This window comes from Coffea arabica, chromosome 8c (assembly GCF_036785885.1).
Source record: "Coffea arabica cultivar ET-39 chromosome 8c, Coffea Arabica ET-39 HiFi, whole genome shotgun sequence".
Taxonomy (NCBI): Eukaryota; Viridiplantae; Streptophyta; class Magnoliopsida; order Gentianales; family Rubiaceae; genus Coffea; species Coffea arabica.
The window spans coordinates 13309377-13381465 of record NC_092325.1 but is presented as its reverse complement, the minus strand read 5'-3'; the positions used below and the strand labels follow the sequence as shown (position 1 = coordinate 13381465).

General features: G+C 36.1%; 4 protein-coding genes, 1 long non-coding RNA gene and 1 pseudogene across 6 annotated transcripts; 3 read left to right on the top strand and 3 right to left on the bottom strand.

The window, feature by feature from the left end:
• Nucleotides 1–7560: 7560 nt before the first annotated feature.
• On the bottom strand, nucleotides 7561–10207 carry LOC113707311 (cytochrome P450 76A1-like). 2 transcript variants are annotated; one of them, XM_027229583.2, is made up of 3 exons: nucleotides 9996–10207; nucleotides 8505–9745; nucleotides 7561–8303 (listed from the first exon to the last, which is right to left on the bottom strand). In XM_027229583.2, exons 2-3 carry the CDS (start codon nucleotides 9441–9443, stop codon nucleotides 7689–7691), a joined length of 1554 nt encoding a protein of 517 aa, XP_027085384.1. In that variant the 5' UTR covers nucleotides 9444–9745; nucleotides 9996–10207; the 3' UTR covers nucleotides 7561–7688. The 2 variants fall into 2 exon arrangements, with proteins under 2 accessions (XP_027085384.1, XP_027085385.1); XM_027229584.2 differs by having other exon boundaries at nucleotides 10059–10204.
• A 15950-nt stretch (nucleotides 10208–26157) lies between these two features.
• LOC140013387 (uncharacterized) lies at nucleotides 26158–27093 on the bottom strand. Its single transcript, XM_072062655.1, has 2 exons — nucleotides 26726–27093; nucleotides 26158–26563 (listed from the first exon to the last, which is right to left on the bottom strand). The coding sequence occupies exons 1-2, from the start codon at nucleotides 27091–27093 to the stop codon at nucleotides 26158–26160; spliced, it is 774 nt and encodes a 257-aa protein (XP_071918756.1).
• A 6116-nt stretch (nucleotides 27094–33209) lies between these two features.
• On the bottom strand, nucleotides 33210–37952 carry LOC140013386 (uncharacterized). The gene is made up of 4 exons (XM_072062654.1): nucleotides 36558–37952; nucleotides 35769–36053; nucleotides 34405–34766; nucleotides 33210–34041 (listed from the first exon to the last, which is right to left on the bottom strand). The coding sequence occupies exons 1-4, from the start codon at nucleotides 37950–37952 to the stop codon at nucleotides 33210–33212; spliced, it is 2874 nt and encodes a 957-aa protein (XP_071918755.1).
• Nucleotides 37953–46121: 8169 nt separating this feature from the next.
• Nucleotides 46122–46819, top strand: LOC113707434 (small ribosomal subunit protein eS10z-like; annotated as a pseudogene).
• Nucleotides 46820–47697: 878 nt separating this feature from the next.
• Nucleotides 47698–48207, top strand: LOC140013385 (putative F-box/LRR-repeat protein At3g58880). The gene has a single exon (XM_072062653.1). The coding sequence runs from the start codon at nucleotides 47698–47700 to the stop codon at nucleotides 48205–48207; it is 510 nt and encodes a 169-aa protein (XP_071918754.1).
• A 12493-nt stretch (nucleotides 48208–60700) lies between these two features.
• LOC113707385 (uncharacterized) lies at nucleotides 60701–71103 on the top strand. The gene is made up of 2 exons (XR_011820760.1): nucleotides 60701–68083; nucleotides 70890–71103. It is a non-coding gene; the product is annotated as an uncharacterized lncRNA (long non-coding RNA).
• Nucleotides 71104–72089: the final 986 nt, after the last annotated feature.

The window sequence follows — 72089 nt, the reverse complement described above, 5'->3', positions numbered from 1 at the left end:
AAAAAAGAGCAAAACACAAAAACAAAAAAAAATATAAGGAAAATAAGTGGAAATGTGCATGCTATACAAGTGGGGATCATGCATAAGGCAAGGGTCCCTTTTTGTATTTGACAACACCTCACCTAGATGGTGAGATGTCTAGACACTTGTAGGATAGGATTTTTTTGGAAAATAAGGAATGGGCGGCTAAGTGAAAAGGGGGTTGGACGGACAAAAAGAAAAAACAAGGAACAAGAAAACAGAGCAACGGCAAAAGACAAAGAAAAAAAAAATAGAGGCAGGAGGTCGTCTAAAAGGAAAACAGAGGGAAGCTATGACGGCGGACAAAGGGTTAGCAAGGAGGAAGAAGAAGCTTGGGCAGGAGGAAATTTTCTAGGAAAGAGAAAAACGAGAAGAAGATGCTGCCCCTGTTTTCTCCCTTTCCTTCTTTCACACACCGCCGCCCACCCCGGATCTCCTCTCCTCCTCACGCTATCTGCTCAAGCCACCTCCAGTCCGCATCCGCCGTTGCTGCTGTCAGCCATCGCACCACCGCACGCAACCTCCATCGCGGCCACCAGGCAGCCACAACCTTTCTTCTCCAGCGTGGCCAACAAGTGGCCAACTGCCTGCCCAAGAACCGGAGCCGCCATCACCACCGAAATCTTCCATCATCGGCGAACCTTCACCTAGAGAGGGAGTACGGTAAGCTGTCCTATTCCTTTAAGTTTCAGTTCTCTTCAAATTTTCGAAACCTGTCTCTCCGTGATTTGGTTTATGGCAGTTTTTTTCTTGTTGGGGTTATTCACGATTGTGAAATATGTGTTTTTAGCAATTTTGGGGGCCGATTATAGTTTCAATTGAGTAAAGGAATCAGTGAAATTGTAATGCCCATTCAGTGTTCGGTGAAATGCCTTATTGAAATTTCTAATTAAAAAGATGATTGTCTGCATTTCCGTGTGAGGAAACCGGCTAAGTCGGCCAATTCCTTTTCTCACGTTTGAGAATTTTCCATGCATTGCTGCCTTACAATTTTGCTATTCCTTTCATTTCCATCGTATGATTTGAATTAAGGTTGGGATGGGAAATTCTTGTGGGTTCATTGTCTGTTGGGAATTGTTGGAGTTGAAACCAAATTCCTGGTATTGTTGACCGAAAGAAAGCTGAGATAATAACTGATGTTAGCTCAGTGGAGAAGATGACTATTTGCCCAAATTGCCAAACATTTTTGCTGCTTTCGTTCTTGTTTTTGCATCCTTTCGATGGGTCTCTATAGCTTGCATCTTGGTTAAATTTCAATGATTAAAGTTGTAAGGTCTTGTTGTTTTGGTTTGAATGTTTGATGTGTGATTGAATGTTGTTTGCGTCTGGCATAAATTTCATAAGAAGTATTGTTGCAGAAAATGTCCTGATTGCATGATCTTCCATTCTGTTTTTTGATTGACCTTCAAGGGTTTGTCTCCTGCCTGTTGTGTTGTGTTTTGGAGCTTAATGGAATGGGTTAATGAATTTGATGATTTGGTTTGAGATGGCCTAGGTTGCCTCGGTTGTATATGCTACAAAATTATAGAAATTGGTGATGAAGAAGAGTTTCTGTGAAGAAAATGCTTTCTGCGAAGAGCATGCATGAATAAATCAGAAAAATTGCAATTTAACCCCTCAATTTCTGTCTAATTTCATTATGGCCCTACAAATTTTCAATTTCATTCAATTGGACCCTTAATTTAATTGCAAATGAGTCCCTAAACTTTATTTTCCATTAATTTTTGACCTTAAATGTTTGTGATACTGGTAATTGGACCCCCAAAACTTTGTTAGTTCTTGCAATTAAGTCCTCACTTGTTTTAATTTCTTGAATGTAGATTGTTTACATAACCTAATTGATTTAATTTCATGTTTATTTTCATCTTTTATGATTATTTGTTAATTAAAGTGATGCCTTGACCCCTTTCTTTGTTTTTGGAGGGTAAATAAGTAATTTCACTCCATTAGGGCCCTACTTCAAGGGAGGTACACCCTATCCCTTATTTCTTACTTTATGTGACCCTACGTGCTCTATGTGACTTTACGTGTTTAATTGCATGCCTCTTGAATGTTTTATTTATTTATTTCATTTATTTGTTTATTCGATTTATTGGCTTTAGTTTTGTATACTTATTTTAGTTCAATTTTGATCATTTGAAAGGCACTTGAATGCCACAATTGTAATAGTTAGGTTATTATATCATTTTATTTAATTCATTCCCCTTAGATTGTAGTAGGATTCCCTGAATGTAATAGTTAGGGCTCTATTTGCTTATTTGCCTTCATTATGGCCCTACAAATTTTCAATTTCATTCAATTGGACCCTTAATTTAATTGCAAATGAGTCCCTAAACTTTATTTTCCATTAATTTTTGACCTTAAATGTTTGTGATACTGGTAATTGGACCCCCAAAACTTTGTTAGTTCTTGCAATTAAGTCCTCACTTGTTTTAATTTCTTGAATGTAGATTGTTTACATAACCTAATTGATTTAATTTCATGTTTATTTTCATCTTTTATGATTATTTGTTAATTAAAGTGATGCCTTGACCCCTTTCTTTGTTTTTGGAGGGTAAATAAGTAATTTCACTCCATTAGGGCCCTACTTCAAGGGAGGTACACCCTATCCCTTATTTCTTACTTTATGTGACCCTACGTGCTCTATGTGACTTTACGTGTTTAATTGCATGCCTCTTGAATGTTTTATTTATTTATTTCATTTATTTGTTTATTCGATTTATTGGCTTTAGTTTTGTATACTTATTTTAGTTCAATTTTGATCATTTGAAAGGCACTTGAATGCCACAATTGTAATAGTTAGGTTATTATATCATTTTATTTAATTCATTCCCCTTAGATTGTAGTAGGATTCCCTGAATGTAATAGTTAGGGCTCTATTTGCTTATTTGCCTTATGTGTGATTTGCATGTCTATGTGGTATGTGTTACCGCTTTCTTAGGGTCTTGCATCTAGATATCATGATTATGTGTTATGTGTATATGTGATATTATGTGTTTACATGCTTTTATTATGTTTTATATGATTGGTTACTTATAATTCATGTATGACGTCACCACACTAGTCCAACGCTGGTTGTGACCCCTTTCTCGACTCCACACAAGTCCAGTGCTTGTGAGAGAGCATTAGTAAGGGCTAGTCCAATGCTAGACCCTTAGGGACCATCCGCACGTTAAATCATGATTGTGTGATAAAATCACTTCATCTCATGCATTTTTTTTAGGGTTTTACCATGTTGCATGACACTTTCCTTATATGTATAGCCCTTATACCGTATTTCTCCTTATATGTATATTCCTTACCCCTTTGTATGAAAACATGACATTAGACTTGTATTTCCATTTAAGTATTAGAACTAGGCTAGTACATTTGCATGTTTAGACTAGGGAAATTACCCCTTGGATATGGGATATGGACGAGTTTGGCTTCTCTAGCCTTAGCACGCTCGCATTCCCTCTATTAAAGGGAACATTGAGTCATGAACATTAACCCCCCACACCCGACATGATACATTCCTTTAGGTCACGTATATTTGTATAGTTATTTTTTTATTTTTTTTATTTTATTTGCCTTTTCTTTTCTTAGAGTCTCATATTTTTGCATTATTCGTGACCTCTCCAAAGAGTCTGCATTGGGCATCACATTAATGTGATTGGCACCAATTAAGTTTTGAAGATAAATTTTGACCCCCCGATAGGGTTTGCATTCATATAGTACATCCAAATGTGATAAATCCTTAGATTAAAATAAGAAAATCTTTGACTAAATCACGGAACTAGCCTTGGTTAGGTCGAAAGGGTGCCTTGGATTTTTATCCTTGCCTTCCCTTTCTTTAAATGTGACTCCCGAATCTTTTTCTCAGATGTTCGTAGACTTGGAGTCGTTTAAAAAGGGTTTTCTACTTTTTTCTTTAAAAATTCATTTTTGGTGACTTGGTACACCTTAACTCTATACCAAGTGGCGACTCCATTTTTCATTCAAAAAATCCTTTTAAAACTATATTTTGGGTTAAATCGTCGCATTTTCAAGTCCCATTTAGACCCATATTTTCCTTTATTTTCTAAAAAAATCAAAAACTCATTTTCCAATAAAAAATTGAATCAAAAGCCATTTTTCTAAATTCGTCTTTTATTTTTCTTAAAAAATGGGCGCGACAGGAACCTAAGAGCTTCTTTCTCCCAAATCACTCCACCAAAGTCCTTAATCCTTCCTAAATGTCACCTTTTATGGAGTAGTTTGCAAGATTAAGATGAAAACTCATGGCTTCAAGCAAGATTCAAAGTTGAAGATGAAGGTTTTCTCTCTTTTTTTCCTCTCAAATTTTCGGCCAAGAAGAAGAAGATGAAGGGTTGTTTTGGTTAAATTTTTATTTTATTAAAGGCTAAGAATGGTCTTAGTCAAAGTCAAAACTTCAAGGCTTTGTGCTAAATGGCTTCCAAGGGTTTATCCTCATCCTATTGTCTTCCCATCACAAAAATATCTAGTCAACCTCTAATTATCCCTTAACACCTTATAAAATAATATCCATTTGTACAAAACTCCTCCTAATCATCAAAATTTATTACGCACACCACACTAGTGGGTCCTACTATCATAATGTAGTACGAACTTAACATGCACTAACTTATGGTAGAAAAATGATTAAAAATCTTGACTCTCTTACAAAAATATCTAGGAAATTAAGGCATAAAGTAAAGTAAAGAAAATGTATTCAAAGAAATAAATTAAATAAAAATAATTTTTTGGGTCTTCACATAATGGCTGTTTCTTGAATTTTTCTGAGCATATTTTGGATGATTTTCCTTCATAGATGATGTTAAAATGTTTTTGTTGTGGAAAAATGGTTTTGAAAATATGGTACATAAAGGAATTGAAACAAGAGTGAAGACTAACTTAAATTCGATAAAGAAGCTAATTTCTTTATGAAGTGAAGCTTCTAACTTGGTTTCAATTGGTTTTGGTTCCTAAAAGAAATTTGGAAACAATTTACAAATTTTAATATGATTAAAATTAAAAAGTTTCTGAATATTTAGGTGTACAAAAAGTTTTTAAAAAGTTCTAAATATTAGAAAAAGCAAAAAGTTCTCCTAAGGTTTTTGGGTACAACCAGCGCTAGATTCCCATGGATCAAGGCTAAGATACAGCACTGGATCTCGAATAGAATGGTAGACTATCAACCTGAGTTTGGAACCGGTGATGGATTGGCTGAAGGTTACTCTGGATCCAGCGCTTCATCATAATCAGCGAGGTAACCATCTACCCGATGATTAAATTTGACACCATATTGCCCAAACCTGAATTGGATCAAGCACTGGATCCATCTAGGATGGACGCGAAGAATAGACCCAGCCTCAGCAAATCGATTGAGCCAGGACCAGATATAGTTGGATCTACACTAGTTTTTCTAATTTTTTTTATTCTTAAACTTCAAGACTTGAAGTCTAATGTTAGTTAAAGTTTAGGCATAATAATGATTCATGATTAGAATTAAAAATTTGCTTTATTATGGTCTTATTTAATATAGCATTATATGAATGTATGATGGCGATTATAAATTTAAGACTAAAATTATTGTGAGTGGATGAATGGATAAATGTTTTGGTTTTGTATTAGTATTTTTTAAAAGGGATAATTGCAGAAACCTCCCTTTGAGGCTTTTAACAATTTCATTTAGCTCCCTAAAAATTACACATACCTCCCTTGTCATTTAAAATGACAATACTAGCCTTAAATATTTTAATGAAATTCCCTTGTTTGACATGTTTATACTTAGAATGACTTTTAAAATTATTTTTTCATTCTTTTTCCTTCTTTTTTTTTTATATTTTTTGTCAATAAAACAATATACCTAGCACTAATATCTCTAGTTTCTACTGTAATCAAATGTCAAACTAGTGATTTTTTATGAGTTAACTTATAAGTAAACCAGTGTTTTTACTAATTTTTTTTTGGTATTAAAATTAACAATAAATCAAAAAGAAATGGCCCAAAACCACTATTAAATTATGATAATCTCATTACTGAAAACACTCATAAACTTTAAACGAATTATTCAACATTTTCTTTTCTATCTTATAAATCTAAATCCATAATAAAATAATACCATCAAAAGTATCCTATCATAGTGATAAAATAGTTATTATAGTTATTTATCAAATAGTAGGCATGGACATGCAAAATTTGACATCTTTTCCTTATAATTATACTGGATAATCTTATAATTTATAGGAAAATAAATTAAAACTCATTACACAAGGGCATTTTTGGGTATTCATTTAAAAATTTGATCAAATCAATATTATTTTAAGGTTTTGTTACTAAAACTATTAAATCAAGAGAGGTAGATGTAATTTTCCAAACCTCGGGAGAGTTCAATGAAATTGTCAGAAATCTTAGGGGATGTTTCTGAAATTATCCCTTTTTTAAAATAGAACCTGCATGTAATTTTTTTTTTATTGTATTGGATGATTTTCCTTTCTACGTTTTACTTTGTCTTGGTGTTGAAGAACAAAAAGTGCTTAAGTTGTACTAGTTTTGTTGCATCAATAGTTTTGATTACTCAAATCTTTCAGCAATTTAATTTAATGTAGCCAAAGGATAGGTTTCATTATGACTTTCATTACTGAAAATTTTACACGTATCTGTTCAAATAAGTAAGGTAATTTAGGCTTGAATTTATCCTCAGCATAATAACTTGTATTTCAGTTCTGATTTTAAGAGTAGCTAACAGACTTTGTGGAGAAATTAGATCATGAGCCACTAATATATGGTCATACAATTCCATATGTCAGATATGTTCACACGATAAAATTGTTCTAAGGACTCTGATCCTATGAAATTGAGCTCCAAATTTGCTCCACTATTGAGTATCACAAAATCTTATAGTACACATTGTTGCTTACTAATTCTAAAAAGTGGTACACAATTTAGAAAACTTTTCAGATACAGAAGAAGTTTGGTTAGATTATACAATTGAGATTCCCAAGTCTAACTTGGTGGCTCTTGAGCTTTATTATGAATATGAAAGTCACACACTTTGTTTCGTGGGCAAAATAATGGGACATTGTAGAAACAAGAGGACGAAAAAAAAAAGAAAAGAAAAAAACCTATGAGATACCACAAATGTGGCATACCTCATGGTAGATGATCCCAAAATAAATATGTATCCAATGACCATTTTGGCATTAAAGCTCTCGAGGGTCAGTTTTGATTTGCACCAGGACAATCGACCTCAAACTATGTGCAAAATTTGTTGTTTTGGGGATGGATCAAATCTCAATTGAATTTCAATCACCTATGTTCAATGAGTTTTCGGAGCTCCAAATTCTAGCTAATTATTTGACTAAATGATATGTTTGGTTCTGGTGTCGTTTTACTTGTTTATGGATGAATTAGTAATTGAAAAGGAGGGACGAGATCAAGCTGTTGTGCTGTTAGTTCAATAACTTATTATTTCCATTTCAGAACGCAATAGGCAATAACTTGACTAGTTTCCAGTCATAAGTAGTGCATAAACTATACATTTGCATATTGGAAGAGTTTATGCTGGTAACACATAGGCTTTAGTTATTTCCGTTTCAGAACGCATATATATAGGTAATAATGTGACAACGTCTTCAAAGTCCGAAGTGTTACATAAACTATACATTTGCACTTTGGAAATCATTTCAACCTTGGAGTGGTACTGGTATGGCCTTTAAAGGTACTGCTTTCCTGAGTGTTATCCCCATCCTTTCTCCCATGTCCAACTCTTCTGGTTTAATCCCATCAGCTAAGCTCCAATCAAACAAGTGCAAGATTGATCCTAGAGCCATTGGTAGCACTCGAGAAGCAAGAGGAACGGCCGGGCATATTCGCCGGCCAGATCCAAAAGGTATAAACTCAAAATGGTGTCCCTTAAAATCTGCAGTACTTGGCTCCAAAAATCTTTCAGGCTTGAACTCTAAAGGGTTTTCCCAAGTCTTTGGATCCCTTCCAATTGCCCAAACATTTACTAGAATTTGTGTTTCTTTTGGGATGTGGTAGCCTAGCATTTTGCACGAGTCCATAGCCATGTGAGGTACCAAGAAAGGGAGCGGTGGATGTAGCCGGAGCGTCTCCTTCACTACTGCCTTAAGGTATGGAAGATTATCCAAGTGTTTTTCTTCTAACTTAGTCCCTAGACTAATCACGCTTCTCAACTCAGCTTGGACTTTTTCAAGAGTTTTTGGACTACGTAGAAGCTCTGCCGTTGCCCATTCTAATGTACTAGTTGTTGTGTCTGTCCCTGCTGTGAACATTTCCTGACAAACAAAAAGATTATGCAATCTAGACTAATTAATCATGTGGAATAAACATGTGTTCTGAGATTAATAACATGGTTAGATCCAAATTTGATAGTCAAAAGAAAACGCAATGTTTTTCTCTTTTGCGGGGTAAATTTTTTGGTGGCAATCAGAACTGGAAGAATAGTTAGAAGCAAAGGATCATAATTGATTACTTACAAAGACTATAATGTTGATTGTTGTTGGAGAGAACTCAGGAGGTTCTTCAGCGCTCTCGCCTCGGTAATGCAACAGAACATCCAAGTAATCTCTTCTCCTCTTTTCAGGACTTGGGTGATCCGTTTCATCTCCATTACTTTCGATGATTCTCTCTTTTAAATATAATCCAGCGATGTCAAAGGCTCGTTTGACATGATACTGTGTTGATCTCCTAATACCCTGAGGGTCAAGCCATTTAAGCAATGGCAAGAAATCTGCAATGTTGGGCTTTCCAGCATATTCCATCACTTTGCCTGCATGGTAAAAGAACTTTGCACCCCTCTCAGAGCTTGGATCCAAAAGATCCTTGGAAAACATGAGATTTCCAATAAGATTGAATGCCAGCAAGAAGAAAAACTTTCCAACATCTATCCCATTGGCACCAGAACCTCCAGCAGCTTCTATATATTTCACCATCTGATCAATGCATTTAGCACGGACATCAACTGTTGCATCAAGCCTGCTCGTTACAAAGAACTCGGCGGTGCACAAGCGCCTGAGCATCCGCCAATGGGGACCATATTGTGCAGTTATAAGAGAGCCCTCATTGCCAATATCTCCTTTCATTGCCTCGTATATTTTCCTTCCAGCAAGAACCACATCATGGTTCTTGAACATCTCACGGGCCACTTCATTCGATGATATCACCACAGTGCACATTGATCCTAGCCAAAGAGTCATTATAGGGCCTTGTTTACTAGCCAATATAGCAAATGACTCATGGGCTGACCATCCCAATTGAAACATATTGCCCACCACCGGCCACCGCCTCGGCCCCGGTGGCAATCTTTCCAACTTTTCCGATGCATTGCATTTTTGCCAAGTCAAAATTGCCCAGGCAACCAGAAACAACAAGGCTACAACCAGCAGTTCTAATCCTATACTAGTCTCAGAAACCATTTTTCCCCTGGCTTAGTCTAAGAACTTTTGTATTTTGGGCTTTGCTGTTGAAGTTGACAAATTTTGAATCCTCTCATATGTAGTCTGATTTTTCCGTTTCTTAATTTTATTGAACTTAAAGAAAGCAATGAGGAATTGACTTACACTCTAATGGAAACTGTTTGCTAATTAAACCTTTGAGATGTAGTTTCTGCTTGTCCCAAGTTTGAAGCCGAGTCATGAGTCGGCAGGTTCAGCAAATTTCGAAGCTGTACAAGAATCTCTAGATTTTGTTTAGAAATTTTTGTTGCTTCCCAAGTAACCTATGGAAAAAATAGGAATTATTTTCTCTATCAAACAAAAAAGAATAAAATGGCCGACAAAAGATGAACGTTGTACATTTCGAACAAAGGTTGCGTGCTTCGTGTTTTCTGTTTATGATAATACAATCAAGTCTGTTAATGCCACTAAGAGTTAAAACTACAGAGTCAAACGATTGATTTAGAGCATCAATCCAAGCTATAATGGCTAATTAAATGCATTAAGACATTCATTTTAAAGAATGAAACATACCCAAGCAGCATACAAGGTTACATTAAATGGTCAGATTGAGCAAAAGTCATGGAGGATTCTCACAGTTGGAAGTTGAATGAAGTGGCGTCTGGTGCAAACCAAATGGCTTACTTTCTCTCCAAAAGAACTTTTCCGCTACTTTTTGGTTTGCTGAAATCTGTTTTATTATCTGAAAGTTTGTGGAAAGCTAAGTTTGCAAATTGTGAATCTTGTTCACTTGTGCTCTAGTATATATAGGCAAGTGAAGTTACTGCTGGGACAACGTTAAAGGTACAAGAGCTTTATGTAGGCTTAAGAAATTTCTTCATATATTAATCATTAGTTCCTAGGATTTTTGCTCCGCATGTATCTAATATGTGCACTTGTATGATGTTTTTAATGAAAACCCCAAAGATTTGGTTCAGAAAAATAATATTTAGTTCAGAAAGATAAAAGTTTATGGTTGTGAAAAATAATAAATTAAAATAATTGATAATATTCTGAGAATTCTTAATTTACGGAAACTATATGAAATCATTCATTTGTAGTTTTATATATTAAAAGATTTTTGTTTTACCTTCCCATTTTCAACTGTTATGTAGCATTTGAACTCTAAATTTGGCAGTAGGGAAGACTCTAAGAGTCCTACCTAACACAGGAGTGCATTAAAAGATAAAAAATTTGTAGGATGTGAAAAGAACAAATTGAAATGAATAAAAATATGTTGAGAATTATCAATGTCTTGACGTTATATGAAGTCATTCATTTGTACTTTTGCAGGGTTGCCGAACACTTTCTCTTATCCTTTACATTATGATAGGTTAAACAATCCATTTTAGAAGATGCAATGTTTGCTTGACGTGTATGTAATCTTCTTAGTTGTGTAATTTTTCTCTGGGACCTTAACATAAATACTTAAATAAGAAAAAGTTAAAAGTCCGTGGAAGGTGACAAAGAAAAAATGAAAATAAATGAAGAGATTTTTGGAAATTCTAAATAGTGTCGAAGCCATGTAATCATGCATTTGTATTTTTGCAGGTTCACCTAACATTTCTTCTTATCCTTTCAATAATGACCCATAAAACTCCATTTATAAGATCAATTAGGTGCAGAAATATTTATACCTAGAAATAAAGATATTAGCATTTGTTGGGCTTTCAGGGGATCTTGTTCTTTCAGCTTCAGGGCATCTATAGTTCTAGTAAAACATTTTTGTAATTTGCTTGAGGCCTCGGGAGATCTCCTTTGGCAGTGGCTTGAGGGTTCTTGCTTTTGCTTCTGTTGCGACATATCAATTTTTCATGTTGGCTTTTTATCCCATTTTGTTTGTTTGAATCCAGGCATGGCAGATTCCCTATGCCTTAACGACCAATAATTGCTTAACCAGATGGTAATTGAGTCCATATTAGCTCCATAGTTTCCCACCTACAAATTACAGGGATGGGTTGTAGCAAGAAATCTTATTAAATTTGGTTCCTAAGTTTTAAATGTTGTATATACTATAAAATTAAGAACTAATCTTTTCTACATTATTTATCAGTGTATACATTGACGGGTTTGAATATCTTACACAGTATTCCAATTTGAATTTGAATATCAAACTTTACACATGTCGCAACAACTTATTGACTCATGATATTTTGACAAATAAAGATTACCATCGCATTTATTCAAACAAACTAGTTTTGTACCTGTTCGTTGAACGGGAATCATCGAAAAATAATAAATTTTAGTCAATTTATAAAAACGTCGATATAAAATACATATTTAATGTATAATCTATTATAACTTGTCTTAAGTATATTACTATGTGCGCATTGTAATGTAAAGTATTCTTATAATATAAATTTGAACATCTAATTCAGTGAATAATAATTCAAAAATAGAAAAAATAATATTCAACAATGCCATAACATTCAAAAACTTGAAAATAAATAAAAAGTGCAGTAAATAGTATCAAATAATATTCTACTATTCAGAAACTTGTTTTTGTTTTTTTTCTATTTGAACATTCTCCTCGATTTGTCCGTGCAAATCAGCATTTACTGATTTTCTATTATCACTGTATGATAGCAAAGTAGGATAACTAAGTATAAAAAAAATAAATGATTTATCGCATTCAAGTTTGTGTATAACAATACGTAAAGATTATAATTAAGTAAACGACCAGAGTCTTTTAATTAACTAATGAATTTGCAGATATATCTAATAGAGATATTTATTTCTCTTGTATTTATATCGCATTACTTTCCAATGCCTTTTGTTTTTGGTTGTTTTTCCTGAAGACAAATTAACAAACATCATAGTATATGATCACAAAAATCAATTAACAAACATGTTAGAAAAAAACCTACAAAAATAACGATGAAGTACTTGTTTAAATCCTATGTCTTCATACAAAACAAATAGAAAATAAAACAAAAAAAAAATTCAAGATATGTTACTAAGCTCTTACAATTGAAGATCAACATGCCTTTTTTAAAAAAAATATATATATATATATATATTGAAAGAAGATGTACCTGATAATCAAGAGGAGTGAAAACCCAAAATCGATACTTTAATTTGCCAACCGCTTGCACTGGAAATACCTAACCATGAATTTGATGCTTGAAATCAATATATTAGAGGCTATATGTAGTGTAGACATAGGAAATAAGAATTGATAAGAATACAAAGAGATATTGATAAGAACTTGTGTCATACAAAGAGTATACACTTATGTCACGTACAAACTTGTTCGTTGGGAACCAAAGGAAACTGGTCGGTTTACTCTAAATACCGATGGCTGTTCTAAGGGTAATCCAGGATTGGGTGGAGGAGGTGGGGTTCTTCGGGATTCACATGGCATTCCTTTGATTGGTTTTTCGGCATATCTTGGAGAAACTACATGTCTAAGTGCAGAGGCCCGGGCTCTTCTTATTGGCATTCAAACATGCATACATAGGGGTTTTGAGAATCTCTATATTCAATCGGATTCTTTGGTATTAATTGGAATTCTTCAGAAACGTATTCACTGCCCTTGGAAGATTCGACGAGAGATTAGGCAGATTTGGCAATTCGTGGAAGATCCTGATCGTTTTTCACATTGTTATAGAGAAGCAAACACAGTCGCTGATGCATTGTCCAATGTGGGCGTCTCTCATCCAGAGCATCAACTCAAGTTATACGACTCCTTCCACTTGTTTCCAACTATGGCCCGTGGAGCAATTCGCCTTGACAGATTAGGGATGCCTTCAATTCGGAAAATTAAGCGTATGAAGGGCTGAGGATAAAGGAGAATTTGAGCTATTTTGCCTTTCAACTAAGCACCAAAAAAAAAAAAAAAAAAGAGATATTGATAAGAACATTACATATCTTAACTTAAGTTGCTTAAAGTACGTAACTTTGGATAGGAAATAAGAATCCTATAATATTAAGAATTCTTATAGGAAATAAAACCATAATCGTCCAAATAACTTTGGGTAGGAAAAAAGACCTTAAGTGACCCGTACTATGCACGTGTATAAACCAATACGTAATAAATTTACAAATGCGTTATCAAGATAGATTTTACCGACCTTAAAAGACCACCTCCACTATATCGAGTCCTTTAAGTGCATGGGCTCCTATAATGTGGGTCCACACACGAAATACTCCCCACCATCCGGGCAGAGATGTATTGTGATTAAGAAATTATTAGCAGAAATATATTTTAAAAAAAAGAAGGCGGAGGACACTACGGACGGAGGGTCGGGTAGGGGCCTTCGAGGTGCAAAACTTCAACAAATATCTAATGTTTTATCTCATCTTTCTTTAGCTATGATAATGGGATTTTATTTCTTTGGTTGATGACACTCCATTTTTTTTTATGGACTTTTCTAGAATTTTTCAATCAGATGAAGTGACATTTCTCTTTGTACATCAATTATGCATGGGGACTGTGAGTCTTGTAAAAACTTTCTTGAGCTAACTTTCTTGAGCTAACTTTCTTTAATTTCCATGTCTAGATTGTTTGTATGTTGTTCTATATATGGGTAGATTATCTTAAAATAAAAAGATCTATGATAAAGCTGTTAAAAAAAAGAATAGGACATTATAAAAAAATATATTATCATTTATTCCTATATATCTAATAGAAGAGATTTATGTCTCTTTTATTTATATCGCATTACTTTCCAGTTCCTTTTTTAGATAGGAAATAAAAATCATATAATATTAAGAATTTTTATAGGAAATAAGAATTGATATATATCCAAATAAAAAAGGAGCAAGTCACGTAGGAAACTACTTGACATCTCGTTAAGCCACGTAGGAAAGAGAAAATATGAAAGAATAAGTATGAGGATACGACTTTATTATATATATATATATATATATATATGATGTGTTAATGGCAACAGATGCATATATCAAGTACAAAAAATGCAAGGAATCTCCTTCCACAATGAAAAATCAACAAAAATAGAACTCTTGAAACTCCATATCTTTATCAGCAATGAAAAACGGTGGTTGTGGGCAGATGGATGCAATGTTTCAAAACCGCCAATATAAACTGAAATTATTCCTAATCAGGTAAGATGAGTTTGCGGATGACAAGCAAAATCACATATTCCAAAGAACAAAGAAAAACTCCCACAATTAAACCTTAGGAAAACAAAACTACTCTTGCTAGACAAACCTGAGGGAAAAGACTATCCTTAAAAAGTTCTAGGATACATTAAACTTGCATAAACAAGAGATAAATCCAAAGAGAGAGAGAGAGAGAGAGAGAGAGAGAGAGAGAGAGAGAGAGAGAGAGAGAGAGAGATCTAAATGAGGCTCGATTTTCAATGGTTTTTTTTTTTTGTTTGATATGATTAATGACAATGAATACGCTTAATGTTGTTGGAAACTTAAAATATTGATCACAAAAAATATAACTCTTAATGTAATTTTGTTAGGACTAATAAATAAAATCACAAATTGTAAGTCAAAGTATTCAAGTACCTTGTAATAACCAATTATGATATTATTTATGGACCGTTTGTGTTAATTAAATTGTCACCTCATTGGCATGAAAAAAAAAAACAGATTGCAATTATTTGCATCTAGTTAGAACAATGCTAAGAACTTATCTCCAACTAAATTCACACATAATATTATATGCATAACTATCTCAAGCAAATAAAACCTATAAGCACTTGGATCAAAGTTTTAGTCTTTTTATTTTGAAGACCCAACTCATTTTGCAAACTCTTCTTCCTCATCTTCCTCCTTATAAGGTATGGAATCTCTCATGAACAAAAAAAAAAAAAAAAACAAAAGTTTTAGATTTGCCACCAAAACTTGACTACTTTTTAATCATTTTAACGATACAATGCATCTTTTTTCATTATTATTTTGTAAGTGCGAATGGAAGAATTCGAATCCGATATCTTTCACTTATACTTTATTCATTCGAATCATCCAATCTATCCCTCCCTCGTAATGATACGATGCATTAGTTAGGTTAGACTTGATCAAAAGAGGACATCTAGCATTGCTATTAACTTTGTTCCCTTAATTTTGGTTGATATGCAACTATTTATTAAAGAAACAAAACCAAAATTGCAAATTACAAATTTGGTAAACAATACCAAAAGATTTGGAAAAACAATGAAAATTGGTTTTTAAATTTTACCTTGTGTTATACTATGTTGTTAGGAATTGCATAATTAATTCTATCTATCCTATTTAATATTATATTAATTTATGTTAATTATAAAGCTAAATATAATTTGCAATTGGAAGTAATGTTCCGACAAACTTTCAAGAAATACTATAACAATTTGTGTATACCCTACATAAGATGGAACAATCATACTCTGCATCCGCATAAGAGGGCACTTTTTTGGTTTATCTACTGAAATATTGTACATTTTGCAATAGATTTTCTCTTTGCTAATAAAAATAATACTGTCTTTTTCTTTTCCTCATTTGTTGATGTTCTTTATTTTAGTTTTTCATATTTTAGTCGCTATATTATTGTCCCACATGTCGACATTGGATTTCCAATATTCAATATCTCATTAGGTGATGTTTGTCTCTTTGTGTTGATATATGGAAAGATAATGAGAGGGCAGACAATGAGTTGTTCAGATAATAGCTTCATTACGTTTTAAATTTTCTTTAATATTTTTAGATATCCTTTTGCTCTATATTTTTTATTTATCTTTTCTTTTCTTATTTGTAAAGAAATGATTCCGGTAAATGCATTGGATTAGAATTAGTACTACTAACTGAAGCAAATAAATGAAAAAGGAAAAAGAACAGGTGATGCTAAGTGTAATAATAGAAGACATAGGAATCAAGCCGATATGTATACATACATATGTATATATATATATATATATATATATATATGTATATGTATGTATGTATATATGTGTGTATAAATACTGAAAAATTCAATAAAATACATTCAATGATTTAGATACTGAAAAATGCTGCCAATCATTTGTTATTTACTTTTTCTTGTTGGTCTCTCTCTGTCTCAAATTGTGCACCAGCAGATGGAATGCCATTATAGATTTGTTGTGATAATAAACAAATTGATTGATGTTAGTCCGATACTAATTTCATCATTAATTAGTATTTCAACTCGGGCGTTAGGACAAGTTATTTTTCTTTTTTGGATTGGTTTTGAACTCGTATAAAGCCCAACACAGAATAAATTCGCTCATTTAAGGTAAACTATGGACAATATTCTTTCATAATTATTCATACTATAATACAAAACCGATAGTATCCAAAATGTTGAAAATAATTGCCAAATTTGGAGAACTTTATACCTTGATGGAATGTAATGTGGCCAAATTCATAAAGCACTGCTTTTCTCAAGGAAAATCAGTAAGTATTATTTGAAATAGTAATTAAACTTTTACAAAATGAAAAATGCTAATGTAATTTTCAATTGGACAGAGCATAGCAGCTCATCTTTTCATGGATGAATATTCAAGTCTTGGGAAACGTAACACATTAACCAATGTATCAGTTACTCCATTTGGATACAAAGGAAACAACTTAAACTTATTAAAAGAAATAAAAGTTGTCAGAAGACAAAGAAATCACTAGAAAAATTAATTTGAGGACAGTTGGATAAAAAAAAAGCTAAAATCTAATTCAACAATAAATTAATATGATTGGAAACTTTATAACTTAAACAGCATGATTGAGGAACTTGCTTTAATTTCATTATATACACATATATATATGTAAAATATTATTTTGGCTTTGGGTAGTAATCTTTTATTTGGTTTGCCAATTTTCCTTTAGAATGGTACATCAAACAATCAGAAGTCCAGTCTCCAGAATTGTGATTTTAATTGCGATCCACCAAGGCTGAAATTCATTGCTAAAATTAGAAGAATGGAAATAGGAAGAATATAGAAGGATATACTAGGTAGGTGCTTCAATAATTCTTTTTCCTGTTATGGTTGTTATCGATCCTTCACATGCTGTAGAAGAGTATAGGAGGTACTAGAATGGCTTTTGCTAGTCCAATTATTGCATCCCTGGCTAGGTGTTACCAATCAAGTTCTCCTCTTGCTCCCTAAATGTTAAATACCCAATGTGACATATTTAAAAAAAAATAAAAAACCTAATGTCACAATAGCTTATAATCTTGTACGCTGAGAAAAGTTTTCTAAAAGTCAAAACAATCTCCAAAGCTATGTAGATAATTTGAATATCAAAATTTAACAATTGCTTTATTGCCTTTTTTTTCTATCTTTTCTTCTCTATTTTGCTTTATCCATTTAACATATTCAAAACATCCCAATATTAAAATCATCCAAACATATAATGTATCATATATTCTCATTGATAAATTATTTGTGAGCTCTGAAAATTACAAAAGGAGTAGAGAGGTACTTGATAAAATCATGAAACTTTTGTCACATTTTTCAAAAATGGGAACAAAAATAGAGAAGGTGTATTGATTTACCTTTCACAATAATGCCATCTCCATGGGAAAAAAAACAAAAAAGGAAAAACAAAAATTAAATTGGACAAAAATTACCTTTGATTTACCTTTCAAAGGTTGTGTCAAAAATTAAATTGGACAAAAAAGGAAAAACAAGATCGCCTTGGTTCAACCACATCAGTATCACTGTAATTGTACTGTTGAGGCGAAGAGGAGTAGAGGAATCAACGTGTTGGGTGCGTTGCCAAAGAAAAGATGAAGAAAAGGAGAGGAAAAGAGAAGTTGACTGAAAAATCTGAAAAAACAATTTTTATATTTTGAAGCCAAATAAAAACATCAATTTTCTATCAGAATAAAAACAATAAATTGTGTTAGGCCATTTTCAACAATGATTGTCAGTAAAATTATTCATTTATAAAAATAAAGAAAAGGAGCAATACTGTTCGGGTAATATATGAGAAAGGAAAGGAGTGAATATTTGGTCCATTGGGTTATTAATAATTTTGGGTTAACTATTTTAAACTCGTGCTTTCAGTTTACAAAGTCATTGGATTGGCCCTATGGGTTCGGGGTATTAGAATTAGTATTAGAACAAATCTCACGTGATCTCTATGGAGGTGAGCCTCAGGCCATGTGTTGTTATGATTCCAACTATGCAAACAAATGCAAGGATTATGACAGGAGTTTATGAGTATACGAAATTCTAAAAGTGGGGTGAGTTAAATATCCCACTTCAGAAATGGCAAAGAAAAAAAGGAATGAAATATAACCTCCTGCTCGTTGGCTTGCTAATAACTTTGAACCAGCCATTTTGAATTTGTGGTTTCAATTTGAAAAGTTATCCAGTCAAACCCAATGAACTCGGAAGTTAGATAATTCTTCACTTCTAGTAACTAGTAATAGTTCACATGTATTACATCGTGATTGTAATATTTTAAAATATATAATTCTTTAGATACTAAAATTTTTTTTATGAAATTTTGATCATCAACATCATAATATAGTATTTTTATGTTGTTTATTTTTTTAAAACTAGTTACTTTTAAAAATTTTATTAAATATAAAAAAGACAGAAAACATTCTAATGTAGTTGACATATCCCTTAAGATTGAATTTAGAATCATGAACCAAACGCTTTTTGATTTATAGTTTGAACTCTAACATACCAAATATTGACAATATCATGTTTTACCAAAATTATTGCATATTCATGATTCTATTGCATATAAACCACAATCATCACAATTTTTTTATAAACAAAGAATATAATTAAGTTAGAAAAATAAACATACATGTAATTTGAATTCTTTGTATTGTGTTAATTCTATTTTTGTCAATAATGGAGTATAAATGATCCACCACGTAAAGTTTTTTGGCTTGTACATTCTGATAATTGAAATTTTAAAGATAGAAATAGTTGGAGTTTTTCTATTTTCTTTTCTTTTATTCATATTTTTACACAATCCAATGTGAAGCAAAAGCAACAAGTCTACTTTTTCATATGAGCACAACATTTTTGGTTTTAGTATTAATTTTTTTATGATCATGGAATTGGAATGATAATTGTGGCTAATGAACAATTTTAATATTAATTTTTTGTATATTGCAGTGTTTTATTTTTTAATTGCCAACTTTTAATTCATAACCGCTATCATTATCATTATTTTTTTAAAATTGGAACTTGATTAATTCATGGTGAAATCTCTGCAATCTAAGAGTGGGAGATAGGATATTCGGGTACTCAAGACACTAAAATTAGAGATACATATATAGTTTTTTTTTAAGGAAAAGAAACTTTATTACTCATGCTGCAAAAAGGACACAAAACACCCAACGACCTATCTAACCCTACTTCTACGAACACCTGGAAGGCCCAACCAATCAAGTGTGAGATCACCTCTCACCAATCTAGGCAACTCCCCGAACGCCTCATACGTCGAAGTTATCCCAGAGTCCACCCCTACATTTGAAAGTCTGTCTGCAGGCTTATTCGCTTCCCGAAAACAATGGGAAATCTTTCTAATAAATCGTCTAGCGTCCAACAGTTCCTATACCTCCCTTTGCAACTGCCATGGGCACCACGCTGAGCCCCGGATAATCTGAACGAGCACCAAAGAATCCGATCCAATTATAATTGTCACCATAAATGAAATTTACTTAATTTGAAAGCTTCCATTATTCACTAATATTGCAGTACAATAAATATATGTAATCATTAGAAAAATAAAGGGTATTTTGGACATTACTAAAAATAATTTGGATATCATTTTCATTTTATCATTATTCATTTTAAATTTACTCTTATTATAATTCTTATTTTATTATTGGAGATGGCTTCTAGTTTGATGGATGGTTTTGGCTTGTTAAAACCAATGCAAATAAAACATTATTATATTATTGTCAATAACAATGTTAGTCTTTCCCTAGATATCAGTGATTTGGATGTTGTCTTTGGTATTATTTGAATTGTATTCTAGTTTTTTAATTCATTTACTATTTACTTTATGTCATTTTATAAATAGTTTTCAATTTTTTTTCAGTTTTTCTTGTTTTGATTGGTTGCTATTAATGATAATAGTGGTTTGTATAGTGCTATTTTAGATTTCTTTTTTCAAATTTAATACTGCTATTTCAATTATAAAGGTGTTATCATTTTTTGTATATTGAAATTCTATTGGGTGCAACATAAAAAATTCTTCATATCGGTAAAAAGTGCATAATTGTAAAATTTACTCATGATATTTATATGAAGATATATAGATGAATAAGGGTTCTCTTCTCCTTGTATGTTTCTCTATTTTCTAGAGAGTATCTATTTTTTGAAATTAAATTTTTTTTTTGGAATCTCAACTAAAGACTAATGAAAATTTTTTCATGCTATAAGAAATTTTGATACGTATAATAATTGGAGATGGAGTTCAAAGGTAGGAAAATATTTTTAATGAGCAATTTTTAATTATAATTACCAATACTATTAAGATGTAATCAATTGGAGTGTTTTATTCTAATTAAAAGATATGAGGGTAATTTAGAAATAACAAAAACTAAGATAAAAAAGTGCTTACACCTACACTCCCTAATACCAAGATTCATACTTTTCATATGGTAATGATGTCATTAGGTTCCTAATTTACATTTGGCGAACCCCTCACCTGCTAAAATATCATAGCTCGCATCTTGCAGAGCATGCTTCATTTTTTCTTTTTATGTGTGTGCGTGTGTGTTTTTTTTATTTTATTTTATTTTTTGGGTATTGAAAATAGATAAATTTACATTCCTAGCAGCAATCGTTTAGATTCAATAAACTAAAACAGCGAGAGAAGCATAGCCAATGATAAACCATGGCGAACATGCAAGTTCTAAGAGAAAGCTAATTTTAACTTGCTTACAAACCTATACGAGGCAGGCACAGCAGGGCTTCTTCCAGTTGTATCTGGTGGATTATGGAGGTATTTTTGTTATAACATTCGGTGTATGCTCATATATATTTGCTATTCTCAAGATGCGTAAATTTTGTTCGTGTTCATGTAGAATTTTTTTAAGAACACCAACCGGATGCAATTGGAGCAAACCCAGTGCTATAACAAAAAAGAATTAAGTTCTTCAAAGTGAATTAGTTTTTGCTTAAGATCTTATTCGCCTTCTCTGGGTCTCCATGCATATTGATATTTTTTCTTCTAATCTTTTCCCCTCTTAACGCTTTGAATGTGGGTTATCACCGGATGCATGTTGACGGGTTTCAAATATGAACACAAGTTTAATTCTAAATACTGTCATTTATTTGCAAGTATATAGGTCATAATTATAGTTTTGGGAGTACATGAGTCGATCCTACAAGGAGCTTATATTTCAAGTTCTAAGTCTTTACTTACCTTATTATTTAGGCAACAATCAAATTAAGCAATAAAAACAATTATGTCAACTAACTAGAAACATTAAGATGACTTGTAGAAGAAACCTTTTAGAGGTAAAATTTATTATGTGCAAAGTCCTAGGGTATAGATTCCACCAATGATATGCAAGTAATACGTCATTCCCTTGATAATTACTGGTCTTGTTACTAATGCATTTCCTAGATCAACCAAAAGCCCACTCTCGTGATTAATCGACCTTTACTAGCATCGTATTCCCCTACTCTCGTCGTGATGCTTAAGTGCCAGCTCATTCATTTCATGAAATGTAACAATGTTATAAAACTAATAAAATGAAGATACTACAATAGGAATTGAAGAAGTATTAGAGAAAGGAGTAGAGAAAGGGAGAATGATATCCTTATATTTTAACAAGATACAAAAGTACTACCAAAGGGTCTCAATGTACCTCTATATATAGGCACTACAAGATTAAAGGTACATAAATCTTATTAAACATCCACTACTACAATAATATGAAGAAACCTATGAAACGGTTTCTCCACTACATGAATGGATTTATGAATTGTAACTTCTATACATAAGTACCCATAAAATCATGAATTAATCTCCTTGGGAATACAAAGGGACATCCACATTTTTGTTATTTCATAACACTCCCCCTTGGATGTCCATTACACAAAAAATATGCCTCGTTAAAACCTTACTAGGAAAAAATCCAGTGGGACCAAAAACCCTAGTGAAGGAAAAAGAGTACACTATTCTTGTGTAATAATTTCTCCCCCTGATGCAAACGTCATTTGAGATCTTTTAATCATTGCATTCCAATACTCTTCACCAATTTCTCAAATGTCGCAGTTGGTAATGCCTTGGTAAATAAATCGGCCAGATTATTATCTGATCGGATTTGTTGCACATCAATTTCACCATTCTTTTGCAAATCATGAGTAAAAAAGAATTTTGGTGAAATATGTTTCGTCCTATCTCCTTTAATATATCCTCCTTTCAATTGAGCTATACAAGCTGCATTATCTTCATATAATATAGTTGGAGGATTTTCTTTTCCGGAGGATAACTCACAATTCTTCCGGATATAGTGGGTCATTGATCTTAACCAAACACATTCTCGACTGGCTTCATGAATTGATATTATTTCAGCATGATTCGATGAAATGGTGGCTAGTGATTGCTTTGTAGATCGCCAAGAAATGGCTGTGCCTCCATATGTAAATAAATAACCAGTCTGAGATCTTGCTTTGTGCGGGTCGGATAAATACCCAGCATCCGCATAACCAACCAATTCAGGTTTGGATTTATTTGAATAAAATAAACCAAGATCTATTGTTCCTTGGAGATAGCGAAAAATATGTTTAATACCATTACAATGTCGTCTTGTGGGCGATGAACTAAATCTTGCTAATAAATTTACTGCAAATGATATATCAGGTCTTGTACAATTAGCAAGATACATTAGTGCACCAATTGCACTGAGATATGGTACTTCAGGACCAAGTATCTCTTCATTTTCCTCTCGTGGTCTAAAAGGATCCTTATTAGGATCTAATGATCTGACAACCATTTGGGTACTCAATGTATGTGCTTTGTCCATATAAAATCGCTTTAATACCTTTCGGGTATAAGCAGTTTGGTGGACAAAAATTCCACCTTTCAAATGCTCAATTTGTAAACCAAGGCAGAATTTTGTCTTTCCAAAATCTTTGATCTCAAATTCTTTCTTCAAATATTCAACACTATTTTGAATCTCTTCAGGAGTTCTAATTAAATTTAGATCATCAACATATACCGCAATTATCACAAAATTTGATCCATTTTTCTTAATAAAAACACATAGACATATTGGATCATTGGTATAACCTTCTTTTGTCAGACATTCATTGAGACGGTTATACCACATACGTCCAGATTGTTTGATCCCATACAGAGACCTTTGTAATTTAATAGAATAAATATTTTTAGGATTTGATTTGCATGCTTCAGGCATGTTGAATCCTTCGGAAATTCTCATATAAATATCATTTTCAAGATTCCCATATAAATATGCAATAACGACGTTCATTAGACGCATATCTAATTTTTCATGTACTGCAAAACTCACAAGACATCTAAATGTGATAGCATCCACTACAGGTGAATACGTTTCATCATAATCAAATCCAGGCCTTTGTGAAAATCCTTGAGCTACAAGTCTTGCTTTATATCTCACAATTTCATTTTTCTCATTTCTTTTTCTCACAAATACCCATTTATATCCTACTGGCTTTACACCTTCAGGTGTTTGGACTACAGGTCCAAAAATTTTCTTTTAGCCAGTGAGTCCAATTCAGATTGGATCGCATCTTTCCATTTTGGCCAATCATTTCTACCTCGACATTCATCAACCGATCTAGGCTCATGATCCTCGTCCTCTGCCATAATATCAAGTGCTATATTATATGCGAAAATATTATCAATAATTATTTCTTTTCGGTTCCAACTTTTTCTTGAAGTGACAAAATTTATTGAATTTTCTATAATTTCATTCTCTTCAAGAATTGGCTCTTTAAGAGCGACCTTTTCATGAGGTTGAATTTTGTTACTATTATTGATTCATCTACTCCTCTTTTCTTTCGAGAATTTTTATCTTTGGAACCAAGAGGTCTCCCACGCTTCAAGCGTGCTTTAGACTCATTAGCACTTGTGATTTGTCCTTCAGGGACATCAATTTTAATCGGAGCATTTTTAGCAGGAATATGTGATTTAGTAACTCTTTTGGAGTCATTAAATGCATCCCGTAATTGATTTGTAATTTTTTGCAAATGTATAATCCTTTGAACTTCTAATTCACATTCTTTAGTACGAGAATCAAGGAAATTCAATGATATTTTCCAAGTGATTTCCTTTTTCGGTTGATTTTTATCTCCCCCTAATGTCGGAAAATATGATTCATCAAAATGACAATCTGCAAATCTCGCAGTAAATAAATCACCTATCAATGGTTCCATATACTTAATAATTGAAGGTAATTCATAACCGACATATATTCCCAATCTTCTTTGTGGGCCCAATTTACGACGTTGGGGCGGTGCAATTGGGACATACACCGCACAACCAAATATTTGTAAATGAGAAATATTTGGCTCATAACCAAAAGTTAATTGTAGGGGAGAATAAGTGTGATAATTTGTCGGCCTAATTCTCACAAGTGTTGCTGCATGTAAAATAGCATGTCCCCAAGCAGATGAAGGAAGCTTAGACCTCATCAACAATGGTCTATCAATTAATTGTAGCCGTTTAATAAGTGATTCGGCTAGACCATTTTGTGTGTGAACATAAGCTACAGGATGTTCAACAGTTATTCCAATGGACATACAATAATCGTCAAAAGCATGTGACGAATATTCACCAGCATTATCTAGACGAATTTTCTTTATTGGAAAATCTGAAAATTGTGCTCGCAATTTAATTATTTGAGCAAGCAATCTCGTAAATGCCAAGTTGCGAGTAGATAATAAACATACATGTGACCATCTAGTTGATGCATCAATTAGCACCATAAAATATCGAAATGGTCCACATGGTGAATCTACAGGCCCACATATATCACCATGAATTCGTTCTAGAAATGCAGGGGATTCAGTCCCAACTTTAACTTGTGATGGTCTAATAATTAATTTCCCTTGAGAACAAGCAACACAAGAGAATTCATTGGCTTTTAATACTTTTTTATTTTTCAATGAGTGGCCATGTGAATTCTCAATTATTCGTCTCATCATTATAAATCCAGGATGTCCGAGACGATCATGCCAAATCATAAAATCATCGGGATGAGTAGACTTCTGGTCTACTAGATGATGAATTTCAATTGCACTAATTTGTGCATAATATAACCCAGAAGAAAAAGAAGGTAATTTTTCTATTTCGCATTTTTTCCCATAAATGATACTTGTGATTAATAAAAATTCACCATTTGTCTCAGTCATTGTCACGATATGATATCCATTTTCGCGGATATCTTTAAAACTCAATAAGTTTCTTCGAGACTTGGGAGAGAATAGTTCATTATTTACAATAATTTTAGTCCATTCAGGGAGAAATATAGTGGCTCTTCCGGAGCTTTCAATCAATTTTGCACTACCACTAATGGTATTAACATTTGTCTCTCCCATTTTTAAACAAAAAAATATTTTTTATTTTTCAATATGGTGTGCATAGTAGCACTATCAATGAGATAAATATCATCATCACCATTATTTAGTCCCAAATATTTGACATCCATTTCTTCTTCAGGAAGAAAATTTCAAACAAAAATAAATATTAATAAAGATGCGAAAATAAATATTCAATGGAAAGAAAATTACATGAAAGATATAAAGTATCATAAAAATATCTAAATAATCATGGGATATTTGTTGACATCTTCAGGATGTTCAAAAAAATCAGCAACATCGAGTTGTGTCATATCAGCATCATCACCATCATCATAGTCATTCTTTTGATCAATGAAATTTGTCTCAACACCTCTGTCTTTCTTTTTCAATGATGCTTGATAGAGGTCAACAAGATATTCGGCCGTACGACAGGTACGGGACCAATGACCTTCCATACCACACTGGTAGCATTTTTTTTCATAAACTTTCTTTTCTCCATTTTTCTGATCGTAGTTATTTTTCCTCTTTTGGAAAATATTTTGTTGTTTGCTACGGTTAAAATTTTCACGGGGCACAAATTTACTACGATCACGTCCACGGCCACGCCCACGTCTACGGCCACCTCTACGGCCACGTCCACGACCTCTACCAAAATTTTGAAATTGGGTCGCATTCGCTTTAGGGAATGGACTTGCACCAGTTGGTCGGGACTCATGATTTTTCAGCAACAATTCATTGTTTTGTTCAGCAAAGAGAAGACATGCAATAAGTTCAAAATATTTTTTAAACCCATTCTCTAGATATTACTGCTGCAGGAGCATGTTAGAGACATGAAAAGTAGAAAATGTTTTCTCTAACATATCTTCATCAGTGACTTTTTTGCCACATAATGATAATTGAGAAGTGATTCTGAACATGGCTAAATTATATTCGTTGACAGATTTAAAATCTTGCAGCCGTAAGTGAAGCCAATCATATCGGGCTTTTGGAAGAACGACCAACTTCAGGTGGTCGAATCTTTCTTTCAAATCTCGCCGAAGGACAAGAGGATCTTTAACAGTAAGATACTCTGATTTTAATCCTTCATCTAAATGATGACGAAGAAAAATCATAGATTTGGCACGGTCTTGGTTTGAGAATTCATTTTTTTCCACAATAGTATTACCAAGACCCATTGCCTCAAGATGGATTTCAACATCCAATACCCATGATAAATAATTTTTTTCAGAAATATCAAGAGGTACAAACTCTTGTTTTGTAAGATTAGCCATAAGAAATTGAAATAAGATTTTGATTTAGAAATTTACCTCAAAAGTCACTTGAAGAAATACGGGCAGAATTTCGGCAAAATCTTGTGCTTCACTTTTGTTCAAAGTAGCGCCTCCGTTTTCACTTTTTGCTCAAAAGTAGAGTTTTCGTGCTGATAACGTGTTATAAAACTAATAAAATGAAGATACTACAATAGGAATTGAAGAAGTATTAGGGAAAGGAGTAGAGAAAGGGAGAATGATATCCTTATATTTCAACAAGATACAAAAGTACTACCAAAGGGTCTCAATGTACCTCTATATATAGGCACTACAAGATTAAAGGTACATAAATCTTATTAAACATCCACTACTACAATAATATGAAGAAACCTATGAAACGGTTTCTCCACTACATGAATGGATTTATGAATTGTAACTTCTATACATAAATACCCATAAAATCATGAATTAATCCCCTTGGGAATACAAAGGGACATCCACATTTTTGTTATTTCATAACAAACAGGAAAATTCACCTAATTATATCACTAATCTCTTGTGCCTACTCTCTAGGTTCCATTCATTCTTTTTCCATTATTATTGGTCAGATTCATTGATTAACAATAACTAAATAATCTGCAATTGGTGATCAAGCAATACAGATATTAAAACATGAACAAATGAACTAACAAGTATACGTTTTAACAAGAGTAATCACATATAACTCATATTCAAGATTCCATTGACATTCTCTATTCTCTAGACAAAATATCTAGTTCATCGTAAAGAAATAATTATCAAAACAGCAAGATTCAATGCAATAATTCACATTGACAAGATTAAAAAGGAAGAGTTGAGAAACGTTTAGCAATGAATGAACAAAGTTCCCAAGATCTTTTATTAAACTTCCAAAATGATCTTCCACAAGTTTTTCTCTTCCATGAGAGAAAACCACTACTGCTACTGCTTGCTTGGAAGGACTAACTCTCCTCCAATTCCTAACTTCAAACAACTAATTCTCTTTAAACTAGCTTTCACTTCATCTATTTATAGGCAAATCTTACTCTATATAAGAGAATAGAAAGAAATGATCTTCATCACGTGAATACAACCAAAGGTTATGCACCAAAAGTCAAGAAAAGAGGTTAAATGAATCTTCAAACATTGGAATGCTCAAAAGTGTTGATGAAACTACTTTACAAGTTAATCTAGTCTTCATTAAGGCCCATCAATCAATTCGTGTCCAGCTAGAACAAATTCACTAAAAGAAATCAAGTTGCTCAGCTTGCATGAAATTGCTGCGGCTGAGAAATGGGGACTGGAAGCCATATTTCGGGCAAGAACTGGTTGTTGAGGACTGGTTTCTCTTTCAACAAAAATTCTCCAACTTTCTTTAGAACTGTTTTGTCTCCGTACCACTACATCCAAGAAACGGTTTCTTGCCCTGTTTTCGACTACAACTTTATGCACTTTGATGTTTTCCTTGATCGACTTAGTGATTGTTTCTCCAATGAAACTTCCATTCTTTCCCAACAAAAATTGATCATCCAAACAAGTAAAAGAAAACTAAAACTTAGAACATTGGATCGCAAGTGCTTAAATATTATCTTATGAAAGATTTTCATTCACAATGCAATTGTTGTTATCCAAAAATGATTTAGAATCATTTGAAATGGCCACAAAATATAGTGCTTACCGCATGTAGCACATGGATTTATGATTCTCATTAGGAGTTTCATAATACCACGTTATTGTCATGGAAATATATCTCTAGATTATTGACAATTCCAAATGCGTGGTCCTGCTTCTTGATGGGGGACAAGGTAAAGAAGTTAATCTAGAGAGCTAATTGAAATATATTTCGGTATGTGCTACACAGTTTAATATGCATACATCTACCTATAAAATTATATTGTTGCTTTTATGTCATTCTCATCACGTATTTCTTAAATAAACTCCACTTGCAAAATAGATGGCCAAGTTTGTTATGAATCAATTGAGCGTACAATAATTATAAATCAATTGAGTGTACGAAAGCAAATAATTATGTATGGTTACATCAAATATCATAATAAATACATCAACTGGACATAGCTAGACCACCTAATCCGATAACCACATCTTGGGCGAGAACCGATTGTTGAGGACCAGTTTCTCTTTCGATGAAAATTCTCCAACCTTCTTCAGAACCATTTTGCCTCCGTAGCACTGCTTCAACCGTTTCTTGGATAAAAAAAACAGTTTCTTTCCCTGTTTCTCGACTACAACTTTATACTGTTGAGGTTTTCCTTGCTCGACTTGGTGATTGTTTCTCTAATGAAGCTTCCATTGTTTTCTTGCAAAAATGATCATCCAAACAAGTAAAAGAAAACTAAAACTTCTAACATTGGATCACAAGTGCTTAAACATTAACTGATGAAAGATTTTCATCCTCAATGCTATTGCTTTTTTCCAAACAAGATTAAAATCACTTGAAATGATCACAAAATGTAGTGCAATTAATACTCTTATCAACTCCCCTACACTTGAACCTTTTTGTCCTCAAGAATACCGAAAAATGTTCATAGAAATGTACACACTTGTTCATAGTCATTTCTTTCAATCAACAAGCACTACAAGAAATTTGGCCTTTTGTGACAACATTCTCTGCGACAAGAGAGAAAGTTGTCACAATTGAAAACTTTAGTGACGACTTTTAATATCGTCATACTTGATCGTGGGTTCACCCGTCAACAGTGACAACACGAGATAAGTCTTCATAATATGGATGGCATGCAACTATCCAGTATGGCAGGAGATCACCGTTGTGACGACTAGAAAACATGCTATCACTGAAACTCGTCCTACAGTGACAACTTAAAATATCGTCATAATATGGTTGTCAGTTCTAAATTAGTGACAACAACTAGTCGTCACTGTCCAAATCATTTATTCCCATCTCACTTTCGCTAATTCTACTATGTCACCCTAATGTTTTCGATATGGCCCATATGTTGTAAATAAGTTTTATTAATTCTACCATGACACCCTAACTTTTACATTTTGACCCTATATACCACCTTAATTTTTTTAATATGGCCCATATGTTGTAAAATTTTTTTATTAATTTTGCTATGACACCCTAACTTTTACATTTTAACCCCATATACCATCTTAATTTTTTGAATATTGCCCATGTGTTGTAAATAAATTTTATTAATTCAACTATGACACCCTAACTTTTACATTTTGACCCCATTACTGTGAGGACCCGAAAAATTCTTTATATTTTTTCTTAAAAATGTCCTTTTATTTGAAAATTATTATTTTATAATAGTCTTACTACTCAATCACCCCACAATAAGTGCAAATGAACCTAGAAAGTAGGGTTTCACTTTTCGTTTTCAAGTTAGCGCGAATTAGGGTTTTTACGTCTATCCGTAGTATGACTATCCGGTGCGAAGTGTGGATCAAATTTGGTGGTTAAAAGTGAGTTTTAGATGATATAGAGTGTGGGATTAGAGGTGATAATAATAAGTTATTGAATTATAAGTTAAAACCCTAGTATAAGCGATTTAAGGAAAAACGGCCAGAACCGACGGGTATCGATTACTACCGATTGAACCCACTACTTGACCACCACTTCCCTGCCACCACATACCCTTGATATTGTTGCAAAATATCTCCCTCATCCTCAGTCTTATAGCCAAAATTATTGACCCAAAATGCAATGAAAAGAAAACAAAATTTGGATGATTTTTTGTGGTGCCACTTGTTGGCCATCTATGGCCTTTGGCCAAACCCTTTTGTCTTGCCTTCTTATCTTTCATTTGAGCTCATTCTTCCTCATTTTTTTTCTGGTTAGCCGAGAGCAAGGAGAGGGAGGAGAGTGAAGAGAGTTTTCAATTTTCTACCTTGAATCCAACCTTTTGAGTGTAAACAAGAAAAACTAAACCGATTAATCACTAGTTTGGAAGCTTGGGAAGCTTGAGGAACCAAAATATTTCAAGGAGAAGTGGAGGATCCTTCTTGCAAGCTCTTGTCTTGAGATTTGGACTCCAAACCCGAAGTACAACCCAGACACGATCACTAGAGGCACTACTTTTAGTGAGTGCTTCCAAATACCTGATTGAACTGGATACTTGTTTTCAATACTTGACCAATGTGATTTAATGATATGTCATTTGTTTGTTCGGGTAAGAGTGTACTTTATCGCACCTGCCCTAATATGAGATACAATTGTTTATTGTTGCAATGGATTTGATATATTTATGTATATGGTGCGCACTTCCTGGAATTCCAGAAACCCTGTGGCGAGTTACTCGATTCGAGCCGGCAAGGACTTGGTCGATTGGGTAACGAACCCTGGGTCTTTTGTTTTGTCGAATGGAGTGATATCTCGTCGACTAATCGGTATACTCGAGTATTACCACCAGTGTTTATTGAGGATTTTGGACCCAGTAGGGAGTTTGAGTGGTGGACGGAAAGTAGTGTAAGTGGTGCTCTACTGGATTGGTTTCTTTACTTGAAAGTTGACGGAGTGTCAACTATTACGTGATCAAGCTCCTGATGATGCAATGGGAATTTGGCTCCTGAGAGCTATCTGTATCCTTATACTTTGATGGTTATTCGAAGTGTTATTGTTCTTTTGGAAAACAAACTCATTTTGAAATTTGCTATTTGACGTGTTATTGCTCACTTTCATAAACTTGGTATGCTCGCTATTTCACTATCATGCTATTTTTAATTTATTTGATGACCAAATTGCTATTTGGAACCTCACTGGGCTTTTAGCTCATTTCACACCATTTGTTTTCCTTACAGGGGGTACGAGCGAGGCTTGTGACTTGCACCGACTAGCATAGTCTAATTATTTTGAATGTTGTAATTGTACTCACGCTAGTACCCGACTAGGGTTGATTGTACTCGAAATGTAAAAACTTTGAAGTTTTTTTTCGTGTGTAGAAACTTTGAATCTGGATTTGAGCATCAATGTATATATTAAGTTGAAGTGGACGTGTTATTCATTTTCTATGGATGTACGTTATTTTCCTTGAGCTATGAGTGAGTGAGTGAGTCCTGGCGAGAGTTGGGCAGGCGGTCCGCCGAACCCTTTGGTTCACCTTAGGGGAAGGTGGGGCTGTCACAGATGGTATCAGAGCTCCTATTGAGCTCGTGCCGGGAGAGGGTTCTCGGACTGTGGGGATTGACTTGTTAAGTGTAGAACAATTGTCTATTGTTGGGGATCTTAAATATGGATGTTGGGTAGGAATCTCTAATACGGGTGATTTGCTCTTGAGCCTAGCCAGCTTGAGTGGTGAATTATCATATTTTCGGATTCTTGTCCCCGAGTACCGAAGAGTGATACCTTTACGATAAGTTGAGATCTCACGTAATATTAGGATAAGTTTGGATGGCGAAAGCAAAGGCACGGGGAATGCAAATAGTCTGGACTTGAAATATATTAAAGATATTCATGGGATTTGGGATTCTTATTATTCACGTGCTTCGAGTTTTGATTAAGTGTAGTGCCTGAACAATACCTTGGGTTAATGTGATGTGTGACGGATCTAGACGAACACCAAGTTGAGTGGATTTGTGGAACTTTGACCCTTCTATAATCACGAGCCATGAACTAAGGAGAATCCTTAACCCAAGACTAGCCAGTTTAGTGAACCAAAGTATATTTAGAAGAACGCCACAATCAAGGAGACTACTTGATTGATAAGTTCGATGAACAGCTTGAGATTAATTCTCAAGTATTCAAAGGAAATTCTCTTGAGGCAAGAGAGTGAATAAACTCACATATATTTTATAAAATCTGAATTGTTCTTAATGAATGAAAACCTAGACTATATATAGCCTTACATGACTCAAACTCTAGAATGTCCAATGGACGACCTTGCCCTTCATTAAGGGTAAATATCTAACAACTAATTGGCTAAATTAAGACTCTAAAATTCGGCCAGCTCAAGTAGTGAAAAGTGACCGAAATTATTAAAATATCAAACAACTGATAATGGTAACTTAAAACCCTATTTAGCAAGCTAGTACTCCGTGAACTATTCTTCACTTGGTTCTTCCATTTGAAGGAAAGTGTATAGGGTGGTTTCTCCATTATGTAATCCTTCAATGGACCTCAAGTCATCACCAACTCGTTCTTGAATCGTGCAAACAAGAGCTTGAAGTGAGTCTTGAATTCTCCTAGCACGCGCTCTTGTAATTGGACCACTGGGTATTTGCATGACTTGAGCACTAGAAGTTTGAGCAGCTGTGAGCCCCTCCTCATTAGTCCCCTCCTCTTGAAGGCGATTTGTCCCCAAATCAAACTCATCGTCTGCATGAAAAGGACTCAAGTCAGATACATTAAAAGTAGCATGTACCCCATACTCACCTGGAAGTTCAAGTTTGTAGGCATTGTCATTTATACGCTCCAGGACTTGGAATGGACCATCTCCCCGGGGAAGTAGTTTACTACGCCTTTTGACTGGGAACCTCTCTTTGCGCATGTGTATCCAGACCCAATCGCCAGGCTCAAAGACCATCTTGCGGTGCCCCTTGTTGGCACTTTGGATGTATTGAAGTGTACGCTTCTCGATGTTGGCTCGCACCTTAGTGTGTAACTCACGTACATATGCAGCTTTATTCTTACCATCCAAGTTAACTCTCTCATGAACAGGTAAAGGAGTTAAATCCAAAGGTGTGAGAGGGTTAAAGCCATACACAATTTCAAACGGCGAATAATGTGTAGCAGAATGAACAGTGCGATTGTAAGCAAATTCCACATGTGGTAAGCAGGCTTCCCAAGATTTAATGTTCTTTTTAATAATGGCACGCAATAGGGTGGATAAAGTCCTATTAACCACTTCGGTTTGACCATCAGTTTGTGGGTGACTAGAAGTAGAAAATAGCAATTTAGTACCTAGTTTACACCACAAAGTTTTCCAAAAATAGCTAAGGAATTTGGCGTCCCTATCAGAAACAATAGTGCGAGGCATGCCATGTAATCTAACTATCTCACAAAAGAATAAATCTGCAACATGCTTAGCATCATCTGTTTTGAGACAAGGAATAAAATGAGCCATTTTGGAGAAGCGGTCAACTACCACATAGATTGAATCATGTCCTTTTCTAGTCTTAGGTAAACCAAGCACAAAATCCATCGACAGATCAACCCATGGTGCATGTGGAATAGGCAAAGGTGTATAGAGACCATAAGGGTGTACCTTTGATTTTGCTCGGTGACAAGTCACACACCTTTCAATGTGCCTTTCCACGTCACTCCTCATGCGGGGCCAGAAGAAATGCTCTTGGAGAATCATCAAGGTCTTGGCAATGCCAAAATGCCCCATTAAACCACCTCCATGAGCTTCCCTTACTAGGAGCGTGCGCATGGAGCTCTTGGGAATGCAAAGCTTGTCTTTGTAGTATAAGAACCCCTGAGAGATGAAATAATGCTCACGAGAGTGGCGTGGCAAAGAGTTAAAAATCTCACCAAAATCTGAGTCAGTTGCATAAAATTCTTTAAGGAATTCAAACCCAAGCAACTTAGCATCTAATGTAGTGATAAGGGTATGCCTTCTCGAGAGTGCATCAGCCACTACATTCGTCTTACCTGCCTTGTATTTGATCACAAAGGTAAAACTGTCAATGAATGTAATCCATCGTGCATGTCGCTTACTCAACTTGTCTTGGGATTTGATATGCTTGAGCGACTCATGGTCGGTGTGCAAGACAAACTCACGAGGGCGTAGGTAATGTTGCCATGTTTAGAGAGCCCGTACCAAGGCCATTAGTTCCTTATCATAGGTTGAGTAGTTGAGAGCAGCTCTATTCAACTTCTCGCTAAAGTAGGCAATCGGGCGACCCTCTTGGAGTAGAACAGCTCCAATACCTATACCAGAAGCATCACACTCTACTTCAAAAGCTTTGCCAAAATTAGGTAAACTAAGAACAGGTGCATGTGTGAGCTTGTGTTTAAGTAATTGGAAAGACTTAGCTTGTTCCTCTCCCCAATGAAATTGCACATCTTTCTTGATAATTGATGTAAGTGGGGCAGCAATTGTGCTAAAATCCTTGACAAAACGCCTATAGAAGCTTGCCAAGCCATGAAAACTTCTCACTTCACTTACATTGGTAGGGGTCGGCCATTCACTTATAGCCTTCACCTTTTCTTGATCAACATGAATTCCCTGCTCACTAACAACATAGCCTAGAAAAACCAATTGATTCGTGCAAAAGGTACACTTCTTAAGGTTAGCGTAGAGGCTTGCCTTGCGAAGTGCATCGAGGACCATTTGTAAATGCACAACATGCTCATCTAGAGTCTTACTATAGATCAAAATGTCATCAAAGTAAACGACCACAAATTTACCAATGAAAGAGCGTAAAACATGATTCATGAGTCTCATAAAAGTACTTGGTGCATTGGTTAGCCCAAAAGGCATGACCAACCACTCAAAAAGTCCATGTTTTGTTTTGAATGCAGTTTTCCATTCATCTCCTTCTTTCATGCGAATTTGATGGTAACCAATTTTCAAATCAATCTTAGTAAAAATGATAGCACCATGTAATTCATCAAGCATGTCATCCAAACGGGGTATGGGATGGCGGTACTTTACCGTGATGGCATTAATTGCCCTACAATCAGTGCACATTCTCCATCCTCCATCTTTCTTTGGAACAAGTAGAACTGGTACAGCACAAGGGCTTAGACTCTCTTGAATCCAACCCTTACTAAGCAACTCCTCCACTTGTCGTTGTTGCTCCTTGGTTTCCTCTGGATTGGTCCTATATGGTGCCTTGTTTGGAAGGGAAGATCCAGGAATGAAATCAATTTGATGTTCAATTCCCCTTAATGGAGGCAAACCAGTAGGTATATCCTCAGGAAAGACGTCTTGGTACTCCTGTAAAAGGTTAGTAATAATACTAGGCAAAGAAGCATCAGGAGCATTAGTGAATAAGGAACCCTTGCAAAATAAAATAAATAAAACCTGATTAGAATGCAAGGCCTGTCTCACGTCCTTCACCTTGGCAAGCACGCTGGATTTTCTTTCCTGTGTGGGCTCTAAGGCCGAATGAGAATGATCCAACTTGCTTGAAGAAGGGTCGGTCAATACCAATTTCTTAGCTTTGTCCTTCTTGGTGGTAACATGTGAATCATACTCTTTTTGTAGACTAACTTGATCCTCATGCACTTGTTGAGGTGTAAGAGGTGCAAGTGTAATCTTTTTACAATTATGCATGAAAGAGTATTTATTCAAGAAACCATCAAAGGTGATTCTTTTGTCAAATTGCCAAGGATGCCCTAAGAGTATATGTGCAGCTTGCATTGGTACCACATCACACATAACATCATCTTCATACCTACCAATGCGAAAAGTAACCAAAACTTGTTTGTGCACACGTACCTCCCCACTGTTGTTTAACCACTGAAGTTTGTAGGGACGGGGGTGGTCACTAGTTGGCAAGTTTAGTTTCTCCACCATCAATGCACTAGCAACATTAGTGCAACTTCCAGGATCGATTACCAAGCTGCATTCCTTGTTGGTCACATGGCACCTAGTGTAAAAGATGTTGTCACGTTGAAGTTCATCTTTACTAGCTTGAGTAGCGAGTGCCCTTCTTGCTACCAATCCAACCTTGTCTTGAGTTGGAACTTCCTCTATCTCATCTTCCTCTTCAACCAAGGGAGGCATGTCTGTGTATTCCTCTTCTTCATCATCAGTGACAATGTCTCCATTTGGTAGGACAAGCATGGCCCTTGGGTTTCGACATTGGCTTGCAATATGCCCAACTCCTTGACACCTCCAACATTTGGTGTCACGACTCCTAGGTTTTGAAGTTTCGAATGGTGGCTTGGAAACAACCTTGGAGTCGGTTTTGGCAAAAGGTGGCCGTGAGCTTGATCCTTGGTCTTGTTTTGGCTTTTGGGAATTCCAAGCGTTTGGGCTTCGCTCCTCCCTCCTGGGCTGGAATGGCCGAGTAGATGGATGTGTTTTAGTGCTATAATATCTGGTGGTTCCCCTCCGCTTGAGTCTCTGCTCAATTTTGATAGCCTTGTCCACCATATCGTCTATCTCCACATAGTATTGAAGCTCAAGTTGATCGGCTATTTCAACCCTTAGACCACTGAGAAATCTTGCCATTGTAGCCTCGCGATCTTCTTGAATATCAGCTCTTAACATGGAGATTTCCATGTCCTTGTAGTAGTCCTCAACTGAGCGTTGACCTTGTGTCAAGGTTTGAAGTTTTTGGTACAAGTCTCTATGGTAGTGACTTGGTACAAATCGCTTCTTCATAAGTCGCTTGAGCTCAGTCCAAGTGGTGATAGGTGGTTCGCCACACCTTCGCCTGCTGGTAGCCATTTGTTCCCACCAAACAATGGCATAGTCGGTGAACTCTACTATGGCAAGTCTCAATTTTTGTGCATCGGTGTAGTCATTACAATCGAATACGAGTTCTACCCGACTCTCCCATTCAAGGTATATAGCCGGATCGGATTTGCCTTGGAACGGAGGAATCTTCATCTTAATCCCTTTGATTGCATCACCAATTGCCCTTGTGTTTCTCTTCGGTCTCCCTTGCCCGTAAGTCTCACGGTCCGAATCGGCGTTGGAGTCACTAGATTCCCCCAGGGCGGATTTTCCTTTAGATTTCCTAGAGGAAGCCCTAGATGAACTTAGGTGATCAATCTGCTCATGGATCGTTTCCAGGCGTTGGTCCAGTCTCCTCTGCATTTCCTTCCACATAGCATCCATTTTAAGTGATAACTGAGCAATGGTAAGTTCATTTTCCTGAGACATGGTGAACCTGCAAAACTCGACAAATTGTTAGTAGAAAAGTGCCTCACTTGCTCCCTTAAGTGTTTCACTCTTCTCGTGTTTTCACTCAAGTGTTTATGTCCCTCTAATGCTCTCACCAATTCACTCCTCAAGCCTACTTGATTGTTTCCTTTGAAGAAATCAGAAATTTTCTCAAAGAAATTCAATCAAACTTTGAATCAAATAGCTCCCAATTGTATCAAAAGAACAAGGAACAAAAGTAGAAACGGAATGAAATGAGGAATGAAATGAGGAATGACTTTGATAAGGAATGAAACGAGGAATGTCCAAATACAATGATGGAGTTTCCCAAGTGTTTCCTTAATTTTCCTAATTGATTTTTCTGGAAACAAATTAGGTGTTGTACTTTTTTTTGGAAAGTTCCTTAAGGTCGGCTGAAATGGAAACAGGATTGGTCCCAAAAGATTTCCAGATTTTGTACCCCTTAACCTTCCTAAAAATCGGCTATACCAAATCAGAATTGTTTCCAAAAAATTTTCCAGATTTCCTTCTCCTTGTTCCTTTCCTAAAGTCGGCTGGTCAACCAAGTGTAAAACAGAATTTGGTAGCTTCCTATTCTACCCGAAACTATCCTCTCAAAATTCCAGAATTTGCTTCTAAAAATCCTGCATAAAATTCGGCTATACTCCCCTCCCCTTGCTCCCAAATTTTCGTTCCTTACTCCCCCTCAAAGAGCAAGCAATTCGGCCCCTCCCCTGTGCACCACACATGGACAGATTGGACAGATTGGTCTTAGGCAATGGCGTCACAAGGTAATGCAAGTGATGTTACATAAGAACTTCCCAAGCGGCTTGCCCAAGAAACTCCCCAGAATTTTATTCCTAAACCAAGGAGGCCCTGTATGGATGCAAGAGCGTACAAGAAGCTGTTTGTGCGAAGAGAGGTACAGGTCTTCAAGAATCAAGATGATCAAAAAACTCAAAAGGTGACAAATAATCAAGACTCAAGGCGCTGAAGATTTTCAAGAAGAAGTTGGTCAGAATTTTTAAACCCTTCCTTTGCCTTAGATTTCTGTTTTTGCGGCTTAAATTCAAGAAACAAAGTGTAGCAATTCAGGTCTTGGCAATAAAGAACACAATTTCCTTTTCTTTCTTGTCACCCGCGCAATTCCTCTTTCTTTGTTCCTTTTTTTTTTTTTTTTGACTCTAAGAACACACAATTACTCGGCTGTTTGTGGGTAAAATTCCAGAATGTAATGTCAAACCAAAGTTCTCCTTCAATCCCCCAATAACTATCAAAAATTCGAGACTTCAAGATTAGTTCAAGAAACTCAAGAACCCTAGATTATTACAGTCCCTCTTCAAGATTCCAACCCCCAAACAAGTTTAACCACAAAAATCAGTTTAGGAGATTAATGAAAACAACTTAGGTAACAACTAAAAGCTGGAATAGATTTGGCACGAAACTTGCGTCCAAGGAAAACCCTAGTTGCAAGTGAAACCCTAGCCGTCGCAATTTTTTTTTTTTTTGTTCAAACAGCAAACGCAGGGCACACAGCTTGGTTTCACTTGAAAGCAGGCTTCAAGACAGCAACACACAACAGGTAATGCACGAAGTGTACACGAAGAAAAAGAAATCAAAGAACAATGCAACAAGAACAAAACAAAGGTGGACAGAATTTTTTTTTTTTGTAATAATAATCGGACTTGACACAAAGAGAGACACAACCAGTTTTGCAAGATAAAATTTACTAGAAAGCTTATGAACAAACTCAACGGGATATACTTGATGTCGTCGACTAGCTCTGGATACCAACTGATGTGTGACGGATTTAGACGAACACCAAGTTGAGTGGATTTGCGGAACTTTGACCCTTCTATAATCACGAGCCACGAACTAAGGAGAATCGTTAACCCAAGACTAGCCAGTTTAGTGAACCAAAGTATATTTAGAAGAACGCCACAATCAAGGAGACTACTTGATTGATAAGTTCGATGAACAGCTTGAGATTAATTCTCACGTATTCAAAGGAAATTCTCTTGAGGCAAGAGAGTGAATAAACTCACATATATTTTATAAAATCTGAATTGTTCTTAATGAATGAAAACCTAGGCTATATATAGCCTTACATGACTCAAACCCTAGAATGTCCAATGGACGACCTTGCCCTTCATTAAGGGTAAATATCTAACAACTAATTGGCTAAATTAAGACTCTAAAATTCGGCCAGCTCAAGTAGTGAAAAGTGACCGAAATTATTAAAATATCAAACAACTGATAATGGTAACTTAAAACCCTATTTAGCAAGCTAGTACTCCGTGAACTATTCTTCACTTGGTTCTTCCATTTGAAGGAAAGTGTATAGGGTGGTTTCTCCATTATGTAATCCTTCAATGGACCTCAAGTCATCACCAACTCATTCTTGAATCGTGCAAACAAGAGCTTGAAGTGAGTCTTGAATTCTCCTAGCACGCGCTCTTGTAATTGGACCACTGGGTATTTGCATGACTTGAGCACTAGAAGTTTGAGCAGCCGTGAGCCCCTCCTCATTATAATGTCCTATAGGTTATGTGACTTGTTTTGATTGAATGTGTTGCATTACCCCTGTTTTATGATTTAGAAAGGTTTATGATTTGCATTATTCTGTTTTATACTGTTTATATTTATACAGTTACTTAGTGGCTATATTCTATCATTGATTAGTTGGCTATATTGCTATAGTTGATTAGCCGCGAAGCATGGAAGGTAGAAGAAGCTAGGATCAGGGAGCTACTCGAAGGCGTGGCTCTAATCGTAGGCGTGGGGGTAAACAAAAGCAGGGACCCACACAAGAACCAAGAGGGGAAAGGGGTGAAACGAGTGGACCGCAACCTGGACCCCAAGTTTTAGGGGGGGATCAGGTGGCAACTGCAATCCAACAAATGACTAATATTCTGGTCCGTTTAGTGGAACAACAGGGTCAAGCCCCTATAAATCAACCTAGGGACCCCGATATGGGGCAAGATAGGGCCTTAGAAAGATTCCAGAAGTTCTCTCCACCTAAGTTCCTGGGAGGACCAGACTCGGAAGGAGCCGAGAAATGGCTGGAGGCCATGATCAACATCTTTGCTGCTTTAAACTATACAGATGATAGGCAAGTGCAATTTGCCATTTTTTAGTTCGAGGGTCCGGCCAGAGCCTGGTGGAATGTAATTAGGGCTAAATGGGAAAGAGAGGGGACTGCATGGACTTGGGTGAACTTTGTACGAGAGTTTAATGAGAAATACCTCCCACCTATTGTTCAGGAGAAGAGATAGGATGATTTTATTAAGCTTCGACAGAGAACTTTAAGTGTATCTGAGTATGAAACCCAGTTTACAAAACTATCCAAATTTGCTCCCGAACTGGTAGCTACGGAGCAAAAAAGAGTACGGAGGTTTGTGCAAGGGCTAAATGTGGAGATACAAGAGGCCTTGGCGGCGGCCTAGATTAATACGTTTACGGAGGTTTTGGAGAAGGCCCAAAGAATAGAAATTGCTAGGGCACAAGTGAGAGTTTTTCATGCAAAAAGGAGGGGTGCGCTTGGTGGAAGTCAAAGGCAAGGACAAGGTGATTTAGATATGCCACCCTCTAAGATGGTGGTGAGAAAATTTCAGGGACATCTAAGGAAATTACTCCAAGAGGAGCCTCGCGTGGTACGGAGCAAGCAAGAGGTGCCTCACAAGGAGGTCAGACCTCAGCCCCTCGAGTATCTTGTGAGTACTATGGGAAGGCCAATCATACGGAGAATGATTGTTGGCGAAATGCAGGAAAATGTTTATGGTGTGGTAGTACCGAGCACCAGCTTGCAACTTGTCCCCGTAGATCACACCTAAACCCTGAACAAGTAAATGTAGGAGGAACTAAGCCAAGAGTGCCAGCCCTTGGACCAATAGGCATTACCTAAACCATCGGAGATAGTAGAAGGTACTATTCATGATTTCTATTGTTTAACTAAGTTTGACTATAGTGAGACCTGAGAGCTAGAAATGGATATATAAGGAAAATACCCTATATTATTTCGGAGTACATGTATGAATTTCGAGGATGAAATTCTTTTAAAGGGGAGAGAGTATGAGGACCCAAAAAATTCTTTATATTTTTTCTTAAAAATGCCCTTTTATTTGGAAATTATTATTTTATAATAGCCCTACTACTCAATCACCCCACAATAAGTGCAAATGAACCTAGAAAGTAGGGTTTCACTTTTTTTTTTCAAGTTAGCGCAAATTAGGGTTTTTACGTCTATCCGTAGTATGACTATCCGGTGCAAAGTGTGGATCAAATTTGGTGGTTAAAAGTGAGTTTTAGATGATATTAAGCATGGGATTACAGGTGATAATAATAAGTTAGTGAATTATAAGTTAAAACCCTAGTATACGCGATTTAAGGAAAAACGGTTAGAACCGACGGGTATCGATCACTACCGATTGAACCCACCACTTGACCACCACTTCCCTACCACCACATACCCTTGATATTGTTGCAAAATATCCCTCATCCTCAGCCTTATAGCCGAAATTATTGACCCAAAATGCAAGGAAAAGAAAACAAAATTTGGATGGTTTTTGGTGGTGCCACTTGTTGGCCATCTATGACCTTTAACCAAACCCTTTTATCTTGCCTTCTTATCTTTCATTTGAGCTCATTCTTCCTCATTTTTTTTCTGGTTAGCCGAGAGCAAGGAGAGGCAGGAAAGTGAAGAGAGTTTTCAATTTTCTACCTTGAATCCAACCTTTTGAGTGCAAACAAAAAAAACTAAACCGATTGATCACTAGTTTGGAAGCTTGGGAAGCTTGAGGAACCAAAATATTTCAAGGAGAAGTGGAGGATCCTTCTTGCAAGCTCTTGTCTTGAGATTTGGACTCCAATCCCGGAGTACAACCCAGACACGATCACTAGAGGCACTACTTTTGGTGAGTGCTTCCAAATACCTGATTGAACTAGATACTTGTTTTCAATACTTGACCAGTGTGATTTAATGATATGTCATTTGTTTGTTCGGGCAAGAGTGTACTTTATCGCACTTGCCCTAATATGAGATACACTTGTTTATTGTTGCAATGGATTTGATATATTTGTGTATATGGTGCGCACTTCCTGGAATTCCAGAAACCCTGTGGCGAGTTACTCGAGTCGAGCCGGCAAGAGTTTGGTCGATTGGGTAACGAATCCTGGGTCTTTTGTTTTGTCGAGTGGAGTGATATCTTCTCGACTAATCGGTATACTCGAGCATTACCACCAATGTTTATTGAGAATTTTGGGCCCAGTAGGGGGTTTGAGTGGTGGACGGAAAGTAGTGTAAGTGGTACTCTACTGGATTGGTTTCTTTACTTGAAAGTTGACGGAGTGTCAACTATTACGTGATCAAGCTCCTGATGATGCAATGGGAATTTGGCTCCTGAGAGTCATCTGTATCCTTACACTTTGATGGTTATTCGAAGTGTTATTGTTTTTTTGGAAAACAAACTCATTTTGACATTTGCTATTTGACGTGTTATTGCTCACTTTCATAAATTTGGTATGCTCGCTATTTCACTATCATGCTATTTTTATTTTATTTGATGACCAAATTGCTATTTGGAACCTCACTGGGATTTTAACTCATTCTACGCCATTTGTTTTCCTTACAGGGGGTACGAGTGAGGCTTGTGACTTGCACCGACTAGCATAGTCTAATTGTTTTAAATGTTGTAATTGTACTCACGCTAGTACCCGACTAGGGTTGATTGTACTCGAAATATAAAAACTTTGAAATTTTTTTAGGTGTGTAGAAACTTTGTATTTGGATTTGAGCATCAATGTATATATTAAGTTGAAGTGGATGTGTTATTCATTTTCTATGGATGTACGTTATTTTGCTTGAGTTATGAGTGAGTGAGTGAGTCCTGGCGAGAGTTGGGCAGACGGTCCGCCGAACCCTTTGGTTCGCCTTAGGGGAAGATGGGGCTGTCACATATACCACCTTAATTTTTTCAATATGACCCATGTGTTGTAAACAAATTTTATTAATTCTACTTTGACACCCTAACTTTTATATTTTAAACCCATATACCACCTTAATTTTTTCTATATGGCCCATACGCTGCAAGTAAATTTAATTAATTATATTATGACACTCGAACTTTTACATTTTAGCCCCGTATTTGGTAAACTAATCTCATTAACTCTACCATGACACCTTATCTTTTGCAATTTAGTCTCGTATGTGATAAAGAAAATTTTTATTAATTTTATTATGCCACCCTATGTTTTTACACTTTAAGTTGTGTTTATCATTAGCAAAATGAGAAATATATTGTAAAAAACAATGTTTACCTATTTTTCAATTATTCCAAACATAGCTAATACCTTGTTATAAAGTTAAAAAATATCATGAATTCTTTATTTAGTTCTCTTGACAACATATGGGAAATTACTGATTAACATAATGTGAAAATAATGGAGCAGAATAATAAAATTTAATATGAAATTAAGTAAAAATCTTGACAATTCCATGACTGGAGTTTGTTATGTATTACAATTTACAATAATCAAATTGTTTATGGTTTATGAATCAGTACATGTATCAAATAGATTTAGTGTTTCATGCATGTATTAGTAAACCATTTTGGTTATTTGATCAACTAAACAGATTGTTTGGTCTTGTCAGACCACAATTCGTGCATAATTGATAAAATTATTAAATTGATACAAAAATTATTTGCATTAAAATATCTTTTTTAGAATCATAAACATATTTTTAAAGTGCTTGTTCCTAACTCACTTTCATTATTTCTACTATGCCACCCTAATTTTTTCAATGTGGCTTATATGTGATAAATAAATTTTATTAATCTTATTATGACACCCTAAATTTTACATTTCAGCCCCATATGTAATAAATTGATTCCATTAACTCTATCATGACACCTTATCTTTTACAATTTAGCCTCGTATGTGATAAACCGATTTCATTAATTCTATTATGGCACCCTATCATTTACACTTTAGTTGATGTTTTTCATTAGCAAAATGAGAAAGATATTGTAATAAAATATATATACATATTTTTTAAAATTGTTCCAACCTTAGTTAATAACTTGTACCGAACTTAGCTAAGGTTAAAATATATCATGGATTCCCTATCTAATTGTCTTGACAACACATGAAAAATTATTGACTAGCACAGTGTAAAAATAATGGCAAAGAACAATAAAATTCAACATGAAATTAAGTTAAATCTTGACAATAGCATGGTTGGAGTTTATTATTAATTACAATAGTCACATTATTTATGGTTTATAAATCGGTATTTGCACCAAATACATTTAGTGTTTCATGCATGTATTAGCAAACTATTTTGGTTAATTGATCAACTAAACAGATTGTTAGGTCTTGTCAAACCACAATTTCGTACATAATTAATAAAATTATTAAATTAATACCAAAAATATTTGCATTAAAAGATTTTTTTGAATCATAAACATAATAAGACACTAAATATTCCAAAAACACTAATTTTCAAACACACTAAATTAATCCCAGAAACACTAAATTTTCCAAAAATTATCCAAAAACACTAAATTTTCAAACTTTTAATGTAACAAATAAAGTTCCAAATACAACTTGGGAAAAGCTCAAAATAATAACCTTATTGTTGCAATTTTTTTTCGAACAATAATTTGATCAATTAGCCGTACAAAAGAGGATGAAAGTGTTATTTTTTGGTCTTAGCTAAAATGAAAGCGGGAAGCTGAAAATTGAAGAAGTACAGGCGGGTGAACAAAAGAAGCAGAAACGACATAGTTTTGGCTTTGTTGTTTGATAAAAACACTCACAACATTTAGCAAAAATTTCAGACAAAATTTTCTTTCCCTCTTCTTGCCAGTTTTGGACACTATCATCTTCTTCTTCTCTCCACTACCATCTTGCTGAAATTTTCCAAAAAATCACTTTGAGCCACCATTTTCATCCCTAATTTGAGCTACCCAAAAGATTTGTGTAGATTTTGTGGAGTTGCAAATAGCAAAAATCCCTAGATCGGTGCAGCAAAAATCCCTAATTAGGAGGAGGAGCTGCTGCACAATCGGGTCACCGGAGGCTGCCTAGTGTTCATTTTGTTATCTCTCTGCCTCTCTCTCCGTCGTCGTCATGCTCCTTCTCCTCCATCTTCCCAATTCTCAACAACAGCCATGATAATTCCAGAGAAAAACAGGAGAGAGATCTCCGAGTACCTGTTCCAAGAGGGAGTTTTCTGTGCGAAGAAAGATTTTGATTTGGCGAAGCATCCCGAGATCGATGTCCCAAACTTGCATGTGATTAAGCTAATGCAGAGCTTCAAGTCCAAGGAGAACGTCCGGGAAACCTTCACTTGGATGCATTACTACTGGTATCTTACGAACGACGGCATCGAGTTCCTGAGGACTTACCTCAATCTTCCCTCTGAAATTGTTCCTACTACTCTTAAGAAGTCTGCCAAGCCCCTCGGTCATCCTATGGGTGGACCTCCTAGTGACCGCCCTCGCGGACCACCAAGGTTTGATAGGGATAGGCCCAGATTTGGTGACAGGGAGAGGTATCGTTCTGGTCCCGTGGACCTCCTGGTGAGTTTGGTGGTGAGAAAGGTGGAGCTCCTGCGGATTACCAGCCTGCTTTCAGGGGTTCTGGTGGAAGGCCTGGCTTTGGCCATGGATCTGGAGGTATGGTTCAGCACCACCAAGTTCAAGCTTCTCTTCGATTCATGTTTTGCTAAATTATGTTATTTGCAATTTAGGCTCTCAGATGTTGCAGTTGAAAGTTATGCATGTTGAGATACGTAGTTGATTGAGACTTATCTATAGTTTTGGTTGCTCTAGGTCTTCAAATCAATCTAAGGAATTTCTTAAAAACATGTGGTGGCACCTTTTTTCTAGGTTTAATGGATTATACGCTGGTGCTTCTTGTTACTGATAAAAAAAAAGGATAAGCAGGAGATTGTAAAGTAAGGATTTTTTATTCGTGTCATAAGGCAGAGATAATTTGCTCGTTCTTGGCATCCTAGATTCTCTATGAATTCCTTGCATTTGTATATTGAAGCGCTAATCTATAAATATTGAGTGGTTGATTTCTAGATATTAGATGTGATTTTTTGAATTCTTCAATCTGATTATGAGAATAATCAGATAAGTTTTCTAGTAATATGCTTTCTCTTGTGTACTTAGATTATAATTTGCCCTGGTGAGTTGCTTGTAGTCATGTTAATGCAATTATAGGAATAGTATTTTTGGCATGGACTAATGAATGTTCTGCTTTCTTTGGTTTACTTACTTGAATGTATTAAGATCGTCACTTCAATGCTGTTAAGATCTTCACTAAAAGAACCACCTAATATCCATAGTTGAGACAAGCTGAACTAGAAGTTCATTTTTTGGCTAATCATTGTAGGCTTTTCTTTGTTTCTCCTTTATATAACATACTACTTTATATAACACACTGCTATTAAACTACGTGTCTTGTTACTAATGAGAAACATAAAATATTTGAATCTTCAAAGAACATGTATTACTTGTATTGAGCTAAAGAAGTAACTTATATTTGTAATCTCACTCTGATTATTCTGTAATTGATGGATAGAAATGTTAGTATTGAATGATGGGATATTTTTATGTTCTTGCATTAGATTTATTTCTCATTGAATTTCCCCTCCTCTTGGATAGTGAATAGTATCTGTTATCGTACAATACGTAGAATTTAATGGTAACAGTTTTTTGATAGGAAGTAAGTTGTGATGGACCCAAATTTGAAGCTGGCCAGCAGTAGAGGCTCCACCAGTTCCAAACAACTGCATATTGCTAATAGTAGTGATAGTAATGATATGATTAGTAGCTTGCCTGATGCTGTTCTTGGTTGCATTCTATCACTAGTTCCTACAAAAGATGCCATGAGAACAAGTGTCCTGTCAAAAAGATGGAAAGGACTGTGGCTTTCTGTTTCTCATTATGTGTTTGATGAACATTCTCAAGGAGACAGGATGCTGTTTGTGAACCTTTTGAACAGAGTGATTCATCGAGAAACATATATTGATAAACTGTCAATTTCATGTCACGACTTACATGATCCATTGCTTCTTCATTCATTCCTGTGCAATGTTAGAGAGCTTAATCTTAGTTTTTTGGAATTTGATGGCCCATTCAACTTTCCAAGTTCTGCATGTTCTCTTGAATCTCTCATTTCTTTCAAACTGAAGCTAGGCTATAATGTTCCAATCTTTCATCTAATATCTGTTTTTCCAGTTTGAAGACCTTACATCTTGAGTGCATAACTTTTCCAGATAACCCTTCAAATCAGCAGCTATTCTCGAATTGCTGTAGGCTTGAGCATTTAGCTTTGGATAAATGTAGATGGACAACTCATAATAATGTCATCCATGCTGGAATGAATAATTGACTAATGTTTGGCACTTGAGGAATATGTATTGAAATGCTCGTGACTAATTAAGTAGAATTGATTGGTTTGGAAACCGTTCTTTTCCTAATGAAGTTCGGTGAGTTCATGATGCCTCCTTAGAGCATGTCATTCTTAGGTTCTCACTCCAAGTCAAAGTTTGCCTTCTTAATTTTTTAAGCTTTCTAGCCCTTTGGATTATTTCTTCTTCCAGAATATTTTAAAACCTTTTTAGTGGATGCCAAACCTTAACTCTTTTCATCTCTCATTAGTCAGTGGGCTGATGATAATTATCCTATTGCTAAGAAAGTTGTTTCGTGGAATTACCGAGTTGATTAACTAATTTTGACGAAAGGCTTGCGCTGTTGTACATGGTATAGATCATTTCCCAGTTTGTCATGTTTCAAGGCTCTTAGTATTTCAGGTCACATTTGCTCTAGTTGATGATTCTTAGCAAATTTACATTCATGTAACTACTAACTCTCTCGAATGCTTATTAACTTAACTGTGCTTTCAAAATGTTAACGTTCCATTGACTTTTGCAGCAACTACAGTTATTCTATTCTTTTCCAATGTTCAAGTAACCTTCCTATGCACTCTTAGTGTAAGTTATGTAGGTAAGGCATTAGTTCTTTTGCTTAGTGATTTTTATACTCAAATTGCTTTTTCTTTTTATGAAACAGAACTTTGTAGGGACTCCAAAATCTGATCCCCTCCTTAATATGATTGCAGTCTTGGTTTTGCATGCTTCGTTCAGAAAACTTACCCCACCAAAACAATCTACATGAAGTGACAGAAATAGGAGGAGCAATAAAAGATGAGGAAAAACGATGAAGTGTTGAAGATTACTATCTGTACATTATAGCTGGCCAAACTGCCCGGACCATATCTGCTTGCTGAACCTATTAGCTATATGTCCTGTAGATACTAGTGTCCAATTTTATCAAATCACAAACTAGGTTCAATTCATCTGTTCTTTTCTACCTCTCTCTTCTCATGGGTACTCAGTTATTGACTAGTTTATCTTTTAGGAAGGATATGTATTGGTCATTACTAGAACTGATTTTGTGGGATTTGGGACCCAACATTTGTGGTTCACTTTTGTTTTGATTAATTTGTAGATGTGTTATGGCCAAATATATGAATTTGCGGCATATATTCTACGTTGATTTTGTCTTTTGTCAAATTGAATGTTCTGCTATAATTGTTGAAAATGCCAGGAAAATACTATATTTGTAATGGCCAATTTCAACTCTTTAAGACAAAACTCAGTGACAACCTTCAAAGTTGTCACTCTTAGCCAAATTTAATTTTTTGCTATAATTGTCGGAAATGCCGTGATAATGTTATATTTGTAATGAACAATTGTAGCGCTTCTAGACAAAATTGTAAGTTTGCTAAGTGACGACTATTCTTGTCACTGAATACTAGGAATGACAGTAACAAGTTCAAGTCATCACTGTAGAGTTCAAATTTGTGACGACTTTTGCTATATTTTATGACAAAAAAATAAATGAAACAGTGACAAGAAAATTCGTCACAGAATGATAACCGTTAGCAACGACTTAGTCCTCGTCATTAAATAATAAGATTTAGTGACAACTTTAAAAGGGTTGTCACATGTACCTATTTGTGACATAAAATTAGTGACAACCAGGTGACAATGGAAAAAGTTGTCACTATATTCATATAATGACGAATTTTTGATTTTTAGTGATGACTTTTTATTGTCACAAAAGGCCAAATTTCTTGTAGTGAAGGAACACCTTTACAAATTTCCTAATTTGTAAAGATTATTGTACCAATTTCATATATCAAGCTAAGTAAAGATTATTGTACATCAAAGTTAACATATTCGACCCATTTCCTTACCTCTAACTTAAATACACTCTACAAGAAATTTGGCCTTTTGTGACAATAAAAAGTCATCACTAAAAATAAAAAAATCATCATTATATACATATAGTGGCGATTTTTTCCATTGTCACATGGTTGTCACTAATTCTATGTCACAAATGGGTACGTGTGACAACCTCTGCAAAGTCGTCACTAAATATTGTTATTTAATGACGAAGACTAATTCGTCACTAACAGTTAGTATTCTGTGACGAATTTTCTTGTCACTATTTCACAAATTTTTTTGTCATAAAAGGTAGTAAAAGTCATCACAAATTTGAACAAGCACAGTGACGACTTGAACTTGTCACTCTCATTCTTGGTATTCAGTGACAAGAATAGTCGTCACTTAGTGAACTTACAACTTTGCCTAGAAGAGCCGCAATTGTTCATTACAAGTATAACATTGTCACGGCTCTCGTTCTGACAGTTATAGAAAAAAAATTAAATTTGGCTAAGAGTGACACCTTTTGGGAAGGTTGTCACTGAGTTTTATCTTAAGGAGTTGAAATTGACCAATACAAATATAGGAACTGAAGCTGGCATTTTCAACAAATATAGCAAAACATTCAATTTGACAAAAGGCAAAATCAACGTAGAATATATGCCGCAAAGTCATATATTTGGCCATAACACATCTATAAATTAATTAAAACGAAAGTGAACCGCAAATGTTGGGAATATAGTAATCCCACATAATCAGCATAAGTAGTAATGGCCAATACATATCCTTCCCAAAAGATAGAGTACTAGATTTCTAAACTAAAGCATAGAGTACAGAACTAGGTCAGATTTCAATCATCTCTAGCAGCATATGCATCAGTCTTCTCACGATCAAAATATGAAGCTAGATTGGATTGAAAATAAACTTTTCTTTAGAGTTTAAGTATATCCAACTATTGTGAACTTAATAAGTAAAAAAATCAGTCAAAAAGAGAGTTTCAGCCAAAATAAAAGCAAAGAATCTATCTCCTCACCTTTTTTGAAATCTATCATTTGCTCAAGTCTTTCATTTGGACTATCAACTCCTTGTACAGCCCCCTAGTTTCAAGTTGCTGATCTTGCAAGCTCTTAATTAGCTCCTTTTGGGCATTGAATTCCTCTGCAATTTGTGTAGCTCGTTGCTTTGCCGTATCTGCCCGTCTTCGATGTTCTTCAATTTCACTCCTCAAGTGGTCAATCTCCATTGCTTGCCTCTTGGTTGTGTTGCAGCTACGAAGCTATCCAGGTATGTATCCAAGTTGCTGTTGACAAATTTCAGCACTACTCATTGAAGTTGTAGCTTCCATCTCTTTCATTGTTGCCTAGACAAGACATTATAGCTTAGGTGTTAAAAGGCATGTCACAAAGGAGTTGTAAATGCATAAAAATAGAATGACATCTCGCACCAAAGTCTCTTTCGCTAGATCATTTATCAGCCATCCTGTCTTCTTTGATGTACGACTAATTTCAAACATTTCTATTTCTGAAAGCTCCACTCCCTCCTTCCTTTTCTATCAAATAATCAGTTTGACACCAGACTTTAAGAGTGAAGAAGGAAAAAAAGCATAATGGAATCTCCAAACAGTTTTAATTGATTACCTTCTCTTCAACAACTCTAGCAAGTGACTTTGTTCCCACAGTAGTATGAGTTTCATTCTTGGCACGATTTACTTTGTTACAGTCACTGATTTTCTGTAATATATAAACAACCAGCAGTAATTCTAAATATTTGAAATAAATTTTATATTTAGGTAAGACTAATTCAAGTATGTAACTAGACCTTGAATTCTTCACTTCCAAAGTAGTTGCACATCCATGTCCAATCCTCAGTTGATACACCGTCAGGAACATGTTGAATTGCTTCCTCCTTCGTCCCAAAAGTTAGAAAATACTTGTGCAACTGATATCGGTGATTCCAATACAAGATGTTCAACTACCTATTTATAGCAGTTTTTGAGGTGATGTTATTCTCAAATTGGAAGTCATCCTACAAGACAAATATAAGTACCAAAAAATTAAATAGAAGTACATAAGAATATTGCATGAGTATAAAGATCAAACAATTCATTCTAGTAGTGATATAAGTAAAAAAATACAAATACCGTAACCGTCTTGTATATGTTCTCTCTATATTCAGCCTCAAGATATAACCATTTGTCAACATTAAGCCTTCCAAACTTCCTAACAACACAGCTACTCTCACTAATGAAGTATTGAGAGTCCTTTCCTACTATGCACCAAATGGAAGGGTCAACTTCAATAGTTAGAGTTTCATTATCCTCTCTTTTGCGGGCCAATGTAATGTTCCTAGTACAACCCCTTCTTTTTGGCAATGGCACAGCTATGGTTAAACAAAATTCAAGACTAAATTAGCTATAATAGTTGAAACAAAATAAAAGAACTAGAAATGTAAGTGCAGAAGTTGGTACCACTATTATCATTTTGACTATCATGAGATCGTGCAATCTCATTTGCATCTGATGCAAATGATTCAGGAGTGTGAGGCTGCCCGTTGTTTGAACTAGCAGTAACATTTTGTGGTGAAGATGCTGGCGTTACAAAGGTAGCAGTGCTATTTGAACTAGTACTTGCAGATGGACCTTGTTGCTGATTTGAAGGTGGTGATGGTTGCTTTTGCTGTGCTTGTCTTCTAAGTGTCTGGGCTCTCATTCCGGGTCCAGCCATCTGAAAGCAACAACTAACCAAACATTAAAAAAAACATTCAATGTAGTCTAAATATATCATTTTTATGTAGTTTAATAGGCAAAAGATAAATCAAACAATATGACAAAAGCAATGCAACTAAAGTAGAAGTTGTACTCAGGATACCAACAACCATTAGATTCATATTGAATCGATGTCATCTAATATGAATCAGTGTCACTGTCACTAAGAATATCCTCATCTTCTTCATTATCGCAACTGTTGGGTCCCCAATGTCACTGTCATCAATAAAGTCTTCATCAGCTTGTTGATTTCCTTCTTTGAGATTGGTCACCATGAATAACGGATGAAGGCACATACTTTAATAGATTGCCATCTTCTCTTGAAATTGGTGGGGGGTTATCGAGATCTATGATAACATTGAATTTCCCCCCTTGTGCTTCCTCTTGATATATCTCCTCAACTACTGCCTCTTTGTCCACATGTTTAGGAACATCATAACAGTTTCTTGGATTGAACCTCTCAACTACATACCAGTTTCTACCTAATTTCAGGTTCTCAATATAAAATACTTGTTCCATATGTTGAGGAAGGATATAAGGTTGGTCTTCATACCATCTTCTTGATGAATTCACACTTATGATACCCCAATCCTTGTCTATTTGCATGCCGGAACTATCATCTAGTTTCCACTAGTCACACTTAAATAGGACAACATTTTTCTTTCCAAATCAGCACCTCACTTCAATAATTTCTTTTAGGATACCATAAAAATCAATGATATTATTATAATGCTCGCCTTTCACTATGATGCCACTATTTTGTGTTTTTCTCTCTCTTTCACGATCTTCAGTGTGAAATCTATACTCATTAGCCATGCAACCTGTATACATACAAATTCTACTGTCTAAATCTAAGGCCAATGAGTGAAATTCATCATTCCAGGGTTGGGAACCATATAACACCTGTTCAGAGATTGAGAAAAGTTAACATGATATATTATTTAAACTATAGCCATAAGAAGTCCAAACAACTAATATGTTAATTAGACCCTACACGTTCTTTAAACCATGTAGCAAACTCCTTATCATGCCGTTGAATAACATTTTCAGTGCATTCAGCTTCCAACAAGGTTTTATGCTCACTAGCAAAAAAATATGTTGGCATAATTTTACAGGTGAGTCATAGTCATAAAATATAAGCTGAGTTTAAGACTAGTATATTACTTGATGTAGTCATCGAGTTCATCATAGTTATTTAGCAAAAAGGTATGGATCTTTGCTAGCTCTGAATCAGGTAAATATCGATGTTTAGACCCTCCAAATGGACGAGCAGAGCCTGAAAATATTGACAGCTGCCCGTGTTTGTCAACTCTTTCGTTGTTACGCTCGGGCCTGTTTGTCTATGTACCGCTCAGCAATACATCCCTCTGAGCGAGTTTTATTCTGCACATAACTTTTAAGTATTCCTATTTTCCTTATTTTAATAAAAATAAGAAATATTAGTATTCATTAGAGTAAGAATCACAGGAATTATAATAATTGACTAACAAAAAGACACTATATATGTACGATGGCATACCTCTCAAATGGGAACATCCAATGATATTGAGCTAGGCTAGCAAGAATTGCTTCGGCAGGTAGGTGAACCAGCATGTGTAGCATTATGTCGAACAAGGCAGGAGGGAATAGTCTCTCTAATTTGCACATAATCACAGGAATTTTTCTATCACACTCCTGTAGTACATCCCTATGCAATGTTCTAGCACACAACTTTTTAATCAAATCACTTAATTCAAACAGCACTTGTCGAACTTCTTTAGTTAAGCTTCCATGAATTGCAAGTGGGAGTATTCATTGAATGAAAATGTGAAAGTCATGGCTATTCATTCCGAAAAGCTGGAATTGCCCATTCTTTATGCATCGAGATATATTTGAAGCAAAGCCATCCGAAAATTTGATAGAACCTAAGAAATCACATACTTTTTTCTTCTCCTCTTTTGTTAGCTAGTAGCAAGCATGAGGCATGATGTAAACATCACCATTCTGAATCAAGTGCAACTCTTTTTTTTATACCTAACTCCTTCAAATCATTGCGACACTGCCAGCTGTCTTTAGTGTTGCCATCAATATCCATAATAGTAGCAAAGACACTCTCCGATACATTTTTCACTGTATGCATGACATCTAAATTATGCCACAATTTTAGGTTTGACCAATAAGATAAGTCAAAAAAGTAACTTTTCTTTGTCCAATTAAACCCACTGGCATCACGTTTGCGCTTCCTTGCCTTGATTTGCTGAAGAGTTTTTCCAAACTGTATCTCAACTCTTTCTACTTGTTCCAGAACTTCTTTTCTAGATAAGGGAATAACAGGATTCCTAAAATCCACTTTACCATCAAATGACTTTCTTTCTCTACGCCAATGATGATCAATAGGTAAGAAACGATGATGGCCTGTGTAGCATAATTTTTTCCTATGTTTCAAATGCATACAGGATGTTTCTGCCATGCAAATTGGACAAGCCTGATACCCTTTAGTACTCCATCTAGATAATATAGCATAGGCGGGGAAGTCATTTATAGTCCAAAGCAAAATAGCACGTAGTGTAAATTTCTGACCAGTATGTGCATCATAAGTTTCTAGACCATCCCAAAATTCATTCAACTCATCTACTAGAAATGCCATGTAGACGCAAATCTCATTTCCCGGGGATTTAGGACCAGGAATCAACATTGACATGAAAAAGAATGGGTCTTTCATACATTTCCAGGAAGCCAGATTATATGGTACAACAAAAAAGGGCCAAATGCTATAAGTCAATGTCATGGTTCCAAAAGAATTGAAACCATTAGTCGCAAGGCCAAACCTGACATTTCTAGGATCATGAGCAAAATCTAGATATAATTTATCAAAATGTTTCCATGCTTCACTGTCCGTCGGATGCCTCATGGTGTTACCATCATCTACACACTTTTCTTTATGCCACCGCATATCTAAAGCTATTTCCTTGTGGGCATATAAGCGTTGAAGCCTAGGTTTCAAGGGAAAATAGCGAAGAACTTTTCGTGGAATTTTTGAACCCTTTGACTTGTAACGGGGCTCTTTGCAATTTGGATTTGGACAAGTGTCCAAATTTTCATATTCCTTGGGGAAGAGGACAAAATCATTGACACAGGCATGTATTTTTTCAGATATGAACCCCAAGTCTTGAATAATTCTTTTAGCATCAGAGAAAGACTTAGGAACTGGAGCTTCGGGAGGTAGTGCCTTCTTAAAGACCTCTAGCAATGTGTTAAACGAGTTTATAGTCCACCCGTTCATCTTTTTGAGATGTAGAAGAGTGACTACAAAAGACAGCTTTGAGTAAAATTTGTTTCCAGGATAAAGTTCCCTTTTTACATCTTCCATCAATTTTAGGAAGGCATCAGTCTCACTAGCATTCAACATTGAACTCCCTTCACCATCATCTTCCCTACTAAACTAATTCCCCCCTTCCATTGTGCAGTGCCTAAGTCATTGAGCATATGGTTTAAATCCTCATTGTCAGTATCCCCTTCTTCATCACCGCCCAGATTACTATCCTCTCTAATTTCCTGTCGAAATTGTTCACCATGGTGTATCCATCTGGTGTAACTTTTTCTAATTCCAAATGTAAATAAGTGGTCCTCCACCACACTTTTTGCATGGTTGCAGAAGTTATTGGATTGTTTACAAGGGCAAGCTATCGTAAGATGTTTTGCCTTTCAAGAATATGCGAATTTTAAGAAAGCAGCCACCCCAAGTTTATAAGACTCGTCCTTTCTATTATCAAGTTTCATCCAATTTTTGTCCATTTCCTAGAGATACAAATCCAGAACATAAGTCATAAATTTTTATCTACACATTACAACCAGAAATAAGCATATATATGCTAGTTATGAAGCAATAGATTTACACTGGAAAGCTGTAAAGCAGTGTAAAGCAATCTATTAAAGCAAAAATAAGTCAGTTCTTCAAGAGTTAGTTTAAAGAAGTTACCTGACAAGTAATGAGAAATTAGAAGAACAGAGGTCAAAACGGGCCTAATTTTCTCTTGAGTCCAGTGTAAAGCAGCTGCAACAAAGGCAATGAAAAAGCTGAGAACCATTTTTCAACTAAGGCTCCAGTGAAAAAGCTGATTAGTGAAGAAATATACAGAAAACAGATACCCAAACATAATGCACCAAGTGTGGCAACCCATTTAATGGGAGTAGATATGTACCATCAGAAACAAAATTAGTTGCACAGAAAATTGAGAAAAAGAATGAACTACATGCATAAAGCTTCTAAGCTTCAGGAGATAGCTAGCTATGTATAACTTAGTTGGTGGGAAATGATGGTTGATTCATGTTTAGAATTTTAGGGATGTGGATCCCAATAATGTGCAGATGTAAGTACAGCTTCAATAACAACTAATTCTTGAAATTGAAGTCCCTTAATAAATTTTACAATCATTGATGAACAAGCAAATTAGAATACAGGTGAATCAGTCAGAATCACTTGCATTCCTCAGACAAAGTTGCTTGCTGTCTTCTTTCTTTCATTTTTTGTTTTATCTCACTAAAATATTCTGTTGTGAAGTTGCTTGCATTCTTGCTTATAACCTGAGTAAGTTTCGTGCAACTGATCCACAAAGTTTCAGCATAGTATTCTGTACTTCAGGTTATAAGCAAGAATACTATGCTGAAACTTTGTGGATCAATTGTTTCCACGAAACTTACTCAGGTTATAGGTCAGCACACAACCCGAACGTGGGACCCGCTAGTGCAGTAAGTTCAATAAAATTCGGTCAATTAGGTTAACTTTTATGTACAGGGTTTAATTTACTAGATGCTAAAAGATAATTAGAGGTTACCCAAATAGATTGGTGTTGGAGAGACAAAATGATAGCTTTGCATTAAAAGAGTGGCAAGTGTCACTTTGTGATTTAATCTTGGATTTTGACCACTATTCATTCACTTTACCAATTAATCAAAAATTGACCCAAAAATTATCTTCATTTCAAGTTTCTTTGGCCGACTCTTTCTAGAAAGAAAAGAAAGGAAACCTTCAACTCTTTTGCTCTCAATCTTGCTCAATCTTGCAATCCAACCGATTAAACTTGAAATTTCTTTATAAAAACCCTTAGTTAAGTAGTAGTGAAGTAGTTGGTGGAGTGGTTTGGAAAGAGGAGGTGCTAAGTTGGGTCTTTTCTTGGGTTTGCAAGGTAAGTGACTAAGGAACCTTTCGTTTGATCTTAATAATGTTCAATTAGTGGATTGTGTGAGTTAAAGAGATGGTTTTAGGTGATATTTCATGACTTTTGGTAGAGATTGGAAAATTCTTATATTTATTCATGATTTTTCTATTTTTATATGTTTAATATTGGTTGGCCATGGATGATGGATTGGAATGGTCTAGAATGAAGTTATAGTGCGTAAATTGTATCTATTTGCGGAAAATTTTCGCTTTGTACGGAAAATTTCAGATTTAGGGTTTGTAATTGGGGCTTTTATAGGGTTGCTATGGAACACTTGAATTGGTTATGTTCAAAGGATTTTGTGACCTTAATAAGTTGTATTGGATGGCCTATGACTTGTAATGTTAATGGTGGTTGTGTTTGGGAAACATGGGTGAATGATTGTAGGTTGGAAAATTGAATCTATAAGGGAAAATGCTGTCCAAATTGTAGGTTCATATTTTTTCTTGGGTTTGGGTGCTTTAGGGGTTAATTGGTGACCCTAGGGTTGTCTAAACCATTAGCACCAAGTGTACTTTATATTATTTTCAAGTTATTACGGTTTTGCGATAGTGATGTGTGGTTTGGAATTATGACTCGTAATCGAGTCTCATTGTACTTTCTTGAATGTTTTAGGGCGTGACGGTGACTCGAGACGCTAGTCGGGTGGAAATTTGTGAAACAAGCTTTCTTTGATTGGTGAGTGTACTACTTACAAGATTGTTACTTCATGGCTTTGATAAACTTGAAATCTATTTCTTGAATGCTTGTGTTTACTGTTGAGATTGATTGAGACGAGGGTGTACTTTATCACTCTCGTACTTTATGTCTTATGTGACTGTTTACTATATAGATAGAATGCCGCTTGAATATACTTGAATTGGTGTCATTTGGACGTGTATCCAACGACCTCTACTGTCATCACTGAGCTCAACCCCATTGGTGGTCAATTGAATCGAGCCGGCAAGGGTTTAGTCGTGAAAATTGACAAGCCATGGGGACTGTTATGTGGAATCCTTGAGTATGAGACTCTCGATTTTGGTATACTCGAGTATTACCATTTCTGAATTGATTGGAGTTCGGGCCCGGTAGGGGTATGAGAGGTGGACGGAATGGGGAGTAAAGTGGGGTCTACGGTATTGGTTCCCCTTTGTACATTGACAGAAAGTCGATGAGGTGAGATCAACTATGGCAAGTGAGGAAAAGAGCTCTTGAGAGCCGTCCGTATCCTTTTACCAATTTTATTGAAATTTAGTATTAGTCAACTTCTTTATTGGATGGATTTGGATTGATTGGCTCTATGCTTATATGAACTTCGTTGTTTGGGTGACGGTACCTCATTGGGCGAAAGTTCACCCTGTTACTTTTGTTTTCCTTACAGGGATTGGAACACCTTTTGAAAGGCTATGATATTTTTTTGCCGAGTTGAGCTATGTTAAATATTCTTTTGTATAGCTCCTCAATGAATGAAAACCTAAGTGTATTTTGATCCAACCTTCTCTTTTGACTTTGTAAATTTGGAACCACACTTGTATAAACGTGTTTGGTAACGTTGTATGTTATTTTGACTTGTACATGTCAAATTTCAAGGTTTATTTGCTTTGTTGGTGTTTGGATGATTTTCGGACAGGTTCGGACTTCAAACGGCAAAAGAAAAAAATTTTGGCGGGAAAGGACAGAGGCGAATCCGGCCAAGAATCCGGCCAAAACTTGGCCGGGTTGATGGCCGGATTGCCCTAGAATTTTTGGGATCCGGCCAGTTGCTCTCTGGCCTGAATCCGGTCGAAAATCCGTGCAGATTCCAGCCGGATTGTGACGTGGCCATCACTATTCATGTGCGTCTCCGATTTTCATTTTTCCGTTTTGAAATTTTTGACTTGTTTGAGCGTGCTTTTAACTTCCGGAACGTTTTAGATTGAATTTAACTGCCTCGTTAGTCCTGGCGAGAGCTGGACAGGCAGTCCACTAACCCCTTTGGCACGCTTTAGGGGAAAGTGGGTGTAGACACCAAATTTTTAAATAATTTGTATGTTGCATCTAATTCATGATTTTGTTTTAGATTGTCTGCATTTTAGTTGTTACCTTTTTATTTGTCTTTTGTTTGCTAATTATTTTTAGTTTTATTTGTCATATTAATTTTGTTCACGTTTTAGTTTTAGTTTTAGTTTTAAGTTTTAACGTAAAATTTGTGAAAAAAAAGAGAAAAAAAGAAGAGAAAAAGAAAATGGTTCACAAAATACGTTCATTTCTCTTAAATTCAATCTTTTGGCATTTTGTTTATTTTTGTTAATTTATTTTGGAAAAAAAAGAGAAAAAGGAAAAATCATGAAAAAAAAGAAAAAAAAAGAAAAAAAGCGTTCAAAAAATATGTTGTAGTTGTTTCAGATTTAGTTTCATTATTTAAAAATGAAAAAATGATGAAAAATTAAAATTTGTAAGAAAAGGAAAAGAAGGAAAAGAATTTGTTTTGAGCATTTTTTTAGTATTTTATTTATTTTAGTTAAAATTATTTCTTACTTTTAAAAAAAAAAAAAAAAGTCACGGCAATGCAGAAAGCTGTGTTTTTTTTGCCGCAGCTTGCAAATGAGATTGGAAGAGGTCCTGGAGATGAAATTTGGAGCTGTAAAAGGCCAGGTGTCCTAGACACCTGGAGAGGGGGGATGAATCTAGAATGATAGCTAGGTTTTGAGAGATAGAGAGAGGCTAAAGACGGGGGAAAAATCAGAGGGTGGGCTGGCGGCGGAGCTTGGAAAAATGAGAAGAAGAAAAACTGGAAAATGGAAGAGAGGGCTTCGGCTGGGCTGAGAGCTGAAAAGAAAGAAAAACAGAGCAAAACAGAACAAGAAAAACACAGAGGGGGAGCGGCTAGAGGAACGCAGAAAAAACTAATGAAGCTGAGGGAGGAAAGAAGAAAAGCTAGGCGACCAAGCAAGAAAATAAAAATAGAGGACAGACTAGGGGCGGCGGACTGGGCTTCAGAGAGCGGCAAGGAAAAAGAAAGAACAGGGAAAAATCAGAAGACTAGAGGGGGGTTTTTTGGGAGAGTGAAGAAGGAAAGCGGCTAGAGAGCGAGAGAAAGTCTGGGGGCTAGGAAAAGAAACACAAATCAGGAGAAAGGGATGGAACAAAGAAACGAAAAACTGAAGGGAAAGAACGGAGCGTTTCGTCTGGAGGGCGGAAGGGAAAAATAGCGGAAGAAAAACCTGGAACTGTTGGAAGCTTTCGGGCAGAGCAAAGAAACGGAGGAACCAAAGCAGAGGCGCAAAGCTGCGATAAAAATCGAGCAAGGAAGGTTCGTCCGAAGGGTTGCCGGAACCACCAGTCCGCATCCGCCGATCATTCGCTCCCTTTTTTGACCACTACCAGCGCCACCACCCTCCAGATTCAATTAAACTTCAGAAATCAGGAGCACCGGATTTGTCTCCTGCCTACCTTGGAGCATTTTGTTTCGGCGAGACCGTGAGAGGTAATTTCTTCGTTTACGTTTCAGCCTTCCTTCCGTGTTTTACATCGCCCGCGGATATATGTGTATTATATGGTGCCTGGAAATGAATTTCTGTTTGTTCTGATAATTTTGGGGGCTAATCATAACTTCAATCGACAAAAATTTGGTGAAATTTCTTATGTCCGTTGGCTGTTTGATAAAATGCCCAAACCGAGAGTTGGGTTGGTTTTGATACATGCGCGCTGTCTTATAAACCTCTCCTTCATGGCTGTTTTGTTTTTTGGTTGTATAGAATGCTTAGCTTTATTTCAAAACTTTCTTTTGTTGCTCGTTGTAAATTTTCTGGTTTGTCATAGCAGTAGATATTACCATGTAATGCTGAAACATTAGCCGCTCCAAGCTAAGGTCTCTTTTGCTGCATTTTTTTTGTTTAGTTGTCATTGTTCTTGCTTTCTTGAATTTTGGACACCTTGGTTGGAACAGTTTGGGGGTGAGGTGATCATGCTTGATCAGTGATAAATGAATGTTTGGAGATGTATGTGAGTTTGATGAATTAAGGGTGAGTTCCTTTTTTGTGTGTATTATTTTGGCATTCCATTGGCATGAATTGGAGCATGCGAAACTGCAGCAGAAAATTGCAGCAAGCATGGACAAATGCTGATTTCCCCTTTGTTGGTTCATGTTTTGGGCGTGTTTTGAGGGTTATGATCTTTTCGGTCTTCGGATAGTATACTGTGAATATATTTGCCGTGAGTTTTTCTTTGTGTCCTTGTTGCACTTTTACATTCGGTTGCATGATGAAAGAAATCATGCTTGCTGCGCCCATGTTCCTTTCTCATTACTTGTTTCTTTCCGGCTCCACATAAGTCTTGTTGGCAAGAATGGCGTAGTTTAGATCTTTCTCTTGATGTTAGTTACTGGTTAGTTCATGTTAGAAGGATACGTAGGAAATCGTGTTTGTTTGATTCAAACTGAGTTCGATTGAAATAAGCTAGCTTGCGATTAAACATGCAATCTGCTAAACTGAAATCTGGTGTGTTTTCTTGTTCGACGGGTTTTCGATAAAACCAAATCTGCATTTTCCTAAGATGGGTGAATAGGACTAAAATAGGATTTCGCTTTGATTAGAACAGGATTTTCCTTTAGATTGCGCATGATTGCTGTTCTTTGCTGTTTCCTTTTTTCCATTTCATTGCTTGTTCAGAAATCCGCTCCTTCATCTGTGAGCTGGAAAACCAAATTGATGTTTGGCAGTCTTGTTAGCAAGATTGCATGGCTTTGGGTTTAGTGTTTGGTAATGGGTTCAATTTGTTTGCAAAGGTTGTTAACCAGAAACTTGAAAGGAATCTGGGACTTTGATGGTTCCCTTATTTTCCTGTTGTGTTGGGTCCGACCAACTAACATTGTTGGGGGTTTATTTTGATCCAAGTTTAAGCTGCATGCCTTTGGTTTGCGGTCTAGATTCGTTTTATCAATCTCATCATGATGATTTAATCTTGTGAATAAACTACTCGCCCATAACAAAACGGACAGTTCTGATAAGAGGCCGAGGAAGTTGCAGCAGATTTTCTTGTTATAGAAAGCTTCTCCATGCCTTTTTGCATGAAGTTTTTTTCCAATATTTGCATGTTCTCCAGAATTTTGCATGAGTAGGAGATCTTTCTAAGGTTTTTACCTGTTTGGATGGTGATTGGTATGTAATTTGCGTAGTTTTAAGCTGTGTTGTTTGGATTTGAAATCAGATTTTGGATAGACAAGCTGTGCGTGTGGATTTGTTTTGTTGGCTGAAAGCATAAGAGCAACATATTGCAGAAGCTCACTTTGAATTTGATTTACCTTCTTGTTTGGTGTTAGATTCATGCTTTAATGTTTTGGTTAGAAGATTTTTCGATCAAAATGGTGTTAAGGTTGAGAAAATGAAAGTTGCGGTTGTCTTTGGATTGCCGAAAGCTTTCAGCAAAAATGTTTGTTGCAGAATGTTGTTTCACGCCACTTTTGCATGAAGCTGCATGAAAATCTTCTAAAAAATTTGCACTTTGATCCCTTGGTTTCTAACTAATGCTGCTATGACCCAGAAAATTGGAAAAAGTAAATTTGTTTCTCCCTTTTAGATTTTAATCATCTTCTAATATGCATGAGTAGGCTTTTAACTAGATTAATTCTTGTTTGTGGGTCATAATTGTGGTTTAATAATTTTGTTGATTTGTTTATCTTGTTGAGTTTAATGAAATAAGTGTTTGGGCTAGAGGGTCAAGGCCCATCTATTTGGTTGGCTAATTTTTGGGCCAAAATAATATGCTAGCCCATTTCAATACTTTGGACTTTCGATTGGGCCTGGAAGGTTTTGGCCCAAGCAAATAAGGAAAAATGGCCCAATGGTTTGGTCCAATAAGAAACCAGAAAACGATTTTGCAAATCAGTCCCTGAATTTCTCCTTAAATGTACTGTGGCCCTGGACATTTTCAACTTCTTTCAATTGGGTCCTTAAATTAATTGCAAATAGGTCCCTGAACTTTATTTTTCTTTAATTTTGACCTCCAAACTTTGTTAATTATTGCAATCAAGTCCTTCATTGTTTTAATTTCTTGCATGTAGATTGTTTATATGATTTAATTCATTTAATTTCATGATTCATTTTTATCTTTTGTGATTATTTTCTTGATTAAAGTGATGCCTTGATGCTTTTATTATTTTGGAGGGTAAATAAGTTGATTTCACTCCATTAGAGTTTCATTTCAAGGGAGGTATAATTTCTTTTATCCCTTTTGTCTCTCCTATGTGATCCAATGTGCTAAGTGTGAATCGCATGCCTAATTTGCTCTCATTACCATTCTTTAGTTCCATTATTTCATTCATTCTTGCTTTTATTAAATTATTCTTTTAAATGGGGTATGTGTACACCTCTTGGCTTGTAATAGATAGGGCTGTGGCGAGCAATTTGGTCCATTTTCCCCTTCCCCTTTTTGTTTTAGTTAGTGAATATAATAGGTTCATTAGTTGGTTGCATGCCTACGTGTTAAGTGTTTAATCGCTTTATTAGGTCCTTGCATCTAGTCGAGCATGCTAAATGTTACGTGCTACGTGTTTATGAGTATTTAGTATGTCTATTTGCTTTCCATAGTGTGGATGAATGGAATGGATGAATGTACGTCACCACACTAGTCCAACGCTAGTTGTGGCTTCTTTTATCGTTTCCACTAGTCCAACGCTAGTCGGAATTCATAGAATGGGTTAGTCCAACGCTAGACCCTTAGGGATTTTCCCTCGTTAGTACATCATTTGCTTGTTCACCACATATCACGCATTTTCCTTAGTTTTATCATTTGGCATGATCCTCAAACCCCTTTTCCTCTCATTTTAGGTTTTGCATCCCATACTAGCTATAGGGTTCATTTTGCTTGAGTGTCCCCTTCCGATAAGGGAAACGAGCGAGTGTGGCTACTCGATAGCCTTAGCACGCTAGTTTTGCCTTCTAATCAAAGAGAAAATCGAAGTCGAAAAAGTTAGGAGTCATTCCCATACCCGACCTGATGCATTCCTTTAGGTTCATTCATTCTCAATTTTTCACTTACTCACTTTTTCAATTCGCATTTTCTCATTACTTTTCCTTTCCTTATTGTTCAATTTTGGTTTCTACTTCACAAAATTGCACTTAATTACGATCTATATACACTTATCACTATATTTCATACACTTGCACACAAACACTTGGATTTCCATACAATTGCACACATGCACCTTTTTATACACTTGCACACTTGCACTTGAATCATCATTTGCATTAATCGACCTCTATAAGGTTTTCTTTCATTGGTCGCCACAATTCATGTGGTTGGGACCAAAAACCTTACAAGAGACATCTTAGAATCTAGGGTTTTGCATTTCATGTAGCACATCCAAATGTAATAAATTCTTTGGTCAAAACAAGAAAATCTTTGATTAAATCACGCAACTAGCCTTGGCTAGGTCAAAGGGGTGCCTTGGATTGTATCCTTGCCTTCCCCTTTGTCAAATGTGACTCCCGAACCTTTTTCTTTGGTTTACGTGGACTAGGAGTCGTTTAAAAGGGGTTTCTTACTACTTTTTCCTATTTTTTCTTTAAAAATTCATTTTTTTGGTGACTTGGTACACCTTAACTCATTACCAAGTGGCGACTCCAATTTTTATTTCAAACCCTTTTTAAACTATAATTTTGGGTCAAATCGTCGCATTCTCAACCCCCCATTTAGACCCATTTTTCTTTTAAATCACAATTCATTTTCCAATCCAAAAAAACACATTTTCAAACCATTTTATTTATTTATCAAAAAATGGGGCGCGACAGTGGGGCTGTCACAGGTGGCATCAGAGCCTAGGTTTGAATTAGTCTGGGTACGTTAGAAACTTCCGACTTGAGGAGTATATTTGATTATGTCCCTTAAGAGTATTTACGTTTACTTACACTTTTGGTGTAGGATGGACGGACATAATGGGCCTAGTGGTGGTCCTGCTGGTGAGCGGGCCCGTGGCGTACTTCCGATGATTAAATATCAGATCCGACCAAGAGGGGCCATTGTACGTTGGAGTCCGACTAACCACCATCGGCGTTGTGAGTGCCGCCACACCTACGCCTATCCCAATGCGGTCATTTTTGCCGTGGTGGAGGAAAGAAAGAAGTTAGCAAAGGACAACGCTAGACTCGAAACCGAGGTGAACCAACTAAAGGAAGCCAATAAAAGGCAAGCCGAGCGAATTAAGGAGTTGGAGTATGACGTGGTTGAAGGTCAAGATAGGGTGGATGACCTTTATGCACGACTAGGAGAGGCGCGTGAGCGCATGGTTAAGAGGGCTAGGAAAGTAAGGGTTAGAGCCGAGTCGATCTTGAACCTTTGCAATGATTTGCTCGAGGAGGAGAGCGATGAGGCTTCGTATATAGGAGGCGGGGTTGGAGGTGAACCCGCCCAGTTTGGTAGGTCAACTAGTCCTACGGCGGACTAAGTCCTTACTCTTAGGTTATTTTGGATGGTTTTGACTACCGTATATAGGAAGGATAGGGGATGGTAGATCCGGGAAAGAGCCTTAGCTAGCCATTTTGTACGTTTGGACTAGCTATGTATATATTACTTTTGATGATGTTGTTCCCTTATGGACTGTCTTTGTTTGTATTTGACTGACTGTTAATATGTGACTTGTTTGACTCTGTTTTGTAATGTATATGTGCTTTATTGTGAAAAGCTTTTGGTTCCTTACTTACATGTATTGTTATCTTTAATGTATAGTTACGTTTGCGTAGAACGACTAGATTCCATAGAAGGCACTCGTAGTGGTTGGGGCCGCGGACGCGAGAATAGGCAACCCACGTCTGAAAGGAGCACTGGGGAGATCTCGTCCGGACCAAACCCTAAACCTAGGGTTGACCCTAATGTCCAAATAGCTACTGCCATGCAGCAAATGACTAATTTACTAGCCCAAGTGGTGCAACAATAGGGTCAAAACCCTAACCCCAATCCTGGGAACTCTGGTAACCACGTAGAGAGCGAGGATAGGGCTCTCGAGAGATTTCAGAAGTTTGCCCCACCAAAGTTCATTGGGGGGCCCGATCCAGATGTAGCCTAAAGGTGGCTGGAGAAGATGGTGGATATTTTTGCTGCCCTGCATTATACAGAGGAGAGGCAGAGGACCTTCGCCGTCTTTCAACTGGAAGGGGCGGCCCATTCCTGAGGAAATGTTATTCGGCAAAAGTGGGAACGGGAGCAAACGCCCAGGACTTGGGTGAACTTTATGCGGGAGTTCAATGCTAAATTCTTCCCTTCTCTAGTTCAGGAACGGAAGGAAGACAAATTTATTCGGCTTCGTCAGGGGGCCTAGTCTGTAGCGGAGTACGAGAGCCATTTCACCCGCCTATCCAAATTTGCTCCGGAGCTAAGCATGACCGAGCAATGGCGGATAAGCCGTTTTATACAGGGCTTGAACGTGGAAATTCAGAAGGACCTCGCGGTGGTCCAAATTAACGCTTTTAGTGAGGCCATAGAGAAAGCTCAATGGGTGGAAAGCGCTAGGCTACAGGTGAGAAACTTCCAGGCAAAGAAGCGAGGATTTCCTGGAAGCAGCTCAGGGCAGGGGGATAAGAGTGCCCTTCCCAAGTTCGGACGGGGAGCCGGAGCTGGAAGGCAGTCGGACGTAAGTAGAGGGGTCAGCCAAGAGGTGACCTAGCTGGAAGAGGCCAAAGAGGAGGTTTCCAGAGAGGCTCGGGTTCGGCATCCCGTGGACCCTGTGGGTATTGTAGAAAGCCAAACCACACAGAGGACAACTGCTGAAAGAAGGAGGGAAAGTGTTTGCGTTGCGGAAGCGCAGACCACCAGTTTGCCACCTGCTCAATTCTAAAACAAGATGGAAAGGAAAGTCAACAACTGCCAAGGACCAGTTCCGGACTAGTTAAGGGGGACGGGACGAAACCCAAGGTAGCAGCTCGAGTGTACTCGTTAGAGCCACAGCAGGTTCCTGACTCTTTCGAGGTCGTAGAAGGTACGATCCCTGTATTTCACCGATTTGCGAAGGTCTTAGTAGATCCCGGTGCCACCCATTTCTTTGTTAACCCCAATTTCATGTGTGGTATTGATATAAAACCTGCTAGTTTACCTTACGACTTAGAAGTTAGGACGCCTACTGGGGACCATCGTTTGATCACTAGCATGGTTTATAAGGACTGCGAGGTTTGGGTAGGAGAGAGGAAATTATTGGGGGATTTGATAAGCCTGTCTATTAAGGGATACAATGTAATCTTGGGCATAGACTGGTTAGCCAGGTATAATGCTCAACTTGATTGCAAAAGGAAAGTGATAGAATTCCGCATTCCTGGTGAGGCAACCTTAAGGTTAGATATAAGGGGTTGGTTAGCTTCATCTGCCATGATCTCGGGCATTCGGGCTGGAAAACTGCTAAGTAGAGGGGCTCAAGGGTTGGTAAAGTAGCGTATCAACTTGAACTACCGTCAAGTTTATCTAGAATTCACGACGTCTTCCACGTCTCAATACTTAAAAAGTATTACCCCGACCCGTCTCACATCTTACAACCGGAGGAAATCGAAATAGATGAATCCTTCACCTACGAAGAAAAACCTGTACAGTTGCTTGATCGAAAAGTTAAGGAGTTGAGAAACAAACAGATTCCGTTGGTGAAAATCTTGTGGAGAAATCATGGGGTAGATGAAGCTATCTGGGAGATGGAAGAAGAAATGCAAAAGAAATACCCTGAACTGTTCGTGAATCAAGGTGAAAAAAATTTCGAGGGCGAAATTCTTTTAAGGGGGAGAGAGTGTGAGAACCCGTAAATTTTCTTATTTCTAGGCTTTATTTTATTTAATTACATGCTTTTTATACATTTTCTTTATTAGAAAAAAATTTCTAGATGATTTTTATGAGTAAATATGGTTTTAAATCATTTTTCTAGTATAAGTTAGTTCATGTGATTTTAGGAACGTATACCGGGCATGGGACCTGCTAGTGCAGTAAGTTCGATAAAATTCGACCAATTAGGTTAAATTTTATGTACAGGGTTTAATTTACTAGCTGCTAAGAGATAATTAGAGGTTACCCAGATGGATTTGTGTTGGAGAGACAAAAGGATAGCTTTGCATTAAAAGAGTGACAAGTGTCACTTTGTGATTTAATTTTGGACTTTGACCACTATTCATTCACTTTACCAATTAATCAAAAATTGACCCAAAAATCATCTTCATTTCAAGTTTCTTTGGCCGGCTCTCTCTAAAAAGAAAAGAAAGGAAACCTTCGACTCTTTTGCTCTCAATCTTGCTCAATCTTACAATCCAACCGATTAAACTTGAAATTTCTCCATAAAAACCCTTGGTTGAGTAGTAGTGAAGTAGTTGGTGGAGTGGTTTGGAAAGAGGAGGTGCTAAGTTGGGTCTTTTCTTGGGTTTGCAAGGTAAGTGACTAAGGAACCTTTTCTTTGATCTTAATAATGTTCAATTAGTGGCTTGTGTGAGTTAAAGAGATGGTTTTAGGTGATATTTCATGACTTTTGGTAGAGATTGGTAAATTCTTATATTTATTCATGATTTTTCTGTTTTTATATGTTTAATATTGGTTGGCCATGGATGATGGATTGGAATGGTCTAGAATGAAGCTATAGTGTGTAAATTGTAGCTATTTGTGGAAAATTTCCGCTTTGTACGGAAAATTTCAGATTTAGGGTTTGTAATTGGGGCTTTTATAGGGTTGCCATGGAACACTTGAATTGGTTTTGTTCAAAGGGTTTTGTGACCTTAATAAGTTGTATTGGATGGCCTATGACTTGTAATGGTAATGGTGGTTGTGTTTGGGAAACATGGGTGAATGATTGTAGGTTGGAAAATTAAATCTATAAGGAGAAATGCTGTCTAAATTGTAGGTTCATATGTTTTCTTGGGTTTGGGTGCTTTAGGGGTTAATTGGTGACTCTAGGGTTGTCTAAACCTTTAGCACCAAGTGTACTTTATATTATTTTCAAGTTATTACGATTTTGTAATAGTGATGTGTGGTTTGGAATTATGACTCGTAATCGAGTCTCATTGTACTTTCTTGAATGTTTTAGGGCGTAACGGTGACTCGAGACGCTCGTCAGGTAGAAATTTGTGAAACTACCTTTGTTTGATTGGTGAGTGTACAACTCACAAGATTGTTACTTCATGGCTTTGATATACTTGAAATCTATGTCTTGAATGCTTGTGTTTACTGTTGAGATTGATTGAGACAAGGGTGTACTTTATCACTCTCGCACTTTATGTCTTATGTGACTGTTTACTGTATATATGGAATGCCGCTTGAATATACTTGAATTAGTGTCGTTTGGGCGTGTATCCAATGACCTCTACTGTCATCACTGAACTCAACCCCATTGGTGGTCAATTGTATCGAGCCGGCAAGGGCTTGGTCGTGAAAATTGACGAGCCATGTGGACTGTTATGTGGAATCCTTGAGTATGAGATTCTCGGTATACTCGAGTATTACCATTTCTGAATTGATTGGAGTTCGGGGCCGGTAGGGGTATGAGAGGTGGACGGAATGGGGAGTAAAGTGGAGTCTACGGTATTGGTTCCCTTTTGTACATTGACAGAGAGTCGATGAGGTGAGATCAAGTATGGCAAGTGAGGAAAAGGACTCTTGAGAGCCGCCCGTATCCTTTTACCAATTTTATTGAAATTTAGTGTTAGTCAACTTCTTTATTGGATGGATTTGGATTGATTGGCTCTATGCTTATATGAACTTCGTTGTTTGGGTGACGGTACCTCATTGGGCAGAAGCTCACCCTGTTACTTTTGTTTTCCTTACAGGGATTGGAACGCCTTTCGAAAGGCTATGATATTTTGTTGCCGAGTTGAGCTAGGTTAAATATTCTTTTATATAGCTCTTCAATGAATGAAACCCTAAGTGTATTTTGATCCAACCTTCTCTTTTGACTTTGTAAATTTGGAACCACACTTGTATAAACGTGTTTGTTAACATTGTATGTCATTTTGACTTGTACATGTCAAATTTCAAGGTTTATTTGCTTTGTTGCTGTTTGGATGATTTTCAGACAGGTTCGGACTTCAAACGGCAAAAGAAAAAAATTTTGGCGGAAAAGGACAGTGGCGAATCCGGCCAATGCCCTGGAATTTTTGGGATCCGGCCAGTTGCTCTCTGGCTTGAATTCGGCCAGGAATCCGGCCGGATTGTGACGTGGCCGTCACTGTTCATGATCGGCTCCGATTTTCGTTTTTCCATTTTGAAATTTTTGACTTGTTTGAGCGCGCTTTTATCTTCCGGAATGTTTTAGATTGAATTTAACTATCTCGTTAGTCCTGGTGAGAGATGGGCAGGCAGTCCGTTAACCCCTTTGGCACGCCTTAGGGGAAGGTGGGGCTGTCACAGTTAAAACACTTATTGGGGAAAATCAAAGTTTGATTACTAGTTCAATCAATAGAAATTGCGAAGTATGAGTTGAAAAACATAAGTTAGTGATTGATCTGATTGGCTTAACCATTAAGGGAATGATACTGTCCTAAGTGTGAATTTCGAGAACAAAATTCTTTTTATGGAGAGAATGATGTGAGGACCCGAAAATTTTCTTATTTTTATCTTATTTTACTGGCTTATTTAATTATTTATTCACCTATTTTCTCGGAATAATTTATTTCAGCCATTTTAAGTCTATTTGTATGGAACAATGTCTCCCTTATATTTTTAAAACGTTTCGTTAGCAAAATTTATTTTTCGGAGGTTCGTTTAGTAAGAAATAACGAGTACACATTTTTCGAGGCAAAATTCGATTTGAGAGTGCAATAATCTTGGAGAATTAAGAATGATCAATGGTAGACTAAGAAAAGTTAATTGAGAGATTAGATGTGAGTGAGTTAATTGGGAAGGAAAGTCATAGCTTATACCGTGCGCGCGTCGAAAGTTTCCCAAAAATCGCGCAGGTACAAACTAATTGGGGATTTGAGAAATTAATACTAGACTCGTATGAGAACTCATGTTTTTGTTCTTAAATA

Coding starts and splice junctions, on each gene's coding strand:
- LOC140013385 (XM_072062653.1), top strand. CDS start 47,698: ATGGACCCAAATTTGAAGCTGGCCAGCAGTAGAGGCTCCACCAGTTCC.
- LOC140013387 (XM_072062655.1), bottom strand. CDS start 27,093: ATGGGTCTTGGTAATACTATTGTGGAAAAAAATGAATTCTCAAACCAA. Junction 26,564..26,725: donor TCTAACATGCTCCTGCAGCA/GTAATATCTAGA, acceptor AAATTTTGGTAG/AGGTCGTGGACGTGGCCGTA.
- LOC140013386 (XM_072062654.1), bottom strand. CDS start 37,952: ATGTCTCAGGAAAATGAACTTACCATTGCTCAGTTATCACTTAAAATG. Junction 36,054..36,557: donor GGTTAAACAACAGTGGGGAG/GTACGTGTGCAC, acceptor AACCTTTTACAG/GAGTACCAAGACGTCTTTCC. Junction 34,767..35,768: donor GGGCAATTAATGCCATCACG/GTAAAGTACCGC, acceptor ATCAAATACAAG/GCAGGTAAGACGAATGTAGT.
- LOC113707311 (XM_027229583.2), bottom strand. CDS start 9,443: ATGGTTTCTGAGACTAGTATAGGATTAGAACTGCTGGTTGTAGCCTTG. Junction 8,304..8,504: donor CAATCAACATTATAGTCTTT/GTAAGTAATCAA, acceptor TTTGTTTGTCAG/GAAATGTTCACAGCAGGGAC.